The sequence below is a fragment of the Maylandia zebra genome, linkage group LG3 (assembly GCF_041146795.1).
Source record: "Maylandia zebra isolate NMK-2024a linkage group LG3, Mzebra_GT3a, whole genome shotgun sequence".
Classification (NCBI taxonomy): domain Eukaryota; kingdom Metazoa; phylum Chordata; class Actinopteri; order Cichliformes; family Cichlidae; genus Maylandia; species Maylandia zebra.
In genome coordinates this window covers 17,750,995-17,822,361 of record NC_135169.1, presented here as the reverse complement: position 1 = coordinate 17,822,361, position 71,367 = coordinate 17,750,995, and the positions used below count along the sequence as shown (strand labels likewise).

The window sequence follows — 71,367 nt, the reverse complement described above, 5'->3', positions numbered from 1 at the left end:
TCCCTGAAATCTGACCAGCCACTTTAACCAGGTTGCTAAGTCTGGTCTTATTATTCAAGGACATATACAGTGGGGCAAAAAAGTATTTAGTCAGCCACCAATTGTGCAAGTTCCCCCACTTAAAATGATGACAGAGGTCAGTAATTTGCACCAGAGGTACACTTCAACTGTGAGAGACAGAATGTGAAAAAAAAAAAATCCATGAATCCACATGGTAGGATTTGTAAAGAATTTATTCGTAAATCAGGGTGGAAAATAAGTATTTGGTCAATAACAAAAATACAACTCAATACTTTGTAACATAACCTTTGTTGGCAATAACAGAGGTCAAACGTTTACTATAGGTCTTTACCAGGTTTGCACACACAGTAGCTGGTATTTTGGCCCATTCCTCCATGCAGATCTTCTCGAGAACAGTGATGTTTTGGGGCTGTCGCCGAGCAACACGGACTTTCAACTCCCGCCACAGATTTTCTATGGGGTTGAGGTCTGAAGACTGGCTAGGCCACTCCAGGACTTTCAAATGCTTCTTACGGAGCCACTCCTTTGTTGCCCGGGCGGTGTGTTTTGGATCATTGTCATGTTGGAAGACCCAGCCTGGTTTCATCTTCAAAGTTCTCACTGATGGAAGGAGGTTTTGACTCAAAATCTCACGATACATGGCCCCATTCATTCTGTCCTTAACACGGATCAGTCGTCCTGTCCCCTTGGCAGAAAAACAGCCCCATAGCATGATGTTTCCACCCCCATGCTTCACAGTAGGTATGGTGTTCTTGGGATGCAACTCAGTATTCTTCTTCCTCCAAACACGACGAGTTGAGTTTATACCAAAAAGTTCTACTTTGGTTTCATCTGACCACATGACATTCTCCCGATCCTCTGCTGTATCATCCATGTGCTCTCTGGCAAACTTCAGACGGGCCTGGACATGCACTGGCTTCAGCAGCGGAACACGTCTGGCACTGCGGGATTTGATTCCCTGCCGTTGTAGTGTGTTACTGATGGTGACCTTTGTTACTTTGGTCCCAGCTCTCTGCAGGTCATTCACCAGGTCCCCCCGTGTGGTTCTGGGATCTTTGCTCACCGTTCTCATGATCATTTTGACCCCACGGGATGAGATCTTGCGTGGAGCCCCAGATCGTGGGAGATTATCAGTGGTCTTGTATGTCTTCCATTTTCTGATGATTGCTCCCACAGTTGATTTTTTCACACCAAGCTGCTTGCCTATTGTAGATTCACTCTTCCCAGTCTGGTGCAGGTCTACAATACTTTTCCTGGTGTCCTTCGAAAGCTCTTTGGTCTTGGCCATGGCGGAGTTTGGAGTCTGACTGTTTGAGGCTGTGGACAGGTGTCTTTTATACAGATGATGAGTTCAAACAGGTGCTATTCATACAGGTAACGAGTGGGGGACAGAAAAGCGTCTTACAGAAGACGTTACAGGTCTGTGAGAGCCAGAGATTTTCCTTGTTTGAGGTGACCAAATACTTATTTTCCACCCTAATTTACGAATAAATTCTTTACAAATCCTACCATGTGAATTCATGGATTTTTTTTCCACATTCTGTCTCTCACAGTTGAAGTGTACCTCTGGTGCAAATTACTGACCTCTGTCATCATTTTAAGTGGGGGAACTTGCACAATCGCTGGCTGACTAAATACTTTTTTGCCCCACTGTACCATACCAAGCAATGATACAGAAGGTTAAAACAGATTCAATAAAACTTTTATAAAAAAGAGTCATCATTTCAGATGAAACATCAAAACCTCTCAACCTCCTTAAAAAGTACAATCTTTGTTGAACCTTTTTCACTGTAGCAGCAAGATGAGACTCAAAGGACAGAGCCTTATCAAGAACAACCCCCAAATACTAGATAGACTATCATGAGAAAATTTTATCACTGCTCAGTGATGAAAATACTTATGAGCCCCTGAAACGAGACCCAGGAAGTGGCTACAGGAAGAGGGTGATAGATTGTCTGAATCAGTTAGAACAAGACAATTCTATTGACTGGACATCATACCACAGGCTATACCCAGGGGAATCTACACCAAGTCTGTATGGTTTACCGAAGACCTATAACATCTCCAAGTTTCTGGCTTCGATCCTCAACTCGCTGGTAGGCAGCTCTGAACACCACATCCAGAACACCCTGGATTTTGTTGAGAAGGTGAGAGATCGACCGGGGAAGCAGAAGAACAGCACATCAAAAAGGCCCTGAGTAAATGTGGTTATCCCAGCTGGACTTTTGTCAAAGCTGGGAAGGCACCAAAAGAAAGCTCCAGCTGATCCAGGAGAGAAGGACAACCGCTGCCCAAGCGAAAACCTGTAGTTATCCTATATGTGTCAGGAGTATCGGAGCAGTTGAGATGCATTTTTTCAAAACACTGGGTCTCTGTGGCTTTTAAACCCCAAAACACGCTCCAACAAAAACTGGTCCACCCCAAAGATCGGGTCCCCCGACACAAACAGAGTAACATAGTGTATGCCATGGCTATTCAACTACGAAGTTAGTTGAACCAGATTTTCAAACCGAGGAATTTATCTGGGCCAGATATTTTTTTTGAAGCCAGTAAGCAGCAGATCATGATCAATTTCAAACCCACACAACTGTATTGAAAAACAAGTATTTTTTTTATTCCTATTCCCCTGTAAATCTGGTGACCTCTCACAAATGCACACCAAAAAGTCCATTTAAAAAAAAGGGAGCTATAACTAAACTATTTTTTGCACATTTGAAATAATAACAATAACAATAACAATAATAATAATAATAATAGTAACAAAAAAACATTTTGATAATTCCCTTTCAAATTAAAATAAATATTTCGCTGACCACTCACTTTTCCTGCCATGGATGGAGCCCCATCCGTCACAAGTATACAGACACGCTTCATATCCAGACCATTTTCCTCAAAAAGAGCTGAAATCTTCTCAAACATTATTTCGCCAGCTGTGTGTCCCTCTAACGGTAGTAAGCCGAGCAATTTCCCATCCAAAAAACGGACATATACGCACAACTGTGCATTATCAGTTCTGTCTGTGACCTCCTGCTATAGACATTACATCAGTTTTCTTCAGGTCATCTAACAGCATTTCAAACTCGTCTGACGCCAGAACTTCAACTCTACGAATATTTGAACTGTCCTACAGGGGTACGTTTTTAATAGAAGATGTCACACTTACTTTAATTTTTTCATCACTTTTCACCGCATCCACCACGGCCAGCATGCAGTATTTCACTGTTTCAGAATCTGTGAAAGGCCTTTTCTTCTTCGCCAAGAAGCAAACACGAAGGGAAGCTGCTGCAGCTCTCTCTTGGGCTGTACAGGACCCTCACCATGGTAGTACAACTCCGGTTGTAAGATTATTAAACTCGGTAAAATGAATAAGTATTTGTCAGTCCAGGCAGGGTTAAACCGACAGTTTTCATTGTCAATTTTGCGCTTTTGGAGTGAGAAAGACATGCTGTTGTCGCATCATATATTACGATGATTGTTTAATATGTTTACATCACGGTGCATTGTGGGTTAAATATTGCTAGGCTACTAGGAGTGTTGCATTCACAGTCTACACAACGCTGTAGGAATTTTTAATTTTTTTTTAAATTAACTAATTTTTTGCGTTTTCTCTGTGTTTCTGCCAGGACCACAGGCAGGGCCACTCGCAGGTTGCTTCTGGGCCGCATTTGGCCCGCGGGCCGCCATTTGAATAGGCTTGGTTTATGCTGTTAAGTGCTAGGAGGATTGCCAGGATTTATACATCGGGGAAACCAAACAACCTCTGGCGAAGCTGATGGCACAACACAGAAGAGCTACCTCGTCAGGCCAGGACTCTGCAGTCTATTTACACCTACAGGCCAGTGGACACTCTTTATATTTATAAATGATGAAGATGTACACATCTTGGACAGGGAGGAACGCTGGTTTGAGCGCAGAGTCAAGGAGGCCATTTACGTGAAAAGGGAAAGACCATCTCTGAATCGAGGAGGGGGCCTAAGGGTACATCTGTCACCATCTTACAATGCTGTGATTGCAGCCGTTCCCCATTCTCTGTGAATGGTACTCATGGCCATTGATCAGTGGTCATGAGAATTTGCATAATCAAGATTAAGGAACTGACCTCCCAGCCCATTGTTCCTTCAGTGAGCTGGTTTCAGTCATTATGCAAATGTACTGTTTATAAGATTTGGGGAAACCTGCAGTCAGCTGAGACCGAAGAAGTCACTTGGATGAGTGACGAAACGTTTCTCCCACAAAACGCTACGTCAAGATGAACAGAATTAACTTTTGGAGATTTACTTACCTGGATGACTGAGTATGCACCAAGATGTTTCAAAATTGTACCACTCTCCATTTTATTTTTATTTATTTAATAATAAACGAAACACTAGAGTGTGCTGTTTTCTAATGAAATCATTATTTTGTGACACAAATTCCACAAAGTTTCTTTTGATTTACATTCAAAATGTGAGAAATTTTCAAAAATGAACCTACTGATTAATTGTTTCCATCATTAATACTGAGATGTGTGTCAGTGTGTTTACCTTTTCTGTTGTAGTTTAGTTTGGTGGCGACTTCAGTGTAGAGCACAACTGAAGGGTTGATCTTACCTGCAGCAAAAAAAAACAAATCAGAGAGCATTACAATCCTGAAATCCTGAGATTTTTTTAAGGTGGATATGATGAAGTAAACTGAAAGCACAGCTGTGTTTAAAGTTAATTGTGAACCTTTTGTATGATAAACATGGGCACTGAAACTGTGACAAACATTTGAAACATTACTATACAAAACATTATTTCATTAACTTCTTTAAAAGCTAAAAAAAAAAAAAAAGAAAGTAAAATTGTTTCTTCATTTACAGTGCAGTTCTATTTTTCCATGTGCTGACCTTTGTTGGTTTTCCAGAGACTGAGCAGCATTACTGAAACCATTGAGAGGTAGATGCATACCACAGGAAGGAGAATGTGTGTCAGGCCAGAGTGAGCCAGCTCACGGGCCACTGCTTTAAAGCAAAAACAGGTTATCAGCAGTGGGGAAAAAACAAGGCTTACTTTACTCACTTTATATTCATGTGTCTCTCATTTACAGTAAATCATGCAATGAACAAAGTGGAGGATGCTTTTTTAATAGCCAAAAACTTTATTGGGAACACGAAACAAAAACAGCTCCCATGACTGCCTCACATATTTTATCCACATAAAATACAACTACACATAAATGGCATATTCCAGAGCAACCAGAGAGCATTGCTTTTGTCAGAGCTGTTCAGAGTAAAGTTGAAGTTACATAAAAAATAACGTCCCAATATAAGTAAAGAGGGAAAAAGAATTATGCCCCCTCACCCCCGAGACTGACAGTCAGCAGGCTGTCTGGTGATTGTCCAACTCCAGAGATGTTACACTTGTAGAGGCCTTCATCTGATTTGGAAACCCTTTGGATGGTCAGGTTTCCTGTAGAGCTGCTCCCAATGAGATCATCATATTTATAGAATGTAGCAGTGAAATTGGAGGAGGAGTCTGCATTGTGTTTACAGTGTAGGGTCACAGTGTCTCCCTCCACCACAGGATGGGCAGGACTTTCCAGGATCACAGAACCAACTGAATGACACAGATGTCAGAGAACAAAATGAGTAAATCAGCATATTGGAGTCTACTCTATTAGTTCAATCAGTTTTGAAACAAAGAGCAAGGGTTCTCTAAATTCTCCCCAATTACACCAACAAGTGTTGCTCACAGTTTTGCTGCAGCATTAAAATTAGTACCAAATATCCTTGGGAAAGATAGTAACCCCAAGTTGGAATGTGATGAATTTCAGATAGAAACCATTTAAGGGTGAATGAGGCATGTTATATAAAGCCATTTGAGAGCTCCAGGAGAGGAGAAAGGTGCTATATAAAAATCAGTTTGTTTACCAGACCTTTTGAGGAGTTTATGATGAGAATAATTTTTGATAATGTGGGCAAAAACTTGTTAGGAGGCTAAAATCCAATGTGGACGTCTGTAGTATGCAAGCATTTATGTCCTTAGGATCGAAGAAGTCTTTAACTGTACTGGGCGTGTCGACACTGTTACCAAGAAAAAAAGGAGGCTTGAGATGAATTTCTTAGGAAGGACATTAACAAACTGCCAGATTGTTAATATTGTTAACAAAACCAGGCAGAGAAGGAGTACTTAGTAAATTTATGAAATTTGATTAGATTAATGTAAAAAGACAAAATAGCAAATTAAACTTTGTCTTCCCCAATGTTTCTGTGGTTGCTACTGAAAAAGGGGCAATTAAGATTTTTTAACAGATGTCTCACTAGTTGCATTACATTTTTTGTGTTTAGGGTTGAATGATGAGTAACTGTTGTGTATTGCATTAAAAAAAAGAAAGAAAATCTGAACCTTATTTGTTTAAACCCACCTGCCACAGTGATGTTGACAGCATCGAAGCACTCGCCTGCTGCAGACTCACACCAGTAAACTCCACTGTCTGTTGGATAAAGATCACTGATGTCGCAGTGAGATTTATCTATTCCATTTGAGGGTGAGGGACATGTGGTGTTTATGTATAAGGACGTGTTCCTCTTAACTCTCCACTCAGAAGAGTTTTCCTGCCCCCCGCAGCTAATGGAGATGGACTCATACTGGAAGAACTGGGATCTGTCGGGAACAATTCTCAGAGAAGCTGCACAAAAGAAAAAAAAAGGTGGAAAGCTGAGATTTTTCTTTTGCCATCAACCAGCCATTTAGTCATAGGATGATTTCAGAAAACCAATCAAAGTAATTCAAGCTTCTGGCTGAAATATGTGTTTCATTACTGTTAGAAACAGTTCAGAGATATAAACATAGATTTGTTTTCCAGTAACACTGCAGCACCTGACTCCTGCAGCTCTAGTAAACAACATTATTCGATACCACAGCAGAAACTGTTGGTTTAGGACATGATAAACAACCTTATAAGAAACCACTTCCTCATTACAGACTGAGCTAAAAACTGAAGTTACTGAATGGCCTGGCCTGCATTTATATAGCGCTTTACTAGTCCCTAAGGACCCCAAAGCGCTTTACATATTCAGTCATCCACCCATTCACACACACATTCACACACTGGTGATGGCAAGCTACATTGTAGCCACAGCCACCCTGGGGCGCACTGACAGAGGCGAGGCTGCCGGACACTGGCGCCACCGGGCCCTCTGACCACCACCAGTAGGCAACGGGTGAAGTGTCTTGCCCAAGGACACAACGACCGAGACTGTCCAAGCCGGGGCTCGAACCGACAACCTTCCGATTACAAGGCGAACTCCCAACTCTTGAGCCACGATCGCCCCAGTAAGTAAGAAGTTACTGGAATGTTATCGACAGCATGGAGCACAAATCAATCTCATTATTTAGTGACTGAAGTGGATTTCAGACAGTACACAGGTATAAATACAGTACTCACCAACAACAGCACAAAGTGCAGCAACTTCCATGATGCGTGGCTGCTGATGTACTGACTGGCTCAATGGCAGCTGAACAGTGTTAAGTCACATAAGATGTAAGTACAACTCCTCCGGTTTCATATGCAGTCAGAGGCCACAGCTTCCTGCTGGTGTGGAAACATAATGTGTCACAGCTCATCACCTCACTTCCTGGCTCCACTCTAATTAAAACCTTTTTTTTTTTGTTTATTTGTATTTACCCACAATAAACTGCTAATAGCTTAAAATGTCTCAGTAACTCTAACTCCTTCTTTCACACTTGGAACAGGTAGCATTAGGTTGAATGTCTGTCACAAAATATTTTATCTCTACCATATCTTAGACTGATTTCTGTGGAAGTCTTTTATCATATTTTGAGAAAAGTTGACTCAAGACTTATAACAAATATAAAGACATATAAAGCGTTTCTCTGTGTTAGCCCTGCGACAGACCCGTCGAGGGTGCACCACACCTGACAGACTCCAGCCCCCCCTGACCCTGAATAATCAATGAACAAAGGGGATGGAGTTGATGAACCCCAAAGGCAACAGAAAATTCACACAATATTAATCATAAGTACTCGTATTAAAATGCACAAAAAAAGCACATTTAAAATACACTTTTCAATGTGACACTAGTATCAACACTTTTATTATCTTTTTTTTTTTTTTTTTTTTTTTATAAAAAAAAAGAACTCCTGGGTCACCTGTATGGAGAAAAAAAAAACAAACAAAAAAAACAAACAGAGGAGACAGCAAACAACAAAGAGCAACATAATAATAGAGAAAACAAAGCACCATCACAATAAACTAGCTAGTCATAGATATCAATATTTACTAAATAATAAACAATATTGTGCAGCACGCAAGATAGACAGCGCACAGTGTGCTTTGAGGCAGCAGCCAAGAAAGCTTTAGTCCGCGTCTGTGAATACCCATGTGTGCATACCTGTGTGGATCAGCATGCTTGCATTCCAAAGGTTTCTCCATGTAATGATCTGCTAGGGAGTGTGGGGGGGCCACAGCCCCGTCCTCCAGGGTGTGAAGCGGGTATGGAGGAGATCAAAACTCCAGACATCCAGAGGCCCCCAGAACACAAGAGACCATGGAAGACCAACAGAGGGGCAGCCGCGCCACTGTTCCAGTAAGAGCTGAGGAGAGTCCCAGATGAGGGCTCGCCCAGCAGCCGCGGAGCAGAAGTCAGGGGGAGTTGCAGTGACGCGCCCGTGAGCTCCGCCGGCCCCCAGCTGTGCCTGAGTGACCGAGCCCCAGGCCGAGAGGCCGGGGGCACCCCACCTCCAAAGGGGCCCGAGCGAGCCCCAGGCCCCAGGCCCCGACAAGCGGCCGCCAAGGAGTGAGCCGGTGTGTACCCGGACGCCCACCCCCAGACACAAAGAACCACCAACACACCGACACCTGAGGGAGTCCGCCACCGGCAGGGGAAGTGGTGGTGGGTGGAGATAGGCCTCCAAACCTTGGAGGGCCTGAGATGTCCCCAGAGAGGTGGCGTCTGATACCCAACCTGACATATAGACACAGACATACAGGCACACACAGACACAAACATCCATTCCCACCCTCATGCTCTCATATGCACTCACTCCACACTCAACCAACGTGGAGACAGACATAAAGAGACGCTGTACACACAATCACACTCCCCAAGCGTACTCTACAAACCGGGTCTAGGTACCCTTGCCCCTGGAGGGGGGAATTGCACCCAGACCCAGGTGGTGTTACCCTTTTCCCTGCGGTGGGGAGAGACAGACCACCCCGACTCCGCAGCAGCAGGGAGGCTTTTATTATCAATGTGAAATTTCAAAGGTTTTGATTAGTGACCACAGATGTCGGGAGCCAGCCCTTACGGAGGGGGGTGGGGGGGTGGGGGGGGTGGTACTGTCACTGTCAGCCAGCTTTCTGTTTTTCATGCTTTGGTGTTTTTTTCTAGATTATGATTTATTGATGATACTGTTTTGATTATGATTATTATTTAGTAGGCTTTGGTCAGTGTCAAGTCTGTCTCTCCCTGTCTAGTCCGTGTCTTAGTAAAGTGTGTTTTGTGAACAATTAGATTCAAGATTTTTTTTCTTTTTTGTCACATGCATAGTTATACAAATATGTATCAAAGAAGTGGACGAGAGCACGAGCGCTTTAGGTGAGTAAAAAATATATTCCACAGTACCCGTGTGTTAATGTGCAGGTACACATGCTTCAAATATCAATAATGCGCATTAATTCTGTCACTACCCTGCTTTTGCGCACCACTTTGTTATATGCGTTTTTCTTCTTAACACACAGAGTACACACTGCTGTGTACCCACACGCAAAGTCAGCTGATCTCATGTGATGCTCCTTGATCAAGTGACATTTGTCCGGATTTTTGCCATGAGTGGCGATCAGCACCGCAGCTGGATGGCCTGATTTACAAACCCAGCGCAGGTGATACTCACCAGAATAATTTACTAAAATTGTGCCCTCCTGTTATTAAGTCCAGTTCAATCTGTTAATGTTGATAATCATTTCAAACGAACGTTAATAGGTTATTATAATAATAATGATAATAATAATAATAATAATAATAATAATAATAATAATAATAATAATAATAATAATAATAATAATAATAATAATAATAATAATACAATGTAATGATGTCATCAGTGAGCGCAAGTTGGAACATGAGTGAGTGAGGGCTAACATAAACAACGTGGGAAGAGAGAGCATGGCTTAGCAATGGCAAGCTTCATGTAAACAGCAAAACTGGAAAATAAAGTTTGCAAAAAGAGAATTGAGTGATATGATATGTATATATGTCACAGGTCTTACAGCATGTTGTCATGTCACAAAATGAGATGTTGTTAGGAAACTGGAAGAACTGAAGAGATTTATGATGGAACATACAGACAGAAGTATGTCTGAACAACTACAAGACAGAATCTTTGTATGTATGTTTGTTATTAATAATATGAGATTATTATCTAATAATCTCATATTATTAGATTCCCCCCACAGCCATTCATGTTATACCAAAGTAGTAAGTAACAGATAAACAATTAAATGACAGTAAATTTCCTGTTTACACTTTCTAGTACAGAAATTTCTTCTAAAGTAAAAGAAAATTTCATCAACGAACAAAAACTTTATTCTTTTAAATACAGGACAGTCTGGGAAGAGACAGACCCTTTTTTTCTGTAATTTTGCATCTTTATCATGTAGAAAAACTGAGATGTGCTGTTGAAGTTGCATTTATTTATCTTATATTAAAATTTATCAGGGATTAAATGTGTAGTTAAACATCTTTACAGTGACAGAAAGTGCAGTTTCATTCATTCATTCAGCCCACTTGAGATCAAAGTGGGCTGTATGTAGGCCTTGATGTAATATGAGTGTGACCACCAACACATCCCTGCTTCAAATGCCAGCGAACAAAATTCATTGCTGTGTGCAAAAAATTTATTTCACTGTTTGCTATTATCCATATACACACACAATAGCAGCCCCTCTCACTCAGTTTTTGCATTTGCTCTTGCTCAGATCTCTGCAGATCTGCTTGCAGTGTGTTGTTCGCACTCTCAATATCTCTGCTCCTGCACGTTCAACTCTTTCTGTACAGGGTTATATTTGTGCCACAAAACCAACCAATCACAGACTTGGATGCAAAAATTCTGAGTGGCTGTTTTGGTCTCCAATCAGCTTTCTAGCTACTGTAGCCAAACCCAGGCAAATATCCCAGATACTAGTATCCTAGTATCCTAGCTCAATTCTCTTCCTCCAGAGTACTGTCATTTCTTCGAAGCACTAACCTAGCTAGAAGAAATCCTTCTAGCACTAGCTTATTCAGTGACAGAGCAAAACAGCTGAAAACAGTAAGATGTAAATGTACAGCACGGGAAGTATAATGAATGTTGAACAGTGAGTAGCTGAGGAAGTTCCGCTTCGAAGCACAAACACATCAGGATAGCATCAATGCAAATAAAAATAGTCTTTGTCTAGATGGCACAGTTTAATTTATCATTCTCTCACTTAAAATAAATTATAGTCCAATGCAGTGACGTCATCAGTGAGCCAGGTGGGAACGCGAGTGAGTGGAGACTGGCATAAACAGTGTGAGAAGAAAGAGCATAGGTTAGCAATGGCATGCTTCATTTAAACTGCAAAACTGGACTGCAGGAAATAAAGCTGACTTACATATACAAAGACATGAGTAAGAGATAGAGAATGTATCAGCAGTGAATCTCAAACTACTACAGAATGGACAGTGGGTGGTTTGGTTTAAGGTTCGCAGTGAAATGGAAGTTACAGAAAATCCTCAGTGGGAGTTTGCATTCAATAAAGTGGTGACTTTGTGAGGACATTTCAATCAATGCTCATAAGTGTTAGAAAGGTGCTAACAATGACACCAGTTAAGTGAAACAATTCCCTCAGATTCTGCAGGCGTAACATAAGAAGAGAAGCCTTAAGGTCTTTATTTAACAGTTCACAATTAACCATATGGATCATACATATAACAACGTGGAGCTATATGAACCATGTTGAGGTTTCTTATAATAGAAAAAAGGAAAAAAAAGTGAAAATAACCATTACTGAGCACTATACATGCTAACTAACAACACAATAGTCAACAACAAGTTGAATAAAAATGAGTATAGAGAGGAGCACATAGAAGCTGGTGACAGTAGACCTAATCCACAGTATCCAGAGGAGCAGTCAAAAAGCTGTTGTTACTGGATATTTTAATGCAAGCAATCAGTCCAACACAATATTTGGGAAACTAAATGAAGGATTTCACAATAAAAGCCACAATCATTACAAAAGTCGATAACTGTAGTGCAAAAAATTCCAAAAGTTGTTCAAACAATCGCAACATCTTGTTAAGCTTGCGTCACGACTTGTAGTGATAGCTGTGTACACAAAAACACACAAGAAAATGTCAGTATCATCCAAAATAACATGCATTTTAGTTACTTATTTATCATTCACGATAATAAATGATATTATCATTATCATGAGGATAACAAATTGTAAATTTGGGTTTGAGAAAATCTTCACGTTTACCTGGCCGCTGCTGGTTAGTTGTTCCTTTCAAAGCAAAGACAAAAAACTGCTGCCGTTACCAGATATTCTCATTTAAACAACCAAGACATGCATTCAAATGCTCATTCGACTTTGCTCGTTCAGAGAAGAAATTATAACCATAAGTGGAAGAGGCAAAGGTGGCAAGGGTTATTAGTATTGTAACCATGCCCCCGTATGCCCCATTACCTTTTGCTTCAAACTTCAGCAATTTATGGGTGAGACTTAAATTCATCGGAGACGGGGACCCCCCGACCCGTGATTATGTTGCTGAAGAGCTGTTATTACAAACATCTTGGCTGAATGTGCAGGACATATACTCTTTCATTGCTCTGCCCAATAAACGGGACTTTGAGCTGTGTTTCACCCAAGAGGCGCCCTTACGTCGCTTCTTGGAGATCTCTTTTTCCAACGCTTCACATCCGAAATGGAAAGACTGGCAAGTGGAGTCTTCTGTCCAGGTCGAGGTAGTGACTCTTGTTGTTAAATTCTGGACTGGAAGGATTCCAGACCAAGATATCGAGCTATATCTTAAAAGGTATTGCGAGATTCTTCAACCCCCAGTCAAGCCAGTGGATAAATTCGGATTCTGGTATGGAGTCCGAAAATACAAAGTTCGGATGCTTAGAGATGAAGTTGGACATATAATCTCCATCCCTAATTCCATCTCGTTGGGCCCCTACAATGGCAGGATTATTTATCCTGGCCAATCGGCAAGGTGCTTTATCTGCCAAGGTCCAGACCATCAGGCGAGAGAATGCCCCACTATCAGATGTTGGAAATGTGGTGAGTTGGGCCACAAGGCTAAAATTTGCCAAAACGAAAGTGAGTGCTCACTCTGTGGTGCGAAAGGACACACTTTCTTTAAATGTCCCAAATCCTTTGCAAATATGACTAAAGCTTCCCAGCAGCCCTCCACGAGTGCTTTTCGCACGAACTTTCCAACCACCTCAGCGCTGTCAGTGGCTTCAAATCCAGCCCCGCTACAGGAAAGGCCCACACATGGAAATGTGTCCTTGATAAATCCATTGGCTGTCTCAGATGCTGCCTCAGGACAAGAACCAGGCAGTCGTAACACAACAAATCTTCCGGGAGTAACGGAGCCACAGACACACAATAACAACATAAAAGAGGATTTGACGCTTTCAAGACAACCCGAAGAAATGGCAGTTGGAGGTGGAGAGGAACCGGGAGACCAATCCTTCTCACAAACCTCTGATGTGGAATGTGAGAGCGATGACGAGCGAAGGGAAAGCGAGGAAGAAAATTCATCTGAAAGCTATCTAAGTGCAAGTGATAGTGAAGAATCACCCATTTCGACTCCTGTGGAGATTTCTCCTACAGATGATCCTGCAGGACAAGATGATGTGGATCCACAAATAGGGATCTTTCTTAACAAACAGCATCCTGCGATGGAGGAATTGGTCAATGAAACAACGACAGGAGGAAGGAAAAGAAGTGTCTCGATGGCGTCTTATGGCAGAGATAAGAGAAAAGACGATCGATCCAGCCCTCCGCAAGGTAATGTTGAATCTACAATGTTCCCTCCCTCTACTGAATAACCCTTCTATTACATAAATATGAGTATTCTTAAAATAATAAAATGGAATGTTAGAGGGTTACAATCAGAAAGACTAAGAAAAAGGAAAGTTGAAAATTTATCAAAACTAAATTATGATATTCTCTGTCTACAAGAGATGAGACTGAAAAGTGACAATGATATATCTGCACTAACTCAAATGTGGTGTCCGGGGCACTCAATAATTTCAATCGGGGAGGATAGTGCAGATGGAGTTGGTATCTTTTTTAAAGACTCAAATGTGAATATAATAAAACGAAGAGACATTATCCCTGGAAGACTTCTTTTAGTTGACTGTTTTTATCATGGACAGAAGATGCAGATCATCAATGTTTACACTGCACCTGAAAGGACAAAGAAAATGAGGCTGTTAAAAAAAATGAAGCAGCTCTTGGAAGTGGGTTTTAATTTAATAATGGGTGGCGATTTTAATATTGTAACGGAGGAAAGTGATAGAGTTGCTACAACGCCTTTTAAAGTCAATCGTGAAGGTAAATTTTTAGCGCAGGTTTGCGCAGATGCTTCCCTTAGAGATCTCTATAGAATATTACATCCCACAAAGATTCATTTTACTAGATTTGACACAAATGTCAAAACTAGAATAGATAGGATTTATATTTCTTCTTCAATACACGCCCTTAACTATGACACCTATATGACTGATCTATCTGATCACATGATTGTTAAAGCCACAATGCAGTGTGGTCTTGACTATCCTAAAAGCTATTGGAAATTAAATACAACGTGTTTGAGGAATTTGGCGCTAATACAAGAACTAAAATGTGAAATTAAAAAAATATTGCAATTAAGAGTTCTGGTAAGTTCTGAGATAAAACTGTGGGATTTGCTTAAAAGCTGATTGAAAGATTTCTTCAAATTTAAATGTCGGGAGTTAAATCATGCCAAGAATATGAAATATAATGAAGATGTAAAAGCATATATAAGTCTAAAGTATAAAAAAAGAAACGAAGAAGAGGAACATCAGATGGATGAGTTGAAAAAAGAAATAGAATTGATAAATAAAGAATTATTATTTAATATGCAGATAACAGCAGGGTGTGATGAAAACGGAAATACTGACTTTGCGATTGTCACTGGTCAGAAGAGACGTGGTAGCAACTTTATCCCTTCTATTAGAGATGGAAGTGGAAAATTAACCGCCAATGAGAGTGAGAAAAGATACGTTGTCAGAGAACAATGCCTTTCCATGTTTTCTACATTACCTTCAGACAGTAATGCTTTACGATCATTGTTAAGAGTTATTGAACCTTTTGAACCTTCTGTTTTTGATTCACTCCTTGGGGCGATAAGAAAAGAAGAGGTTGCAGCTGCTATCGAGCAACTGAATAATAATAAAACTCCAGGATTAGATGGTCTCCCAGCTGAGTTCTACAAGCTGGGCATAGCAGAAGTAAATGAACTTTTAACCTCAACTTTGAATTCAGGGCTTGAAAAAGGAGTATTATGTGAGTTTTTCTATTTTGGCCTGATGTGTTTATTATATAAAAAAGGTGATAAAAGTGATATAAATAATTATAGACAACTAACAATAATGAATGTTGATTATAAAATATTAGCTAAAATAATAATGAATAGACTAGAAGATATATTAGATAAAATTATTGTGAGGGAACAGACATGTGCTATAAAAGGTCGCCAGATGTGGGATAATCTGTGCACCCTAAGAGAGGTAATATACTCCAGAAGAGACTCTGACTTTTTTATTCTTAGCTTAGATCAAAAGAAAGCATTTGATTATCTTTCTCATTCGTATATATGGGCGGTTATGAAAGCCTATGGGATGCCGGACGGTTTCATCGCCATGGTAAAATTGTTATATAAAAAATCCATCATACAAGTCAAGGTAAATGGAAGTTTGACCGAACAATTCCATGCTTCGTGTGGAGTGAAACAGCGATGCCCACTAAGCGCTGCTTTGTATGTTTTAGCCATCAATCCCTTATTGAAACTAATTAATAAAGACACTAATATTAAAGGTTACTGTTTTAATGATGGCTATAGAGTGACAGCTATGGCTTATGCCGACGATGTTACAGTTATTATTAGGAACCAGGATGAGTTGGACAGGTTATTTTTTCACCTCAAACAATATGAATTGGCATCAGGGGCAAAATTAAACCCAGAAAAAACAGAAGGCGTGTGGTTTGGTTCCTCACTGCAAAAGCCGAAAATAAACATACAAGTAAATGACGAAATGAAAGTCTTGGGAATTTGGATCAACAAAGGAGACCCCTGTTTGTCAAATTGGTCTAAAAAGGAATGTGAAATTAAAGAAGAAGTTGCTAAGTGGGAAAATAAAAATACTAACTATAAAGCACGAGTAAATATAGTTAAAACCCATATAGTATCTAAACTTCTCTTCCTTGCCACAGTTTTTCCTCCTCCTCACAAATCACTTTTACTTTTAAACAAACTGTGTGTTAAATTAATATGGGGAACAAACCGTGAGGTTACGAAACGAACTTTAATGTATAAAGGCAAAGAGTGTGGTGGATTGGGTGCGCCAGATCTCCGTATCACTTTGAGGATTCCTTTTATTAAAAATGTGTTTAGCGCTCTTAATAGGAGAACCCCATGGATTAGAGGTAACGAAGTACAATGGGGAAAACTAAAAGGTAGGGCTAGATCCAATATGCCGTATTATAAACTCCTCTTTGGCGACACTACGGAACAGTGGAAAGACCTTAATATTAACTGGACACAAGTATCCACTAAACAAGTATACAATATAATTAACAGTAAAAATAATGAAGGACAGATAAAATATAAGGGCGTGGGCGTAGAAGAATGCCCGCTAGTAGTTAAAAATATCTACGACAAATTAATCTCTGAAAATATGAGAGACACTGTGTGGTTGATATCTGTTGGACGCCTCCCTGTTAGAGCGGTGGTGCAGTGGAGCTGTTATGTTACCACCAAAGAATGTCCAATGCCACGGTGTGTCGAGGATGAAACCCTTGAACATTTACTGTTATCCTGTTATAGAACAGTAGAAATCAGACAACAGATGACTAAAATGGGTTTTGAAATTGACAACAATATACAAGCTATAAAATATGGTCTGTTTAAAGAAAAAATGTATGACAGTAAAAGACGCCTCTTTTGGCTTATTATGTGTGTCATTAACACCCACATTTGGAAAACCAGAGCCAAGGTGGTCATTGAGCAAAAAATGATAGATAGCGTTGCTGTGTGCAAAAATATCCTTACAGACCTGAGAAGGAGGAAGACTTTAGAACAAAAAAAGAATAGCCCTTTACCTTGGGACCTTTTGAAGATATAATTAATGTTAATATGTTTGATTAATTTAACTTTTGTATTATTTAACTTTTGTATTAATGTATCTATTGTAAATTATTAAGAGATAGCAAGGGTGGTTAGGAAAAGACCTGCCGTGGGAGCTTTTATTATTGTAATATGTAAAATAAGATGTGAATAATTTGTGCATGGTGCTTGTATTATGTGTATTTGTAATTGTGAATTTTGATATTTAAATAAAGTGATTTTTAAATTAAAAAAAAAAAAAAAAAAAGCAAAGGTGGCAAAGGAAAAAAAAAAAAAAAAAAAAGCAAGGGCGGCAAAGGACTCGGAAAAGGAGGCGCCAAGCGTCACCGTAAAGTTCTCCGTGATAACATCCAGGGCATCACCAAACCGGCCATCCGCCGTCTGGCTCGCCGCGGCGGAGTGAAGCGTATCTCCGGTCTGATCTACGAGGAGACCCGCGGTGTGCTCAAGGTGTTTCTGGAGAACGTCATCCGCGACGCCGTCACCTACACTGAGCACGCTAAGAGGAAGACTGTGACCGCCATGGATGTGGTGTACGCTCTGAAGAGGCAGGGCCGCACTCTGTACGGCTTCGGCGGGTAAACTCATTCTCTCCAATCCATCAAACGGCTCTTTTAAGAGCCACCCACTTTCACTTTCAGAGCTTTGTTCTGCCATCTTGTTGGTTTTTGTCATGTAGAGGGAAGTCATGAAAAAGTAGACCAATCTGCCAGTATCCCCAGCAACTTCTGAAGTACTACGTTATAACTTAACAATTACCAACTGAGATTCCAAACATTAACTTTTCGCTTTTCTTCAGTCTGGAATATTAACCCGTTTATCATGTGTGCTTTCCTTTCTCCTTAACTGACAGAGCCACAAACTGAACTTAAAGTTACAGACCTATTCAATACCACTGTTTCATTAAACTCAGCTATAGCAGGAGTGTAGACCAAACGAAAGAACTGAAAGATTTCACTGATTAACCAGTTTATTTGTAAATGCTGTCCTGCCACAAATCCGCTTAAAGCAGAAGTACTTATTAGTGATGGGATTTCTGGCTCTGCTAACTAAAAAGAGCCAGCTCTTCAGGTTGTTTTGTTGCTTTAATTTATGAACAATAAAAGAAAATTATTCACAAAAGGAAATACCAATGCAAAATAAAGTGTTTTTATTTATACATGTTTATATACAAATGTATGCGGTGGCCCCTGGAGACAAAGCATGTACAAACTCCAAAGCATATTTCTAGTGTTAATTGAACTTCCGAAACAGAACTACCTAGATCACTTAATTACAGAAATGAAAGCATATGGGTATTGTTTGTGTATTTATACACAAGCACTCATATATATTCAAATAATTTTTTAAAAAATGTTCATTTACCTGCTACTACCACACACCAAATCTGGTCGTTAGTACTTCCTGGCTTGTGTAGCCACTAGGTAACAAAAGCTCAACACTGCACCGAGCATCCTGGAGCACTTCTGTTGTGTTTTCTACATGTTTTGGAGTTCGTATGTGCTTCGGGGTTTGTACGTGCTTTGTCTCTAGGGTCCACCGTAAATATACTTTTATTTATTCACTCCACATAAAATGAAATAAATCATATATTACAAAAATCAACTATTCACAGTTCAGCTTTTAACTATTTACATTTTCAGCTTTTTCCTTTTAAACAAATTTAAAGTGAAACACAAAACACTGCAAACCACAACACAATTAAATATAAATTAAAATATGAAAACAAAAAGAAGCTGCATATTCTCTGTCATGTGGGCCTGCATGAATAAACTTTCTGAATCATTATCATCTGCAACTGAAAATAGTTGTGGATGATTACTACACCTTTCTAATGTGACGTTGTTGTCCCTGGCTCTCTTTCCCCCTCTCTTCCTCCTGCTCTGTTCCTGTGAGTGTACTGAGAGTGTAACTACCCCCCCTTCCCAGCGCAAAGCACAACCCACAATCATAAGAAAAGAGAGAGAAAGAGAAAAAACAACCCACGGCTTGCAAAAAGGAGCCGGCTCGCATCGTTCACGTCAAAGATCCGGCTCTAAGAGCCATTTCGTTCGCGACTGACACATCACTAGTGCTTATGTAGTAGGTCTTTTTTTTTTTAAGATAACCAACCCACCTTTGATCTAGTACAGCAGGGGTCCCCAATCCCAGTCCACGAGGGCCGGTCCACGAGCCGGTGTCCCTGCAGGTTTTAGATCTCACCCTGGATCAACACACCTGAATCACATGATTAGTTCATTACCAGGCGTCTGGAGAACTTCAAGACATGTTGAGAAGGTAATTTATCCATTTAAATCAGCTGTGATGGATCAAGGACATCTAAAACCTACAGGGACACCGGCCCACGTCAACTGGGATTGGGGACCGCTGTAGTAGAGGGTGGACATGAGTGGATGAAGCCCTATGAAGCTTTCGAAGCCTCTTCCTGATGTGTGCCTGAAATTTTATTTTCACCAACATGTCTGTTTAAACTGCAAACAAAGTATCAAAGGCAACTGTTAATGCTCTGTGATGAAACGACCCACATCACAAACAAGAAGTTTTGCCAGATTGTCTACGTTGATGTGCTTCCAGGTAAAAAATAAATAAATAAAGCTCCTTTGAGGGAGCAGATCAGAATTACAGAAAATACACCACACACAAAGTGTGTTTGCATGTAGCTCACAGCTGTGGTTCGCTGTTGGTCTAAATGAATCTTAGACCTAAATGAGAGTTTGTAGTGATTTAAAATAATAAATCTGAACCTCTTTAATCTACTCAGCTGTCTTTTTTTTTTAGTTTTAGTTTACTACACAGATTTGTTTTTACAGGAAATTTATGAAAAGAAAAGTCTGGGTAATAACTTTACAATTTTACTGCATGCAGTAAAACAATTAAATGTGTTGCACATACTGATAGACTAACAGGCCCACTTCAGTTCTAGTGTGAACATGAGTTTGACACCTATGGATTAAATATTTAGTTTCATTACTTTAATCAAGTGTACTCTCAGAGGTTGTGAGTGGCTCTTACAAGAGCCGTTAGTCGGTTGAGGAAAGTTGCTGGATTTTATTTAGCTTTCTCATTCTTCTTGGCCTGGATGTTGGGCAGCACACCACCCTGAGCGATCGTCACTCAGCCCAGCAGCTTGTTCAGCTCTTCGTCGTTGTGGACGGCCAGCTGCAGGTGGTGGGGGATGATCCTGACAAGGGCGTAGATTTGTTTTTGGCATTGGTGGGGACGGACGATTCAACCACCGAACCCTGCCCTGCTTTTTGTCTTTGTTTCTTGATAAAAAAAATAAATAAAAAAGGAGAAATATACTTTCCTACATTTGCTATTCTACATGCTTTTAAACAATTTAAAATTACAATTCATAGTTTGAATTACTTAATGTTAAATTACTATTGAACAAATGACAGACTAAGAATTTTAGACTTTAGTTTACTTCAGTCATATTCCATATAAATCAGGTATCATACAAAAAAAAAAAAAGCTTGAAATACAATCATGACAATAAAAGAATATGACTTTAAGGACTTAACAACATTACTTCAGTTATAGGACACTGTGTTGGTTCTTCTGTCACCTGACAATTGGACATAGATGACAACAAGAATACAATGGGTAGCTGCTTCAGTGTTTCTGCCGATCTTGATATCTGTCTCAAAAATGAACCCTATGAATATGTGAGTACCATTAGGATGAAATTGTGTCACCAACATGTTAACGTTAGATAACATTTTAACAGCCTCTGCAAACTAATATTAACATGTTTGCCTTACTGTCATGTCTATAGTATTCTATATGTCTGTGAAGGTTCTCAGTCATCCAGTATAATACTATAGTATTCTATAGCACATTTCAACTATCCGGTTGTTCAGTGATGACGCGACGAATCCTACTTCCGGGTCTAAAGTAGTCTGCGTCTAATATGGCTTTTGTGTTGTTAACATGTTTAATGTTTTGTATTTTCTTCTATTTGATCTCAAATGTTGACCTCCCTCGGCTTTTATTACCGCTAATCATTTATTTAAGCTCAGTTTTTAAAACCTTAGGATGTAACTGCAGCCCAGCCCATGCAGCAGTATATGAATGACAAACCTCGTATTGTGGATGGATTATCTCAGTTGTTCTCCTGGCTGAAGTTTGGTCCTTTTACAAATCAATTGGATAATAGAAATAAATTGGTCCGGAAAATTATAAGCTTTCATTACTTTCCATAAATAAGAGTGGGAAACAGAATCAAAAGCTCTCCTTTGATCTAATCCTAAAATGCAGAGTTCTGAATCCTTTCCATTATAAATAATTTCTCTTAACATACTTAAGTTATCCCACATCAATCGTCCCTTAATTGCGCATGTTTGTTCTTTTTCAATGATAATATCTAATACATCCTCTAGTCTAGACATAATTATTTTAGCAAAAATCTTATAATCTACATTCATTATTGTCAGTTGCCTATAATTATTAATATCTTCTCTATCACCTTTCTTATATAATAAACACATAACTCCTTCATAAAACGATTTACCCATTGTTTATCTTTCTATTCCTTCATTAAAATACTGAGTTAATAATTCAGACAGTTCTTTACTCACAATTTTGTAAAATTCAGAGGGGAGTCCATCCAGACCAGGTGTTTTATCGGTACTAAGTTGGTTAATTACTGACTCCACTTCGTCTCTTTTAATTTTTCCAATCAAAGTTTCATAAATGACAGAATCTAATGGTTCAACCTCACTCAAAAAATTGTTAATAACGTCGCTGTTTGTAGCTATGGATGAAAACATCTCCGCACAATAGTCTCTAATTACTTGTCTTTTCCCCTCTTCTTTAAAAACTGACTTTCCATGTTTATCCTTAATTGAGACAATAAAATCATTCCGACTTTTCTTTTGATTATTAAGAATCATATAATCGCTGTTTCCATGAAAGTCAGTACGTCGCAACATATTAAATAAAACTTCTCTATTGACTCGATCAATGTCCTCTTTAAGAAACATCATTTGATTTTCCTCCTCCTCTTCCTTCTCCTTCTTATTTCTTAAATATATATATATCTACACACATCTTCGTTATATTTTACATTCTTTGCATGATTTAATTCTCTCGCTTTAAATTTAAAAAATTGACACATACGTCGTTTAAGAAGCTCCCAAAGTTCCGAGAAAGAAGTAGTAAAAATCTTAAGATGTAATATTTTCCTAATTTCGGATTTAACTTCAGACACAAGCAACTCGTCTGCTAACAAGGATGTATTCAATTTCCAATAGTTCAAAAATTCATGGGGGCGACACGAAACTGTTGCCATAACCACCATATGATCAGAAAAGTCTGTTAAAAGAGTGTCATATTTCAGACCTTGAACATTATGTGATATGTAGAATCTATCAATCCTTGTTTTAGTTAACGAATCGAATCTAGTGTAATGGACGGTATGTGGATGCAAGTGCCTGTATAAATCACGGAGTGCTGCTTCCTTACAGACTTTAACCAACAATTTGCTTTCCCGCAGTTCTCTAAATTTAACCTTGGATATTCTGTCAGTTGCTTCAGTAACAATGTTAAAATCTCCACATAGAATTATATTAAAACCAATCTCTAATAAATACTTCAATTTTTTCAACAATTGTATCTTTTTCGTTCGTTCGGGTGCATTATAAACATTAATAATACGCAACCTTTGCCCGTAATAACAGCAATCAACAAGGAATATATATCCGGTCGTTCAGTGATGACATGACGAATCCTACTTCCGGGTGTTGTTAACATGTTTAATGTTATGTATTTTCTTCTATTTAATCTCAAAAAGCTCCTAAAACAGTCAGTGATCCCTGTTGACCTCCCTCGGCTTTTATTACCGCTAATCATTTATTTAAGCTCAGTTTTTAAAACCTTAGGATGTAACTACAGCCCAGCCCATGCAGCAGTATATGAATGACTAACCTCGTATTGTGGATGGATTATCTCAGTTGTTCTCCTGGCTGAAGTTTGGTCCTTTTACAGCATCCTGCCATGCGATTACATTTGTTCCTGACCACCGAGAACACTCACGTTAACTTTTATCGAGTGGAAAAAAAGTTAGCTTGTTTATATTATGCTAACATAGCTGTGTCGCTAGCGGTCACATAGCACATCATTATATACCAGCTAGCCAAACTTCAGTAACCCTACAAACGTCACTGCTGTTTAGTTTTCCTGTCTTCATTTATGCTGGAAGTGATAACAGAGCTGTACGTTTTAATTTGTTTCCAAAACCCCGCAGTCAGGACATGCTATATTGTATTTAGAAGCTAGCGAGTTAACTCCCTGCTAACTTCTAACTATCGAATAGGAGTCTATGCTTTGTACTTCAGAGCACTTGGCCTATCATATTGTCTAGTACAAAGCACTGAAATGTGATGAGCTTTGGAAAATAATACGTGAACAATTAAAGGAGAGAGCCATTACAACAGCATACAACAATTAATGCTTAAAAAAAAGTTTTGTAATGGAAGTTAGTGAATTGCCAACTGTAGTTTCTAGAATAGAAAGAGCATGAAGATTGAAGTGCGAGTATGAGCTGCTACTACTACTGGACCGAGCTCTTGGTGTGAGTGAGGTGGCTCTGAAAAGAGCCGTTGTTGGTAGGAGAGCGTGCAGCTTAAGCTCTCTCTCCGCGGATGCGGCGAGCCAGCTGGATGTCTTTGGGCATGATGGTGACCCTTTTGGCGTGGATGGCGCACAGGTTGGTGTCCTCGAAGAGTCCGACCAGGTAAGCCTCGCTTGCCTCCTGCAGAGCCATGACAGCAGAGCTCTGGAAGCGCAGGTCGGTCTTGAAGTCTTGAGCGATCTCGCGGACCAGGCGCTGGAAGGGCAGCTTGCGGATCAGCAGTTCGGTGGATTTCTGATAACGGCGGATCTCGCGCAGAGCCACGGTACCAGGCCTATAACGGTGGGGCTTCTTGACGCCTCCGGTGGCCGGGGCGCTCTTACGAGCAGCCTTGGTGGCTAGCTGCTTCCTGGGGGCTTTGCCGCCAGTAGACTTGCGAGCAGTCTGCTTGGTTCTTGCCATTCTTCGTCTCTTTTCTTTCCCTGTGATACGAGCAGAAAATGTAGCGAACAGAGGAGACTCGCTGCTCTTATACTGTGTGACTGGCTGTGACGCGGTGCCGCTCCGGCTCGTGATTGGTGACGGGCTCCACGTGGAGCACCGCCCGCCTCGGTGTGTGCTGCTCATTGGAGAAAAGTGCATTGATGTTGCGCGCTGCCGCAAGTCTCTCTGCGATTGGTGCGTGACGAAGCTGCGCGCGCTCTGCGGAAATATAAGCGAGGCTTTGAGCTGATCGGGCCACATTTTCTCTTAGTCTCGATACTACGAAGAAAAGAACCTGTAAAAATGAGTGGGCGCGGAAAGACCGGAGTAATTGGTTATTAGTTATGTAATCATGCCCCCGTATGCCCCATTATCGTTTGCTTCAAACTTCAGCAATTTATGGGTGAGACTCAAGTACATCGGAGACGGGGACCCCCCGACCCGTGATTATGTTGCTGAAGAGCTGATATTGCAAACATCATGGCTGAATGTGCAGGACATATACTCCTTCATTGCTCTCCCCAGTAAACGGGATTTTGAGCTGTGTTTCACTGAAGAGGCACCCTTACGTCGCTTCTTAGAGATCTCTCTTTCCAACGCATCACATCCGAAATGGAAAGACTGGCAAGTGGAGTCTTCTGTCCAGGTAGAGGTAGTGACTCTTGTTGTTAAGTTCTGGACTGGAAGGATTCCAGACCAAGATATCGAGCTATATCTTAAAAGGTATTGCGAGATTCTTCAACCCCCAGTCAAGCCAGTGGATAAATTCGGATTCTGGTATGGAGTCCGAAAATACAAAGTTCGGATGCGTAGAGATGAAGCTGGACATATAATCTCCATCCCTAATTCCATCTCGTTGGGCCCCTACAATGGCAGGATTATTTATCCGGGCCAATCGGTGAGGTGTTTCATCTGCCAAGGTCCAGACCACCAGGCGAGAGAATGCCCCACTGTCAAATGTTGGAAATGTGGTGAGCTGGGCCACAAGGCTAAAATCTGCCAAAACGAAAGTGAGTGCTCCCTCTGTGGTGCGAAAGGGCACACTTTCTTTAAATGCCCCAAGTCTTTTGTGAATATACTTAAATCTTCCCAACAACCTCGACCCTCTTCCACCATGGATTTCCCTTCTTTGGTGGATCCTTCCCAAGTCTTGGATCCCCCTGTGAATGACCAGGTGAGAGAGCCCCCTCCCTCTACTCCTCCCCACCCTCCTCCGACAACTACCCCACTGTCACTCCCAGTTTCGCCTGTATTGGACAATCCACAAGTGGATGAACAGGATAACCAGTCTAGCCCTGTACAAAATGAGTTACCCTCTCCACTGTCTCAGTCAAGCGACGAGAGTGATAAAGAGCTAGATGGTAACCTAATCATAGAGACATCGGATGGCGAGAATGAAAGCGATAGTGATGACGAAGAAATCGACAGCGAGCAGACACCTGAGGACGACGGAGATAGCGAGGACCATGGATCCTTCCCTCTCTCAGAGGCAGCATCTCTGGCTCTTGCTTCGCTGCCCGGGGAAACGAAAGTAAAACGGAAGATCATCTTTAGTGGAAGTCACCCGGCCCTCAACGAGCTCGTCAACGAGGATAGGAGAGGAAGCAGAAAAAGGAGCGTTTCTGCTTCTAGCTCTGGAAGAGATAAACGGAAGGATAATAGACCAAGTCCTCCGTGAGTAATATTTCTGAGATGGTCTCTCCTTTAGTCAACCTATGAGTAACATCAAAATAATTACATTTAATGTCAGAGGTCTCCAATCAGATAAGAGCAGGAAAAGGAAGGTTGATTTCTTAAAAAGACTTGATTATGATATTTTGTGCCTTCAAGAGATGAGATTAAAGACACACGTAGATGTTTGTGAATTAAATAAAATGTGGAACACTGCCCATTCAATAATATCGATAGGGGAAGACAGCTCTGACGGAGTGGGTATTTTCTTTAAAAAAGATGCGGTGAATATAATCAAAAGAAGAGACATAATACCGGGACGACTCCTCCTTGTTGATTGCTGTTATTACGGGCAAAGGTTGCGTATTATTAATGTTTATAATGCACCCGAACGAACGAAAAAGATACAATTGTTGAAAAAACTTAAGTATTTATTAGAGATTGGTTTTAATATAATTCTGTGTGGAGATTTTAACATTGTTACTGAAGCAACTGACAGAATATCCAAGGTTGTATTTAGAGAACTGCGGGAAAGCAAATTGTTGGTTAAAGTCTGTAAGGAAGCAGCACTTCGTGATTTATACAGGCACTTGCATCCACATACCGTCCACTACACTAGATTCGATTCGTTTACTAAAACAAGGATTGATAGATTCTACATATCACATAATGTTCAAGGTCTGAAATATGACACTCTTTTAACAGACTTTTCTGATCATATGGTGGTTATGGCAACAGTGTCGTGTTGTCCCCATGAATTTTTGAACTATTGGAAATTGAACACATCCTTGTTAGCAGACGAGTTGCTTGTGTCTGAAGTTAAATCCGAAATTAGGAAAATATTAGATCTTAAGATTTTTACTACTTCTTCCTCGGAACTTTGGGAGCTTCTTAAACGACGTATGTGTCAATTTTTTAAATTTAAAGCGAGAGAAATAAATCATGCAAAGAATGTAAAATATAACGAAGATGTGAGTAGATATATATATTTAAGAAATAAGAAGGAGAAGGAAGAGGAGGAGGAAAATCAAATGATGTCTCTTAAAGAGGACATTGATCGAGTCAACAGAGAAGTTTTATTTAATATGTTGCGACGTACTGACTTTCACGGGAACAGTGATTATATGATTCTTAATAATCAAAAGAAAAGTCGGAATGACTTTATTGTCTCAATTAAGGATAAACATGGAAAGTCAGTTTTTAAAGAAGAGGGGAAAAGACAAGTGATTAGAGATTATTGTTCGGAAATGTTTTCATCCATAGTTACAAACAGCGACGCTATTAACAATTTTTTGAGTGAAGTTGAACCATTAGATTCTGTCATTTATGAAACTTTGATTGGAAAAATTAAAAGAGAGGAAGTGGAGTCAGTAATTAACCAACTTAGTACCGATAAAACACCTGGTCTGGATGGACTCCCCTCTGAATTTTACAAAACTGTGAGTGAAGAACTGTCTGAATTGTTAACTCAGTACTTTAATGAAGGAATAGAAAGAGAAACAATGGGTAAATCGTTTTATGAAGGAGTTATGTGTTTATTATATAAGAAAGGTGATAGAGAAGACATTAACAATTATAGGCAACTGACAATAATGAATGTAGATTATAAGATTTTTGCTAAAATAATTATGTCCAGACTAGAGGATGTATTAGATATTATCATTGAAAAAGAACAAACATGCGCAATTAAGGGACGATTGATGTGGGATAATTTAAGTATGTTAAGAGAAATTATTTATAATGGAAAGGATTCAGAACTCTGCATTTTAGGATTAGATCAAAAGAGGGCTTTTGATTCTGTTTCCCACTCTTATTTATGGAAAGTAATGAAAGCTTATAATTTTCCGGACCAATTTATTTCTATTATCCAATTGATTTATAAAAAGTCCCTAGTGCAAGTTAAGGTAAATGGAAAGCTCTCATCCCCTTTTAGTGCTGAGTGCGGGGTTAAACAAGGATGTCCTTTGAGTGCTGCGTTATATGTCCTTGCAATTAATCCCTTATTGAAAAGGATAAATGATGATAAACGGATCAAGGGATACGTCCTTGATAAATCCCTTAAAATCGCAGCTTTGGCGTATGCAGATGACGTGACGGTGATAATTAGAAACCAAAACGAGCTGTCTTCAGTTATGGAGATATTACACCACTACGAACAGGCATCAGGTGCCAAACTGAACCAAGACAAAACTGAAGGGGTGTGGCTTGGACATCCGACCAGACAACCTAAAATGATGATCTCTCTTTGTAGGGAGATTAAAATTTTGGGTATATGGATTGATAATACTGACTCTAGTTTACTAAATTGGAATAAGAAAGAAAATGAAATAAAAATGGAAATTATGAAATGGGAAAATAAAGATACAAATTATAAAACACGTATTAATATTGTAAAAACACACATAATTTCGAAACTTCTTTTCCTTGCCGCAATTTTTCCTCCCCCGAGAACAACTGTAATGAAAATAAGTAAGATGTGCATTAAATTTATCTGGGGATCCAATCGAGAAGTGACTAAGAGGAAATTTATGTACAAGAGTAGGAAACACGGGGGTTTGGGAGCCCCAGACTTAGAGATTGTTTTGCGAATTCCTTTTATAAAAATTACTCAAAGCGCAATTTCTCGGGGTGCCCCGTGGGTTCGAGGGAAAGAGGAATTGTGGCAAAAGAAAAGGGGCAGGGCCAGAGCGGGTGTTCCATACCACAGACTTATGTTCGGTGACTTATCAAGTCAATGGGAACATTATGGTTTAAATTTTCTCCAAGATAATACGAAAAATATTTATAAAAAAATTAATGAAACCAAAAATGAAGGTGTAATTCAATATAAGTATGCAAATGAAGATGAAAACCTTTCAATAGTTAAAAATATACAAGACAAATTATTATCTGAAAACATGAGAGACGTGGTATGGCTCATCTCGCTCGGGCGTCTCCCTGTGAGGGCGGTGGTACAATGGAGTTGTTTTGTTACCACCATGAAATGCCCTATGACAGGTTGTGATGAAGATGAGACCCTAGAACATCTCCTATTGGATTGTTATAGGACAACTGAGATCAGGCAGAAAATGACAGAAATTGGCTATGATGTGGATGTTAATATTAAAGCAGTTAAATATGGTTTGTTTAAAGAAAAAATGTGTGACGACAAAAGGAGACTCTTTTGGTTAGTAATGTGTGTAATAAACACACATATTTGGAAAACCCGTACCAAAGGAGTGTTAGAACAAAAGATGATAAGTAGTGATGTGGTGAGTAAACATATCATTACAGACCTTCGGAGAAGACGAACAATGGACCTGAAACTTGGGAAAGTTTTCCCCTGGAACGAATTAAAACTGTAAGTCTTGTGAGCGTTGTGTGGACTCAGATGCTAGATTTTCCCCCTTGTTTCTCCCTTTTGTATGTGCTCAAGGTTTTGTATATGTAATTGTATGTGTATGTGCATTTTATATGTAAACTTGTTTACTTTAAATAAAGTTTTTTTAAAAAAAAAAAAAAAAAAGAAAGACCGGAGGCAAAGCCAGAGCTAAGGCCAAGACCCGCTCATCCCGTGCCGGGCTTCAGTTCCCCGTGGGTCGTGTCCACAGGCTGCTGCGTAAAGGTAACTATGCCGAGCGTGTGGGAGCCGGCGCTCCTGTTTATCTGGCAGCTGTGCTCGAGTACCTGACAGCTGAGATCCTGGAGCTGGCTGGCAACGCAGCCCGCGACAACAAGAAGACTCGTATCATCCCGCGTCACCTGCAGCTGGCTGTGCGCAACGACGAGGAGCTCAACAAGCTCCTGGGGGGAGTCACCATCGCTCAGGGTGGTGTGCTGCCCAACATCCAGGCTGTGCTGCTGCCCAAGAAGACCGAGAAGCCCGCCAAGGCCAAGTAAACTCAAAGCGCTCGGCTTCACCAACAACAAAGGCTCTTTTAAGAGCCAAACACTTCTCTCTGAGCAAACATCCTTCTTTCTGTTAGTGTTTGTAACAACTTGTGTCCTGGGAAATGTAGATTATGCATCTTGATTTACTTTGAAGTGTACGTTCATGTCATCTTAGTCACGGACTGAAATCCACCTTCAAAAAAAAAAAACTAGAGCTGTGTGCGTTTGGTCTATTCTTTTGTGAATAAAACAAACTTTAGGTCTTGATATAAAACTACAGCAAAAAGCTCTGTCTCCTGCGTTGTGGTGTGGGGTCGTGTTCAACCTCATTGCTCATCTTACTAATTAAAAATACATTGGATGTCACTAATTATTAGCTTAACTGACTGGACACTCATCATGGTTCACTCGCTTTATAATTAAAACAGTTTCTAAGATCATGGAAACAGACAACACGCAGTTCAAACCTTGTTAAACACAGGAAAATATAACGTGAGGTGGAGAGGGACAGGTGGACTTCTTTGCTACAGAGGGAGGAAAATGTGCAGCTGTTTGCGACGTGTTCAGCGCTGCTGCTGAATTTGGGACATTTTCTCAAGGCACTTACATCTACGCTTAGGGTTTTGTGTCTATTGTGAGTAGAATAAAACAATTCGAAGAATAGAATGTATTTAGGTTTACTTGGATAATAGGGGGCAGCTGGTGATCAGAAGAACAGGAAATGATTCCTAAGTGTGGGTTTTGTTAGAATGTCTTTGTCAACCTGTTTTAAGGACAATAGTGGATTTTTGTTCTCAAAGCTTTTCATGCGACCTTAAAGCTCTCAAGAATGACACTAAGTTGCTGAACCCTGACCTCTGACGTGCCAAATCAGTTGGTTCAGCTATAAACTTTGGTGTGTAACTGTATAGTATGAAAAATGCATTGACAGTGGGGGTCTGCCTGTTATAAAGTGAGTGAAATCTGCCTCAGCCAAGAACAAGAAGCCACAGTTACTAGTCTGGGAAGAGGACAGTGGAGGGGGACACAGGGCAGCCCCGGACTCTTTTTCAGCTCCAAAGAATCGGTGAGGTCAAGAAGTAAACCTCAAGACTATATTTTGAAATAATTTAATTCCCCTCATCCTTCACGCTACAGAGCTCCATGGTAAAATAAATAGCAGTACGGGCTCAGCTTGGAGTAAAATGTGTCCTTGAAATCACACAATATCAATTCAACTGGCCTAGATTTCGTCAGGTAAAGTTGTAGATTAGAGCATTTCAAGTGGATTATATTAGCTGGGTATCATTAAAATATACAGTGTACTTCCAGTACAACAGCCAGTGTAGGCTTTTAAAAAAAATAGAACTCAATATTTCATACAAGAATAATAACATGCATCTATGAATGTATTATGTGTTGTTTAATAGAATACTTTAAAATGTAGTTGCTAACCTTTAACAGTTTATTTCTTGTATGATGTTTCACAGTAAAAGAAGCGGTGTGATGGCTTGTATTACGAAGGTGTGATTGTAAATATTGAGTTGTTAATATTTGTATTCTTATAGTTGTAGACTTGCTTAGACAGCACTAATGTGCACCATGATAGTAATCCAAGTTGTAATTGTAATGAGGACAATGGAGGGAAAAAAAAAAAAGCGCTTTAATAATAAGGACATTATTGTGAATGACAGAGTGGTGAGTGAGTGAGAGGAAGGAGCTCTTGTGTGTTGCTGTGGTGGCTCTGAGAAGAGCCGTTGTTGAGTGTGAAAGCGGTGTCAGCTCACTTCTTCTTGGCTGCTGTGGCCGCCTTCTTGACTTTGGGCTTGGCGGCCTTCTTGGCGGGGGATTTCTTTGTTGCGGGAGCCTTCTTGAGCACCTTCTTGGGGCTCTTTGCTGCTTTCTTGGGGCTTTTGGGCGCTTTCTTGGCCGCCGCTGCGGGCTTCTTGGCCTTCTTGGGCGACTTCTTAGCGGCTGCGGGCTTCTTAGCTGCTGCCTTCTTGGGCGACTTCTTAGCAGCTGCTGCCGGTTTCTTGGCTTTGGCCGCGGCGGGCTTCTTGGCTTTAGGAGCGGCTTTCTTTGCGGGCTTCTTGGCTTTGCTCTCAGTAACCTTCTTGTTCATCTTGAAGGATCCGGAGGCCCCGGTGCCCTTGGTCTGCACCAGAGTGCCCTTCGCCACCAGGCTCTTGATGGCGGTCTTGACGCGGGCCTTGTTCTTGTCCACATCGTAGCCTCCGGCAGCCAGAGCCTTCTTGAGCGCGGCTGCGGACACGCCGCTGCGCTCCTTGGAAGCGGCCACGGTTTTCACAATCAGCTCGCCCACGCTGGGGCCGACCTTCTTGGGCTTGGAAGCCGTCGTCTTTTTCTTCTTGGCCGCCTTGGCCGGGACGGCAGCAGGTGCGGGAGCTTCCTCGGACATTTTCCTCTTTCGCGTCTGATCGAGATTCACGGTACAGTGATGGCAAGTCGGAAGCGCCACGCTGCACTTAAACGCATCATGAGAACCGTGGAGAGTGAAGGCAGCGAGCGCAGCTCTCGCGTGCCTCGCAATGCTTCATTTTGTGTTTCGTGTCTCGGGATCAAAGAGCTCAAAGTGAGTGTGAGAGCAGCACTGCAGGTCGACAGTGGAGCAGTCCACAGCGGGCTTGTGTCTCCTCGTCCAGGCCTCGTGTCGGGCTCTCGTGCTCTCTGCTCTCGGTTCGTGGAGCTCCCAAAGCTCGGCGACTCGGTGCGGAGCTCAGCGCTGCTCGGCGGCTTCTTGGACTCTTTTCTCTGCTAAAACCGGTGGAGCCGCAGCAGAGCTCCGTAAAAAGCCTTTTCTAGCTGATACACATGTTTGTTCACGCACTCCGAGTTAAAAGCAGCATCTGGTGAGCGCAGCTGTGGGACAAAGTGACGCTGCGAGCTCCCAGCAAACACACCGATGCTGCTGCAGGCCCACGGAGCAGCGAGACCTGTGTGACAGCTGCTCACTTCTAACCAAAGCACAGTTTCACTCACATTGTTGTACAGAAGCTTCATTAGTGACCTTACAGCAGCTCGCTTCCACACTTTGGCTCTGATCTCTTAGTCTGCATTGACTCAGTTTCCTTCTACAGTTACTGACTCTACAATAAACAACAGCAGTGAATGAACACGTGACTACACACATCCACAAACTGATCACTGAGTATCTCAATGTGTAATACTCAACACCTGCTAAAAACACACAGCCATCTCACTGTTAATCACTCTCTTTCGCTATTAGTCAAAAATTATTTTATCCTTGTATCTATTCTATTTATTATTATCGTAATATAATAAGGTTGTTGTTGTTATTATTTGTTATTTATTTTATCCTGCTCTGCCCATGTGGGTGCATTTCCCAGCTCTGGCACTAATAAAGCTCATGCCCAGTATATCTCTGCTCCTCTTTCTGGAGGATTCTGTTATTATCCCACCTACTGAAAAATATGTGACCACAATTTTTTTCTGTGCATAAGTCAAATCCTGAACAATACCCCTGACCCACACCATCATGTGCTGACCAGTCACCGGAGTGTGTTTAGTGAGAGTCTGAGATGACCAAAAATCCCCTCTGAACACCACAGGAAATCATTCCTACCTCCTGTACAACTCCATCTTATGCACAGCACTTACTACAATAGTTGCATTATATAAAAGGTGGCTATGGAGCCATCAAGTTAGGAGTTAGATTGAAGAAAGCTTTGATGGAAATTCCTCTGGGAATTGCAGAAAGCTGGATGTGAAGGACACAGCAGGGCCTGCCTGTGGCATAGGCAGTATAGGCAAATGCTAACAGTGTCATCCATCCAGGGGCACCACAAGTGAGGAAAAAATACAAAAAAAATGATGATACCAATTCATATCTTTCTTAGTATACACTTTGACATCTAATTAGCCATTTTTTGCCCTCTAATAGTCCAACAAACTAGCCCTTTGTATCCTGGTTAGTCTAGTTGTGTGTTAAAGTGCACATCAAGTTAGGTGGGTTTGTCATTTCAACCATGTGCAGTGCAGTACACAGTGAAGTAGTGATGGCTCGCTTGAAGCATGTGTCAAAAAAATCAACACACTGCTTCAGAAGCACTGTGTCGAAGCTTGATTCGTTTGGCCAGAATCACGTGATCAGTGACGTCCGAAGCTTCATTTAGAGTCTAACGGCTTCGGTGTCTGATTCAATGGTTTATAAGCAGGTGACTCATTCATTTGTGGAGTTTTTTGAGGAGGAGGAGAGGAGGTTCTGTTGTGTGGCAGTATTTTCTAGTGATGGGCAGATGAAGCTTCATGAAGCACTGAAGCTTTTCATCCAATTGGTTCACCCCAGCGCAAAGCTTCTTGAAGCTTTATTTGCTCTAGCAGGACACCTACTGGATGTAAAAATATTAGTTGGCATGAATTTGAAGAGTGTGGCCTTTTGCACACATCCTGTAAATGTCAACAACAAAAGGAGTGTGTAAAACATGTATATTGTAGTGATGGCAGTATACTGTGTATATTTATACTGGCAGTATGGGAAATGATTATTTGGAAATGCTTGAAATGGAAATGATCATTTACTGTGAGGTGAGGTGTGGTTGGGGTGTGGACAGTAGTTGTGCTTTTGTAACGTTGAGGTATGGACAGCTACACACTGAGGCGTCAGTCCTGCCCATATTTTATTGTGTAAAAACTAAATTTTCACTGCTTTTATGACCTTTAGTGGGGAGAACATAGCTAAGATTTAATGATTTAACGAATCTTTTGAATCCTTTGTCCTCCACAATGCTAAATGGCTGGAAGTCCTCAATCACCATGCTAACCAGGTCTTCATCTATTTGAGATTGTCTTTATTGTCTTTCCTCAGGAGAACAAAGCACAAATATAAATATCACACACGTAACTTATAACAGTTGTATAATATTGTTATATCATTTAGTAACATTACTGCATGCTATATTATCATTGCATTTGATGGCTCACCTGGTCTTGCTCCACAATCGGTGTTCCCCTTATTCTCATGCAAAGCTCTGTAGTGCCTAAGCATGGATGAGGTGTTGTTGTTATATCCCAGCTCCCTGGCACAGAGCAAACACTTCACCTTGTACAAAAGTACAGACAGCTTAACATAAATTGTATTGCACCATCAGTATTATGAAAATACATCTTCTGTAGAAATTTACATACCTTTGTTGGGAGGAATAAGATCAAAATGTTCCCACACAGGGGAGGACATCCTCCTCTTCTTAGCTGGCTCCATTCTCTCCTGACTTTCTCTCCTCACTCTCATAAACCTCCAAACTGTCTCCAAACTCTCACTAACCGCAACTCTCCATCAAACACCCACATTTTTTAATGAAGTCTGAGGGGTTTATATCGCTGTCATATCTCGCGGCAAAGTTCGAACCACTTCATGAACCAGTCACGTGGTACAGCCGGGCAGCGAGGCTTCGGACGTCATCATTTTCAGCTCCTCCCATAAATGAAGCAAGCCTCGATACGCGCATCGCGGAAACGCCCCCTCCATTACTCGGCACAAGCTTCGAAGCCTCGATACAGAACGTCACATCACTAGTATTTTGAGTTGATTTTGGTCGATCGGGTGGGTTTTCTATGGAGCGCCTGCAGGGGACATGGGAGAAAAAAAAATTAAGACGGATTAAGATTAATTTAAGCTAACGGGAGGTCGAGAGCTACTACAGCCGGGAGGAACACCGCTTTCCCGGCACATCGTGCCTCGACCTCCCGGTCGGCTTCGAGCCGGCGTCCGAAGAATGCGGCTAAAAGTTTTGCGAGATCTCGCAAAAGTCAGTCTTAATTTTTTTTTCTCCCATGCCCCCTGCGGGGCTCCGTAGTTTTCCAGCTTTGTGTTCTGGCTGTTTGCTTGTGTGTGTTTATTTTAACTGGAAACGGGAAAAACTTAAAATGTCAAAAATCTGCTTTTCATAATATAAATATCATTAAACTTTAGAAAGACTTCCATTTGATTCGCAACATTTAATGTTACAAAAAGATATTTTATTTTTGAAATAATCTCAAAATTTTAGTCTAGAAAATGTGCAGCAATTGAATTTATTTCTTCTCTTTAGCTGATAGTTGGTGGGGCCCAGGTAGACTGTAACTGCATCTCTACCAGTTGTTCTGCACTCTTCGCATAGTGGAACAAATCCTCTTAAATAAAAATGGAAAAGGGATTACCTTAAATGCATCATGCTGTAAATTTGTAAGTTCATACGCATTTTTTCTTTCCATTTCACGATCAATTCTGCCCCCAGGTCAAAGATATGTATAGGGAAATGTCCCTAATATAATATTTATTAAAAAAAAAAAAAAAACCCGTCTAGCGATTAATTGTATAAGTGCATGGAGGTGGGACCTCACAGCAGAAGCCGAAAACTGCAACAAGACGAATACAGACGACCAAAACTATACAGACACGACCATGCAATGAAAAGCTGCAACATGAATGTTGATTCTAGTTTTGTGCCAAAGCATTTTAATCTTATGATTAGCGCAACTTTGCATATAAGAAGAAAAAAAAGTATACTTTGAACTAAAACCAGGAGATAACTAAAAAGTCGCATTAATTCTGTTTGTAGTAAGTATGTCTTTTGACAAAGTAAAAAGCAGGAACACATTTCTGTTGACTAGGGTTCAATACAGCGGATTAATATCACAAGATGGCAGAACAAAGCTCTGAAGGTGAAAGTGGGTGGCTCTTAAAAGAGCCGTTTGATGGATTGGGGTGAAGGAGTTTACCCGCCGAAGCCGTACAGAGTGCGGCCCTGCCTCTTCAGAGCGTACACCACATCCATGGCGGTCACAGTCTTCCTCTTAGCGTGCTCAGTGTAGGTGACGGCGTCGCGGATGACGTTCTCCAGAAACACCTTGAGCACACCGCGGGTCTCCTCGTAGATCAGACCGGAGATACGCTTCACTCCGCCGCGGCGAGCCAGACGGCGGATGGCCGGTTTGGTGATGCCCTGGATGTTATCACGGAGAACTTTACGGTGACGCTTGGCGCCTCCTTTGCCGAGTCCTTTGCCGCCCTTGCCTCGTCCACTCATGGTTATTGTTTCTTCTCTGAACGAACAAAGTCGAATGAATCTCAACCCCACGGAGCCGTGTTATTATCTGTGCTCGGCGGACGTAAAAGAAAATAGACGGTTCGCTGGACCGCTCGAAGCTCAGTGGCCCCGCCCACTCTTCTATTCTCTAAATGTGGAAATGTTGTCTTTTGTTAATGACAAATTAAGTCTAACGGAAGGGAGGCTCACACCAAATCGCAACTTTCAACCTCAGCTTTAGTGGAAAACTACTGAGGAGGGGGACACAGGGCAGCCACTGACTCTTCTCCTCCAGCTGGGAGGGCCTTAACACTACAGAACTCCATATGAACATGAATCAAAATGGTTATGAAACGAGTAATGAAATAAATACATGGTAAAAAATAAATAGCAGTACGGGCTCAGCTTGGAATAAAATGTGTCCTTGAAATGACTGAATGTCAATTCCACTGGCCTAGATTTAGTCAGGTAAGGTTGTAAAGTAGAGTTTACTTCCACTACAACAGCCAGTGTAGGCTTTAAAAAAAAATAAAAATAAAACAATATTATATATTTTAATAATAATATGCATCTATAAATGTATTATGTGTTGTTTAATAGAATATTTTAAAATGTAGTTGCTAACTTTTAACAGTGAAACAAGAGCATGGTGCTGCATATAACAGACAGGACCACAGACGGGTCTAGAAAATGTGCAGCAATTGAATTTATTTCTTCTCTTTAGCTGATAGTTGGTGGGGCCCAGGTAGACTGTAACGTAGACTGTAACTGCATCTCTACCAGTTTTTCTGCACTCTTTGCATAGTGGAACAAATCCTAAGTAAAAGTAAAATTTATATAGCACATTTCACAGATAAAAATCACAAAGTGCTTTACAATAAGATCAGACATACAAGTTAAAATTAATTAAAAGCCCGTTTGTATAAAATGTCTTCAGCTGCTTTTTAAAGGAGTCAGTAGAGTCTAGACAGCGTAAAGACAACGGCAGAGAGTTCCACAGCCTACGTGCCAGTGCCTGAAAAGCCCGATCCCCACGTGTTTTAAACCTAGTACGTGGGACCACCAGTAGCCTCTGACTTGAAGACCTAAGTGCTCGGGATGAAGCATGAGGTTTCAGCACGTCAGAGATGTACTGGGGAGCTTCACCGTGCAGAGCTCTAAAAGTTAAAACTAAAATTTTAAAATGAACCCTAAAATTTACAGGCAACCAATGAAGAGAAGCCAAAACTGGAGTAATGTGTGACCTCTTGTTTGTACCAGTTAAAAGTCTTGCCGCTGCATTCTGTACACTGCAGAAGGAAAAAAAAAAAAAAAAAAAAAAAAAGTATTCTTTGAACTAATACCAAGTGTTTAATTAAAAAAAAAAAGAAATCTCATTAGCTGTGTCTGTAGAAAGACAAAGTCACTACAAAGTAAAAACCGGAACACATTTCTGTAGACTAGGGTCAGTAAAGCGGATTGATACCACCCAGTGACACAAAAGTGGACATACGCGATTATAGTAGTTGTAACATAGTGAGCTGCATGTTTAACGGCAGGAATTCTGCTCGTCAGTATGACGTGTGTGGCTCTGAAAAGAGCCGTTGTGTTGACGTCTGAGTTGCAGTCAGCTTACTTTGAGCTCGTGTACTTGGTGACGGCCTTTGTGCCCTCAGACACGGCGTGCTTGGCCAGCTCACCGGGGAGAAGGAGTCGCACTGCGGTCTGGATCTCCCTGGAAGTGATAGTGGAGCGTTTGTTGTAGTGTGCCAGGCGAGATGCCTCGGCAGCGATGCGCTCGAAGATGTCGTTGACAAACGAGTTCATGATGCTCATGGCTTTGGAGGAGATCCCGGTGTCGGGGTGGACCTGCTTCAGCACCTTGTACACGTAGATGGCGTAGCTCTCCTTCCTGGTCTTTCTCTTCTTCTTGCCGCCCTTGCCGGCAGTCTTGGTCACGGCTTTCTTGGAGCCCTTCTTGGGCGCTGACTTGGCGGGTTCAGGCATTTTCGTTCCTCGATACTCTGCAGTAACAAATGAGCTGTTTGACCGAGAGCGGCGCTTTTTATACAGGCTGTATGCTAATACCACTGCGCGGGCCCTCGGATCTCATTGGTGGAGCCGCACAGTGGGCCGGACGTTGTGTTGGAGGGAGTTTGTGAACTTTGCTGAAACAGGCGCGCATCTAACAAAGACAGTGGGCTGTGTGATTGTGTCCTCGTTTGCTGACAGTCATTTGTTCTAAATGAGCAGTACATGTGGAGCTCTGTGTGGCAGATATGGATGTGTTAGTAGCAGTATTGTCTTCGGACAACAATGAAACAATTCTGCCTGGTTTCGTGTCTCTGTGTTCCATGTCTCTGTGTTACATCCATATCCAAAAATTGTACTCAAGTAAGAGTAGCATTACTTTAAAATATTATTACTCAAGTAAAAGTGAAAAGTAGATGTCAAAAAAGTTATTCAAGTAAGAGTAAAAAAGTACTTGGCGAAAAGACTACTCAAGTAGTGAGTAACTGTTTGAAATATCCGATTTATTTTTTAAATAAATTTTATCAGACAAACAAAAATTAATAAATATACAAATTTTACCATTTTCAAAAGGAATATATGTAAAAACATCAACAAAATAAGGCACAACAATTCTAATTTCCAGATTTCAGTTTTTCACAACATAAAGCTTTTTTCACCAATACCTACAGTAAATAATATAAATATATAAACATTGCAAACAATTACCAGTGACAAGATATGCTGTAAACCTTATATTCACTGAAGGCTCTGCCTCCCATTCTGCTTTTAAATACTCTAGGAACAACAAGTAGGCCTGCAGAGCGAGAGCGAAGTGCTCTAATAGGGTGATATGGTACTACAAGGTCATTAAGATAAGATGGGGCCTGATTATTTAAGACCTTGTATGTGAGGAGCAGGATTTTGAATTCAATTCTGGATTTAACAGGAAGCCAAAACAGGAGAAATATGCTCTCTCTTTCTAGTCCCTGTCAGGACTCTTGCTGCAGCATTTTGGATTAGCTGAAGGCTTTTCAGCGAGTTTTTTGGACATCCTGATAATAATGAATTACAGTAGTCCAGCCTGGAAGTAATAAATGCATGAACTAGTTTTTCAGCATCACTCTGAGACAGGATATTGCTAACTTTAGAGATGTTGCGCAAATGGAAGAAAGCACTCTTACACATTTGTTTAATATGTGCGTTGAAGGACATGTCCTGGTCAAAAATGACATATTAAATGACAAAAACATACATATTAAAACCAAGTGACCAATACATCAGTAAAGGAAATTAAAAGACAATTCAAAGACAAAGACAAGGTGACATTTCTGGGAAGAATTGTGTCTAAAGGCTACTGCATGGATCACACTGAGTTAGCACCCGTTTAGGCACTGAAAACCTGCAAGTCTGAGATGGTAGGAGATTTGAGAAAAATGCTGGTTTTGCTTGTTCTACTACCGTCCATATATACCAAACTTCTCACCCACTCCCAGGCCACTTTACAGTCTGTTGTCTGCCCAAAAGACAAAGGGTCGAATGGAAGCATGCACAAGAAGAGACAGAAGAAATCAGACCAAATTCCCTCAAGCCAGCCAATCACATTGACAGACCAACATCAGGCAGTGCTCTACCATCTTACTGACAATCTGCTAAGTCCACCACTCTTGGGCTATCCTGATTTTGAAAAACCATTAGTTTTGCACTGTGATCCCTCCCAAAAAGAACTGAAGCGGTACTGAACCAGAGACAACAGGGTAAACTGGCTGTCATTTGTTATGATTCAAGAACACCCAGCTGCTCTTGAAACTAACAACCACATTGATTCACATTCACATTATTAGTATAATAGTTTATGTTAGTCAAACAGTGAGTACTAGAACCTAGACCATTTAAAAAGTTATATTTTTTACTGTAAAACCCACAAACATGCTTAACGAATCATTTTCATGACTTGAAATGCAAATAGAAATTGTACATTTCTAAAAATTATGCACATGTTTTGCAAACAACAAAGTTATATGGTACTATTTACCTAAAAATGCAGCCAAGGCCTCAGGCGTTTTTTATATAACCATTTAAATCTATTTACAGAACAATCAGGTGTGCTGCATCAAATAAGAAGGCACACAAATTATTTGTGCCAGTCCAAAAAATGTAGTTTGTGTTCAGTATAAGACAGAGGAGAACACCACAGGCCTAAACCCTGCAGGTCTGACAGCAGGAGGTGCATCAGTCCAGTTTTCCATGTGGGAACAGAGTTTACACTGGAATCTGCCTTTGACGGCTTTTTTAGAGCAAATATGAATTCAGCAGTATAACTGACACACAATACAAAACAATAACTACACAACAAACTAACTACAGCCTCCAAACACGCTAAACGTCACTAATGTCTCACATATGAAAACTCGCTCTCTCTCTGTCTTTCGCTTTCCCTCTTTCCGTCGCGGGTGTCACTCCTAAAAACTTCCCCTCCTCCCTAAACAACCAAATGTCACATGTTGCCTTATCCTTTTTTGGCTGACACGGTAAACTCTAACACCAATAGGGAAGGGGTGTTTTTTCTTTTTCTTTTTTCACTCGCAAGCGGAGAGAGTTTGCTGTTTGTCTGTAGAAAACGCCGTTTTTACCATCCTTCCCGCTGTAAACACCACTGTTTTGTTCAGAAAAAAACATCACGTGTATTTTTTATCATAACTCTGGTTTTACGTGGGCCATCGACACAATTCAAAAACTGGTATATAGTTTGAAGTCCCAAGTTGAAATGGAGACTCTGATGTGCTGCATCTTGTAGTTGTGTCGTCTTAAATTGGTCATGTGATTTTGACGCGCCGGCGTGTTCAGCGACCCCAGAGAGTTAAGCTGATACTGTGGAAGGGAAGTAACACCTCGAATCCGATGAAACACCTGGCGACGTATAGCATTTTGTTAAAAGCCGAGAAATGCGCCGTATTTGATAGCTTGCTGCGAGACCTCACACCGAGCACATCTACTGCGGGTGGGTTGCCTGTTATCGGACCCGGAGTTAGCAACATCCCCCAAAAACCCGAAGAGGAGAATCCTGGCCCCTAGCCCTGCCAGTGTAGCAGAAATGATGAGGATGATGATGGCAGCAGCAGCCGTTCTTCTCTACGTGAGTACCTTAATGTTGTCCGTGTGTAATTTACGTTGAGTAGGCTAACCACGTTATTACATTAATGCATGTAAGGTGAACTAGCAAACATAGTCATAGCTACATGCGGCTGTCTTCTTGTTTGATGGCAGATACTCCTGTCACCCTGGCCAAAAAGGCTAAAATGACCAAAGAAAAAGTGGAAAATAGTTTAACATTAGAGGTTTTTGGACAAAGTTGGTGTTGTTTTCCATTGTTTAAGTGCTGCTTCCAGCCAAGAGTGATACCATAAATCCACTATAGCTGCAGAAAAGGCTAACATTGTTATCTTTTTACAAAAAAACAGCTGAACATGAGAGGTTTTTGGACCAATTTTGAGTTCTTCATTCTTTAAGCACCGGTTCGAGCACCGTTTAAGTACCGGCACCATTTCAAAAGTACCGGTTTGGTACTGGTATCGGATAAAACCTAAACAATACCCATCCCTAATCATGACCTAAAAACAATCCAAAATTTCCATCAATTATAAAAATATGTATATTAAATATATTTCTGCAATTTATCTTAACAGTGGTATATGTGGCAGATACATTCACCATATTGGGCTGATTTTGTTTTTTGAAAGTAAGCAATGATGTCATGATCCTGGGTCGTTGAGCCAGCAACCATGTGAACTGTTGTGCTATCAGTCCCCGAGCCGGCCCCCTGAACTATGTTTTGGACTCTGCTTGCTCCTGTGAGTGTATTATGGACGCTTTGTTTGGACTCCTGGGGGCTCTTGTTTTGTTCTGTTCCTGGCCCTCCGTCCTGAACCACCTGGATCTGGTGGTGTATTTTGAGGCTGTCGGGAGCCAGCCGGCGGGTGGTGGTGGTGGTACTGTCATGATCCTGGGTCGTTTACCCAGTGTTTTGTGTTTCATTTTGGGTTCATCTTATGTTTTGTGTTAATTCTTATTTTGTATTAGTGCTTAGGGTTTGGTTCTTCTGTGTAGCGCTTTAGTGTTCTCCCTCCTTTGCTCTGTTTGTGTCCCTGAGTTTGTCTTTGTGAATTTCCTGTTTTACTTTGAAGGTCTGTGTCTGTTATCACTGTGTCAGCTTGTGTCTTCCTGTCATCTTGTGAATTAGGATCAGCTGTGCTCCTCTCCTGTGTGCCATTACCTGATTACCTTGTGTGTGTATATATAGTGGATGTCAGTCAGTGTTCCTTGTCGGTTTGTCTGTGTCACTCTGTGTTATTTTGGTGTTTCTCTGCCCCTCGCCTCGTGTCCTCCCTTTGTGTTATGATTTCAGGTTTGGTTTTTAGTTTTCCCAGTTTAGGTTTTGCTTAGCTTGTTCCTCATTTCCTGTTTGTCACTTTGCAACACTGTAAATAAAACCTCACTCGCATCTCCATCGCTGTCTGCAACTTGGGTCCTCATTCACTCCATCACAAGACTGGTGCCCAGCCGTGACAAATAAAGTTGGAATTATTTTCTTAAAAATAAAACATATAATTATTGTTTTGTTGTTTTTAAATATTTTTTTTAAAATTACACACCAACACAAATTCTCCTGTGTGCAGAGCTTCTCACCTCGAAGCTCCCCTGGGTTTACTGAAGTACAACACTCGTCCTGAAAACGCCGGACTTGACCCTAGCTCATGTTTAAATAGATGGAATCTTCTTGGAATGTAACGATTTAGACAGACAAGCATTCTAATGTTTAGTTTCCCCAAACCAGTCCACCAGAAATACACACCCAGCAGGCTAAAATCGGATCTTTGAGCAACTTCAACCTTATCAGATTGGAAGTTTCCAACAGGAATGGTAAAATATCTTCTTGTAAGACAACAGAAGATCAGAGAATTGTGCCCCAAGGCCTAAACAGTATTCAAGGTTATTAGGAAGCTGAAAAACAGAAGAAACAACTATAGGAAAATAACACATAAGACCAAACAATTTAATGGAACTTGGAGCCTAATTCAATAAACACTACTTTGTTTCACTGAAATCTGACACAGCCCAAAATATCTAAACATACAAAGATATGTTTCTCTGATGTGTGTGGTCTAAAAAGTGAACTCAACCTGTTAGAAATGTTGCTAAACTCATAAAAGTTCCTTCTCTCTTTTTCTTTTCCAAGATTGATTGATAAATTTTCTATAGGCTCCTCTTGTTCAGGTTTTTCTTTTATCTGTTTATTTCTTCATTTCCATTCGTGTTCTTTTTGTGCTACTACATTATTTGTGGTATACAGTTTGACATGTCTGAGGCAGGACAGGCAGAAAAAAGAGAGGGGTGTAGGGGTATAAGATACAACATAAATAGAAATGCACTGTGTGTGTGTGTGTGTGTGTGTGTGTGTGTGTGTGTGTGTGTGTGTGTGTGTGTGTGTGTGTGTGTGTGTGTGAAAGAGAGAGAGAGAGAGCCAAGTGTGAGTTTGTATGTGTCTTTCCTAGGGTAGCATTGCATTGGTATCCTACATTGGCAATAGTAGGGTAGCACAGCTCTTGTTTATACAAGCACTTTCTTGCAGTAGTAATGACTTGAACAATAGCCATTTTGTTTCCTTTTCTTTGGCACATGCACTGAAATGTTCTGCAGAGAGAAAAGAGTATGATGCAACTACAGCCCAGCCCATACAGCAGTATATTAATGACTAACCTTATATTGCAGTTGTTCTCCTCACTGAATTTTGGTCCGATTACAGCATCCTCCCATGCAGTTACATTTGTTCCTAACCCTTTGGGAACCCTCATGTTAACTTTTATCGAATGGAAAAAAGTTAGCATTCATCCCCCAGCTTCACTGTGTTTATATTATGCTAACCATAGCTGTGTAGCTAGCCACCATATAGCACATCATTATATACCAGCTAGCCCAACTTCAGTAACCCTACAAACGCCACTTAAAAAAAGATTTCCAGATTTTCTATTATATTCCATGACTTTGTAGCTCCAGATGTTGCGAATATTAAACCACACAGTGATAGTTGCAGAACTGTACATATTCTGAAGTACATATTGCAAAGCTTTAATAAATTTAAGACAGATTAATGACACACCTTCATTCAATGCTCGTTCTTTATTGATTTAGAAGATGAGAGATAAGAGTTCAGTCTACATCTAAATGAAACTGTGCTAAAAGCATTCTTTCCACAACAAATTCATTTCTCTTGTATTAAGAGACAACCCAGCTCTTGTTTATGTTACTTGTCGCTTCATTCCTTGCGTAGCATTACAGCAATAAAGGAGATAAAAGATGTATAATGACACACAGATTCTTCAGTTGATATCTTGTGTGAAGTATTTGTGCTTTCATCAGTTTTTCTTGGCGCAGACAGATGGAATAACATATTCACAGCCATAGTCATCCCAGCACTTTTTGTCTGTAAGTAACAAAAATCTAGTTAGTGCTAAGTAAACACATGATTATTTTATCATGACCACACAGTGATTTACCTGACCAATTTACATATGCACAGTTCTGAATGCCCTGATAGTTATCAGGCTGTCCAGTACACCAGTTTGTGTATTTGAGAGGGGTCCCATCACTCCAAAACCAAAACTTTTCCTGGGAAACACAAAACAATAAATTACACTTTCTAAAAAAAGGCACATTGATACATTGATAGTTTTCTTTCGTCTTTTGTCTATTTAGGCACCAAAAAACCCTTTTTGTTTTGTGCATGTGGAATTCTTTTTTATTCTTGTTTTTCTTAATTTCCTGGTAAATAACTTTGTGTATGTTAGCATACCTTTATTGCATCCGAAGCGCCAATCCAAGCAGGTCCATCCTGCTGAGTAGCATCAGATATCAGCTTCTGAATCCTCTGGTACTCCTCAAGGCTTTGCACAGATGCAAGGTTTGCATTCATGGACTGACAGTTTATCTACAGCGAAGAAACAGCAGAATTGCCAAACAAAAAATAATTTTTCCTTTACATTGGTAAACACACACACACACACACACACACACACACACACACACACACACACACATATATATATATATATATATATATATATATATATATATATATATATATATATTAGGGGTGCAACGATACACAAAATTCACAGTATCGGTTCGGTTCGATACTTTGGTGTCACGGTCACTAGCATCCTGGAGCACTTCTGTTGCGTTTTGTACGTGTTTTGAAGTTTGTTCCTGCTTTGTCTCTAGGGGCCACCATAAATATACTTTAATTTATTCACTCCACATAAAATGTAATAAATAAATCATATAATACAAAAACCAACTATTCACATTTAAACTTTTAACTATTTAAATTTTCAGCTTTTTCCTTTTAAACAAATGTAAAGTGAAACAACACTGCAAACCACAACACAATTAATTATAAATTATAATATGAAAACAAAAACAAGATGCATATTCTCTGTCATATGGACCTGCATGAATAAACTTTCTGAATCCTTTATCATCCACAACTGAAAATAGTTGTGGATGATTACTATACCTTTCTAATGTTGTCTCTAATATTGTTGTTCCTGGCTCTTTACGCTCTCTTTCCCTCCCGCTCTGTTCCTGTGCTACTGCGAGTGTAACTACCGCCCCTCCCCCCCTCTTCCCAGTGGAAAGCCCAAGTCCTGTGCGGAGTGAAGCGAAAAAAAGTGCGAGAGAGAAAGAAAAAAACCCTCGGCTTGCGATAAGGAGCCGGTTCGAGTCGTTCACGTCAAAGATCCGGCTCTAAGAGCCATTTCGTTTGCAACCGACACATCACTACTGGCTATTGACCAAAAGAGTGAGACTGCAAGCAGCCAACATTAGTTTTCTCCAAATAGCATTTGTTTTCTCCCTTAATGTCCTTAATGGTGAAGAGTTCAGACATTCAAAAAGGAACGAGAGTATAGCTGCTCCTCATCCACATCAAAAGGAGCCAGATGATGTGGATATCTCTTGGGTACCTCCTGGGTCAGTTGTTCCAGGCATCTCCTAGGAGTCTCTGGGACAAACCCAGGACTTGATGGATCATGCAGATTACATCTCTTGGCTGGCCCAGGAATGTCACTGTTAATCTGGATGAGCTTGAAGATATGGTCGGGGAGAGGGACTTCTTAAACTTTTCTATTTAGTTTACTGCTCCCACCCACTACAGCAACAATAAGCAGCAGAAAATAAATCACTGGATGGATGGATGAATTGTTTTGTGTGCAAATGTCATCAGAATGTAAGTATTGTTGTTGTGAAACATCAATTTAAGAGCAGTCGTTGATCCTGAAGATGATACTTAATAACGTAAATATCAGAGAAAACATTTTCAGAATAACTCGTTGCTGATAATGACTGATATTACCTCAGCCTGAGCCCAGCTCATGGGCTTAGCAACATAGATGAAGCACTGGTCGTAGTACTCAGTCCAACCACAGGGACAAGATGGGGACTTCTTCACAAGATACCATTCTCCTATTGACAAACAACATGATTTTGAATTGAGTCATTGTATGTGATAAACTGGTTTCATTGACACTAGTACTGCGGGTGCAACGATACACAAAATTCACAGTTCGGTTCGGTTCGATACTTTGGTGTCACGGTTCGATATTTTTTCGATACAAAAAAATGTTCATGCCTTTTTAATTTGTCATTTATTAAAGTTATAAATATATATTTTAACTGAAAAGCACAGTTTTTAAATTTAATGTTGCTGAAACAACAAAATAATAAAAAATTAAATCTATCCGATCGAGAAATCACTCATCTTTGGAAAAGAGAGTTTATTACAGAGAAATGGGTCTTTCCAAAATAAAAGCTATACTATACGCTTCTTCTGGGCTATATTCTCAGCAGCATATTAAACATATCAGGTCCCCATAAGGAGAATCATGTGCTAACGGCTGTCTAAATGACTCGGGTAAAGTTTGTAGCATGCGTGCCTGTTGTTTTTGTCTGCTTCCACTTGTCTTTGCACTAGGATGATGTCGGCGTAAATGTGCAGTCATATTCATTGTGTTCCCACTAGTGCTGTCAGCGTTAATCTCGTTGAAATGACGTTAACGCCACTCCGTGTGTGGGGCTGGACGGCATCAACACGTTAACAAGCAAACTGCGCTAGTTAAACTGCGCTACTAGTTCCCACCAATTGAGCGTTGCGTGGCACATCTGAGATACTGTTTTACTTTTGTCCATTACCATTACCATCAGGGTCATACTTCACATGAAAACCAAAATAGTTCCAAACGACAGATCTGAACGAAGGTTTGATTTCAAAATCAATACGAGTATTGACTACTGCTTACAATATTCATAATTAGAATCTGAATAAAAAAATAAAACAATTATTAGATATGTTTGGTTTAATTTGATCAAATAAGCCTTTAACATCATTGTATTTACCACAGACTTTGCAGATTAACATGAAAATATTATGTGGTGTTTAAACTATACATTTAAAATGTTCTTTATGAGCAAATATGTATTCCAACAACTGCCTCCAAGTAATTCTGTAAAAAGAAAAATAGACATTATATCATATTTAGGAAAGTTGTTTTTTATGGTTGCGGTTAAAGATAGAAACTCTAGAGGCTTTTATGGCAATTTAGAATTTCAATTTTCACTTCAGGTCAACCAGACATACTAAATATTATCTCAAAGTAATCAGAGCACTAAGAAGTCAAAATTATTGCATCTGTGTTGTTCCCTGCCTTTACAGTATGATAAAAGAAATATACAATAATATTCACCAGCAGCAGTGGTCAGGGTTGCCATTGCAAAGAGAAGTGCAGAAGCAGTCATCAGCTTCATCATGGTGATCTTTAGTATCTGCAGGAAACAGAAGACCCAAAGTGACCAGCAGTTAATATAAGGAAGGATGGAAGATGATCAGGAATCTTATGTCACAAATATTGTAGGATATCTTCTCTTCTTGTCAGCGTCAGACTATAACCTCAGTCTTACAGAGTGGATGTGCTAAATAAGTCTCAGTCCTGCACTTATATTCACTCTTAGATATACATCTCAAAACCACAAGCAAACACTTGGCATCTGTCTGTTGACTCAGAGCCAACAGACATTGTTCATGCACAGATCAACAAACGAAGTGTAAGTTTCTCTTTAAGGGCTTTGTCTCTGTAAAGGAAAGCAGTGTTCAGGGTAAAATGTAATGTGCTTTTTACGTTTCAGTTTTTGAATTCTAAAATACACTTTGCAGACAAAAACTATTGAGCTGACTAAAAATTAACCCTACATGAGATTTTATGACATCTCGTTCTGAACTGTTTCCTGTTGCAGGTATAACAGCTTCCACTTTTTAGTGGAGACTTTCTGTCTGACTTTAGTGTCAACCCAAATGTTGTTAGGACTTTAAATTGTCTTGAAAGAAATATAGCAACTCTATCACCACACACCTCTCCATGTGCTATCAACTCCCATAAAAAACATTGGGTTTACACCATCAGTCCTGCATGAAACTGAATCAGGATGTTTCTTCAGGGAAAGCTGGATGCTCAGTCAACATACTCAACAAATACCAGTGAAATTAAGTAGTTTTCTTAAACTTAATGTCTTTATAACTATTTCATGTTTTTGTAAATAAAAAAAGGATGGTTATGTATCACCACATCGCTGATATGCATATTTACTAATTTGGATTAAATAGTTGTCTGCAGTATTAAATAATAACGATTATTCCATAAATAATGGATGTCAGAAAATACACTGGAAGAGTACAGGTGATGTCACTTTGTGATAGTTTTTAGTTTCAAATTTAAGGTAGGTTAAAATTTTTCAAATGGTCTGTTCCCTATAGCAATATGAGGTGTTGTTAGTGCTGTCTCATCTGTGGGTAAGATGCATGGTTTCTATAACCAAACTGCAGTTACACAGGTCATAATGTGTATTGAGTGTGTTTATATTGTTTTAATTGTTCTCTTCATGAAGATGAATCTCTTCTTCCTCTTTACTGGGGCTTGATTAGACTGAGCTCCACCTTCCTACAGTGTTTCAACCAGGCTGTGCTGTCACATGGAGAGTAGCATGTGACTCTTTTGTTTTTGCTGTTTTCACTATTTCAAGGCATTTTAAAGTGTTATGGCCTGTCTAGGGGTGGTCAGACCACAACATAAAGGTGATCCATCCTCGTCAGACCTCAAGGAGCCACAGCACACAGTTAGTACAATTTTACAATGATTAACACATAGAAGGAGCTGGATGCAACTTCAGGGTGGACCAAAGGAAACTATCTGAAATATTATAACTTACCTATCCAGTTTTTAAGTATGACGTCATTAGCCATGTCTGGGCCCAAACTCCACTGCAGGTCCCAAGGTCAAACGATCACTACAGCATCACTGATAGTTGAAAAACTGTCTAAATTCTTTCATCTGTAATAAAATGATCAGTGTGGCTGCTCTACCAGGTGTAACAATTAAGTTTAACATCCAGGCATCCATGAAAATTGAATTTATGAAATTTAACTGAGTTAGAAGTTAGCAGGAAGTTAGCTCACTAGTTTCCACCTAAACATTATATAGAGAGATTTCTGAAACAAATTAAAAGGTACAACTCTGCTATCACTTCTGACAGAAATGAAGACAGAAAAGTAAACAGCAGTGACATTTGTAGGGTTACTGAAGTTTGGGTAGCTGGCATATAAAAATGTTCTAGCAACTCGGCTATGGTTAGCATAATATAAACAGTGAAGCTGGAGGATGAACGCGAACTTTTTTGCACTCGATAAAAGTTCACATGAGGGTTCCCGAAGGTCAGGGACAAATGCAATCGCATGGCAGGATGCTGTAAACGGACCAAACTACAGCCAGGAGAACAACTGAGATAATCCATCCACAATACGAGGTTAGTTATTAATATACTGCTGCATGGGCTGAGCTGTAGTTACATTGTAAGGTTTTAAAAACTGAGCTTTAAAATGAATAGCGGTAATAAAACCTAAGAGAGGCTGACAGTGATCAATGACTGTTTATAGGGGCTTGTTGAGATTAAATAGAAACGGATACAAAGCATTAAAACAAAACACAACAGCCTTATTAAACACAGGGTAGTTTGGGACCAGAAGCAGGATTCATCACATCATCACTTAAAGACTGGATTCAAAATGAACCAGATGACAATAACTTACCTTCCTAACTAAGATAAATGGGAGGAAACTAGGATCAAATAAAAGGCAGTCTACTCCTACAAACCCCTTGATGTAGCAACTAACATTAAAGGTATTTACAGAGGTGCTTCACAGGTAATGGAGTGGCTGGTTGGGATGAGCAGAGGTTGAAGTGCTGGCAATCTGCGGCAGTGTCATCTTGTATGTCATCTCCATTTGGGTAACCAATCCATATTTGTCCTTCCACACTTAGATTTAAAAACAGATTTTAAAAACAGCACCTTACAAAATTAAATGTAACAAAAGATACACGTTTTTATATTTTTGTCTTCTGTGTTAAGCACGTTAAGCTTACACCTAAGGAAATATAATATATGAATACAATTGCTATTGCTACGCAACCAATTGTCCTGAGATGATTTACGATGTTCTTTAAATTTAATAGAATTAAAATTTTGTGAGAGACAGTCTGGATTAACAGTAATGAAAAAATCATGACCATGATTGAAACCAGAACAAAAGTATTTTAGGAAACCAGTATCTCTAAAGATTTCAGAATCAGAATACTTTATTGATCCCTGGGGGAAATTCTTTTTTGTTACAGTGCTCCATTTTAAACCAACATTAAGACAAGACAGACAATACACTAACTAAGAATAGTACAATATATACATATATATACACATACATACATAAGTCACTTATTAATAAATAGTTGGAAAATTTGAAGAGAAAAGGAAGTTAATGATATTCTGATCAGTGATTTATGTGAATTAAATATAATTTTCAGTTCAGTTTTATTTATGTCACGTCACTTCACAAGATGCTTGACGTGCATGAGACACACATGTTTACTCTGTTCTGTAATATGAGAATGTTCTTCCAACTCCCATTAAAGAAACATGTTTTTGGCACCATCAGTCTCACATGATATTGAATCAGGATTTTTCTTAGAAAAGGGTTGGGTGCTCAGTCAGCACACTGAATAAATACCAGAGAAATTAAACAATGGTTTGAAGCTTGTTATTATAGTTATTCACTTCATCAGTATTTTTAAGTCATTCTTTGATAATGATGGATCTTTGATTGAGTAATATTTTTGAACATGGAAAATGCAGCTACAGGTGAAATAATGTCTGACATTATTGTGCTGCAAGCTGTAAATTCTGTAACCTCAAAAAAGTGTTTCTGTTGTAAAGATCTTTGGGACGGCATGAGGCTGAGGGTGGAAGTGTACACTGTCAGGTTTCAAAGGTTGTTCACAGAGTAAACTGTGATGAATTTTAAAATCTACATCCTTCCTTCCCTTTAGACATTAAAACTATTGTGGGAGAATTGCAGTTAGTATATTTACTGTAATATGAGAATGTTTTCAGATCCACTGTATCAGCTAAAGTATCACATGTGTTACCAACTCTTGTTAAAGAAACAAACTGTGTTTGCATCATCAGCCACACATGAAACTGAATCAGGATGTTGCTCTAAGGTTATGTGCTCAACCAACAGCCTGAATAAATAAAACTAAAAACTGATATTAAAGAATAGTTTGAAGTCTGAAGTGTTGTCTTCATCATTTATTTCATGTGACACTGATGCCTAGATCCCTGATTTCTGTGTTTATGAAGACAAAGATCAGTTTTAACCCTTTAAGACCTACCATAGAACCAAGTCCACCAGAGCTTATATTATATTTTTACCTGCTGTGGAGCCATTTTTGGGAGCATTTCAAGTTGTTATACATCAATGCAACCATTATAGCCCAGATTTTAATAATATGTATTCATTAAGTGCATAGTAATTACATAAATTGCAAAAAAGTGCAATAAACTACAAAAAAATTGAAAATCGTTTTTGATTTTTTAACATATATTTGTAGTTAGAGAAATTTAAGAGGCTTATCCCTCAAAACTGTAAATACAAAAAAGTTGCACAAAATAGTTTCCCACCACAGGAAATTTATCTTGAGTGTCTTCATAGTTTTATTTTTGAAATACACCAATTTTTATACACTGCAGGAAAAACAAAAATAAATATTATACTGCAAATTTGCAAAAAAGCAGCATATGCATCAAAATAAACTATTTCCAGCAGTGCAATATGAGTCCTAAGCATCCCAGAAACGACACAGAAAGTCATAAAGTCAAAGATAACTTTTAAAAAGAGCAGTATAGGCCCTGAGGCCCTGATAGTATAAAAGACTACATTTCCGCGAAAATGACGTCACTTCCGGTTTCGGGCAGGTAATGGCGGAAATGCAAAAGTTCGCGCTGACGTCTATTCCAACGTAGGAAGTGTTATGAACAGCTGATCGGATCGGCAAAGCGTGTTTCTGGAATATTATGTTTTTGTTCCTGCAAGCGCTTTTTATGCAGTTTTTGCAAAGCTTTATGTGGAAGGAAACCATGAGCTAGGACAAGCTGATGGCATAAGATGTAAGTACAACTCCTCCGGTTTCATATGCAAAAAAAATTTTGCGCTAGCTTACGTGGTTGCAGTGCTACTGGGATTTAAAAATAGTTACGCAAAACAGAGCGTGCCCGCTCCGATCGGCTGTAAAGGGTTAATACTTCTTTTGTAATTGTCTGCAGTGTTAAATAATAATTATGATCCCATAAGCAATGGATGCCATTAGTAGGGGAGACCGGGGATAGTTGTAACATTTTTGACATTTCTATCTGTAAATTGGAGCTCTTTTAAGGTAGTAGATTCAAAATGTAATGCAAAGTATTTACATGTCCCTACTATTAAATAGTGCAGCTATTTTCTCTGCAGCACAATTACCCATTGCATGGTATGGTCTCAAACACAAAGAGTGAAATGTTACAATTAACCCCATAGTCTGGGTTAGTTGTAACATATCCTGGGGTGAAATATAACACAATGAAATAAGGGTACTAACAAAACATTAACATGTAATCTTTGTTTATTCAACACATGAATGCACTTAGAGCCATTTATGTAGCTACGTGTGTGTGTGACAGAATGCAGAAATCTAACTTTTGAACATATTCCAACCCCCTCAAAAAAGACAAATTGTGGAATTTTCTGCAACTGAATATTTCATTAATTTTGGTTGGTCTTCCTTGAGTTTGGCCTCATTGGCTTAGTGGGCATTATAACCTACAACTCTTGCACCAATTTTGAACATAACAATGAAGCTGAAAAAATGTAGTTGTGCACCAGCATCGCAATTCCATTACTTTTTATCATGGCTTACCTTGGTGTGGTTTGCAAAGTGCTTCAGAAAGATGAGGAAATCTGTTTCTTGCACCCATCCTGATTTATTTCCACTACCAGTACTTCCTACTGGTCCATCTCTGACACAGTGGTCTGCATAATGTATGTGTGGGAACACAAACAGTGAAGGAATTGTGTTGCCAGTGGCATTAACTGCATATACAAAAGCGACCAGTGAACCTCTCTCTGCTGATGTCGTTGCCCCAACTTGTTTAATATAAGTTAAAGTAATAGTGTGGTAAGTTGTAACATCTGCATTATTGTTACAACTGACCCAGACTGTTGCTGTTACAACTGACCCAGACTCCTATAGCCATGAACTAGCTAACATTACAGCCAACGGCTAAAACATTAGCACTAAAGACCTACACAGAATATATCCCCATAGACGTACAGATAACATAATTTAAGTTTGATGAGTTTAACTGCAAAGCAGATAATGCTATTAGAAATAAAGTAGAAAAACGTACTTTTTGGCATACAAATTACTTTTTTTCGTGTTAAATTGTCTGTGTTTGACAAAATGTGTTCGTAGTTGTAGTTTATTGCACTTTTTTGCAATTTATGTAATTACTATGCACTTAATGCATGCATATTATTAAAATTTGGGCTATAATGGTTGTATTGATGTATAGCAACTTGAAAAGCTCCCAAAAACGGCTCCACAGCATGTAAAAATATAATATAAGCTCTGGCGGACTTGGTTCTATGGTAGGTCTTAAAGGGTTAATACAGCTTTTTTTCTTTCTTTTTCTCTTTTTTTAAGCCAGTTTATTCATTTACCAGTTTATTCATTTACCAGTTTATTCATTTACCAGTTGATTTATTTACGTGCAAACAGGACAGGAAGCCTGTGTTTAAACATTACTCATGGCACATTCTCTAAGAATAGTCATACATTAGAAGGGTTGATCAATGTGTCCTCAGATAATCCCCTCTGCCTGCCCTCCCATGGGTCTAACTGGATACAGCTTTGACCTCTCTGAGAGAGTCTGTTTGATCATCTTCCTGGGCTAAGCTGCCATCGCATCCTGACCACCGTTGATAGGCCCAGCTGATTACAGGAAGTGGTGAGCTTATAGACTGCACAGTCATGTATTGCGGAATAGTCTGCACTGCAGAAATATAATAATTGCAGTGCTGGGGTTTATGTACTATGATCTAATTTATCTTAGCTGTATTCCACCACTCTTCTGTTAGTGAGACATGACAAAACCCTGTTAGCACTCTGAGTATCCCCTGTGAGCACCCCCACCCCCCCCACCCCTTTGCTTTTTCATATCTGAAGATGAAACGAAATGTCGCTAACTGACTTAAACCACCTTAAGCAGCAAAAGGATCAAATTTGCAGAACTATTTTTAGGATTTCTTTAAGAATTTATTTTGTGGTAAACTGATGACGGTATCGCTCAGGTTTCACAGAGCTTCATGTAAAGCAGACATTAATAAAAAAAACCTTTGCTTCCTGTTTAACCACAAGGAAGCAAAGAAAAAGAAATGGTTGATTAGCACAAAAAGGTGAATTGCGTGCTTGGCGTTGCACATCATGTGAGGTATAACAGATTAGGTTGCTTCCCTGTTCCCATTTTGTACACATTAACAACATTTGCACACATACTATGTTCAAGGAAATAATAAATCTGTCAAACACCTGTACTGGCACTTTGTATTTAATCATTAGTTATGATTAATTTCTGATTCTCTCCCACAGTGTCTTCGTCCCATCTTCCTCCCCTCCCTGAGCCTTGCTCTGCCAGAGGTTTCTTCCTGTTAAAAGGGAGTTTTTCCTTCCCACCATTCCCAAATTGCTTGCTCATAGGCGGTCATATGATTGTTGGTTTTTTTTGTTTTTCTCTGTATCTTTACCTAACAATATAAAGTGCCTTGAAGCAACTGTTGTTGTGATTTGGGACTGTATAAATAAAATTTAATTTCATTAATTTATGCTCTGAACCACTTATTAGTCACAATTTTCTGCTTGTCTCTTAGTATAATCCTTTTTTTAAATCATTGTAAGGTAAATGGTTTTTATCTTGGGAATGTTAAATAAAAACAGTGCTTTTAAAGACTAAATAATTAAATACTAATTTAATAATAAGACAGCATTCAGCTGCAGCCCCACACTCAGGAGTTAACATTTTATTCCACACACACCCTTTAGCCTTTAACCCATCTTATCATTTTAGCTACTATACTGTAGGAAAGGTTTGTTTCTAGTATAGAATTGAATTGAGGAAATTCTGCAGTTTATTCTGTTCCATGATGGCATTCCCCCTTTTCACTAAAATAGATTGAATAACAGGCTGACAAACAGATGAAATAGGATGAAAAGTAGTCAGAAGTCATACACAAAGGGAAAGAATAAGGGTTTCCTGTTTTACCAGACTCATCATTTCCAAAAAAAGAACAGAAAGTCACATTTAATGTGACGCTGAATGTTTGGGTGTGTGTGTAATATGCTTTGGGTTGTTTTTGAACACTTGACAGTCATCCACATCACATTACTGCATTTCTTTTTTGCATTGACACAGATGGCTGAGCAAGCAAGAATGCTAAATAGGTTATTATTTTTGGTGGACTCAGGAGACTGCATGTTTGATGTGCATTTGAATATTAACTATTTCTGTTTTAGTGTTTTGGCCAGTATTTTATCCACAAGTAAAACTGTACTTGAAAACACTCATGTTAGCTGAAAACATTGTTTTCTCACTGTGTGTAGCATATAGTGACACTAAGTTGACTTCTGCTTATTTGCCGTAAACTACTGTGTGTGACACGTTAAAACTATAGTTGACACTGAGGTTGTGTATTTGGTGTTTCACTTTTGAATTTCAAAGAATCAGATTTTGCTTTCTGGAAATTCCAACCTTGGTAAATAATACACATATAATCTGAATAAAATCCAGCTGTGATGCTAATAAGTTACTAATGTTACTCAGCATTTCTCTCTTGAGGCCTTTGCACGGTCTGGTGAACATCTAACAGCAATTCACTGTTTAACATGTTAAATCTGGCATCCCTTTTTATGGGGTGACTGTAGCTCAGGCGGTAGAGCAGGTCATCTACTGATCGAAAGGTTGGTGGTTCGATTCCTGGCTTCCCCTAGTCTGCATGCCAAATATCCTTGGGCAAGATATTAACCCCAAATTCCACTTTACACAACGCTTTACACAACTTGTGCATTCACCCATTAACACAAGTTGTGTAAAGCGCTTTGAGTGCTCAGAAGAGTAGAAATGCGCTATATAAGAACTAGTCTATTTACCATTTTCCTGACTTCCACAGGAGGAATCTTACCAAGCTGTCTTTGATCTTCAGCCACATGCTGGCTGAGCTGAAGGCCATCTTCCCCAATGGTCTGTTTCAGGGTGAGGCAGATGCTGCAGAGTTTTGGAGATGCGCCTTCGGGGATAAGTAAGCACATTTGTGTGTGTATTATCATAGTGGTTCCCGGAAACTTAAAGAGTCACTTTTAAATTGTAAAAAGGAAATTCAATAGTGCAAATCAGTAAGAAGATATATGGTCATGTGAAAAGAGAATCTGTAGTTCTGTGAAGAACAAAGTGCTCCTTTCCACAGGAGTTGAGAGGATAAATAGCAGCCATTCAAATTAACTAGATTTATTGATTATCAGCAACTTTGATCAGCTCTACAAAAGCAAAGGTTTCAGCTATTTTCTGGTCTGGATGGTTCAGATTTGTGTTAACAAAATGCCACAATCTCATCGGTACATCAGTGGACATCAAATTCAGGAGAAAAAAAACCTCAAACGACTAAAGAGCTCTATCTCAGACTCAATCGTCCGGCTGTCAAGCACGGTGATGGAGGGGTGATAGTGGCCCAGTCAAATTCAAGACATCAGGTTGATTGAAATGCTGTGGTGGGACCTTAAGAGAGCTGTGGATTCATAAATACCCACAAACCTCAGTGTGCTCTGTCACGATCCTGGGTCTCTTGACCCAGTGTTTTGAGTTTTAGTTCTTTTGATGTTCATAGTGTATGTTTAAGCTTATTAGGTTTCCTATGTTCATTTGCTTATTAGCTCCCCCTTGTGTTTTCAACCCCTGTGAAGTCTCCCTTGCCCTTCGTGTGTTTCATGTCTGTTGTCTTATGTTGTCATGTCTGCCTCTCATGTTTCCTGTTTCATTTTGGAGAGATCTCGTGTTTTTATATTATGGATTATGTTTTGAGTCCTTTGTGGTACTGTTTCTTGTTTCCCTAGATCTCAGTTATGGTTATCTTAGATTTTGCTCTTTGGCTTTGTCATATGTGTTCCATGTTATGTCCACTGTGATGTTTTGTACCATGTTTCAGGTTCCTATGTTCTGTCTCCACTGTTGCTGTTAAGTTTGCATGTTTAGAATTCAGTCAGTGTTTTTCCTGTTTTACTTTGTAGGTCCATGCCTCATGTGAGTGTTTCTAGTTTTGCGTCCCTGTCTCGTCCAGCCTGATTACTCCCAGCTGTGCTCCCCTTCTGTGTCTCATTCCCTCGTTATCCCTCTGTGTATTTAAGCTCTGTGTTTCTCTTTGTCAGTGTCGTAGTCTCCCTCATAGCTGTGTGATTTTTCCCTGTGGCTCCTTGTGCGTTAGTCTCCCCAGTTTAGTTTAGTACTGTTTTTTGTGTTTCACTTTATGCCAGCATTAAAGCTGTGTTTTTGAGTTTACGTTTTGTCTCCGTGAGTTTGCGTTTGGGTCCTCTCGTGCCTGCCACATAGCCGAACCATGACATGCTGAGGCAACGGAAAGAAGAGCAGGCCAATTCCTCTGCAACAATGTGAGAGAAAAAATAAGATTACTTATTGGTGCTAAAGGTGGTTCTACATGTTGTTCAATCATGGGGTATTTTCACTTTTTACAGGATTGCTGAGCACTGCTGAGGAAAAAGGTCTTTTTTTCTCTCACAAGACTCTGTGGAACATCTGAGAGCAAAAGGTTTTGCCTTCTTTCACAGAAATCAGACAATGAATATCTTCCCTGGGACAAATGTTGGTCCAGTGACTAAAGAACACTAATGTCTTTTTGTGGTTTATTCACATGCAACTATGGACACAACTAATGTTCTGTGCGCACATTTTGGTTAATCAGTCACTGCATACACAGACAAGTCAGATACAAGGGGATGTAATCATCCTAGGGAACAATCGCTAGTGTGTATGCGTAATTATTCCCTAAAAGAAAAGGGATTCATAAATATTGCAAAGTTCAGTATATTGAAAATGTTGGTCAAAGGACTGTCAAATTCCTCTTATTTGAATGTTTTGTTGCTGTCTCTTTAAAAGTTCACATCAGGTTTATGTTTATGTCCAGTACAAAGATGACTTGAATATAATAGCATTTCCTCTTTATCAGATGTTAATCACTGTGGGTTTTACACACAGGCTATTCATGACTGCATTTTGAGGTATGGGTTGCATGTTAGATGCAGACATACCAACCATAACTTCTAAAATGCTCTTGTGAAATGCTACATGCATTTCACAAGTTAAAACCAAAACTTTTATTGCACCTTTACCTTCATTGTGCAAGACAGCATGCTGGTAGCCTACATTTAAGAATCATTATTTGAGCTTTGCATTTTTGATGCTTTATAACACTTTCTTTTTTGAAAAAGGAAAACAAAAGCAAACAGCCAGAACACAAAGTTGTAAAACCCACCTGATCGACCAAAAGTCAAAGTCAAGTCAAGTCAAAGTCAACTTTATTGTCAATTCTGCCACATGTACAGGACATACAGAGAATAGAAACTTCGTTACTCTCAATCCCTAGATAAAATAGCAAATGAACATTTAAATATAAGAGTGATTAAAAATGCAAGTAAAATAATTAAAGTAAAAATTTAAATAAATACAATACAATTTTACATATAACAAGAAAGCTATACAATATACAATATAATGGGTAAATGACATTGAGTGCAAACCAGGCAGAGTAGTGCAAATAGGCAAATAGTGCAAATGGAGATTTAGTAATGTACGGTAAGAGATAGTGTAACAACAAAGTCTTATGAGGTAACGGCAGTCCAATGCTCCACAAAGTGACTGGTAACTGGTGCAGGCCAGTAAGTGAGTCAGAGAGTGTGAGTGTGTGTGTGTGTGTGTGTGTGTGTGTGTGTGTGTGACAGAGTTCAGTGAGACCGTGGAGGGGAGAGGGGGCAGAATCGGGAGGGAGTTAAGCTTCCTGACAGCCTGATGGATGAAGCTGTCCTTCAGCCTGCTGGTCCTGGCCTGGAGACTCCGCAGTCTCCTCCCCGACGGCAGCAGCTTGAAGAAGCTTTGCATTGGGTGCGTGGGATCAGCCGCTATGCAAAGGGCTTTTTTAGTGAGACGGGTGCTGTAAATGTCCTGGAGGGAGGGGAGAGAGACACCAATGATCCTTTCTGCAGCTCTCACTATGCGTTGGAGGGTTCTATGACCGGACGCATTGCAGGCTCCAAACCACACAGTGATGCAGCTCGACAGGATGCTCTCGATGGTGCCTCTGTAGAAAGTGTGCATGATGGGGGCTGGTGCTCCTGCTCTTCTTAGTTTGCGGAGAAAGAAGAGACGCTGCTGTGATTTCTTGGCCAGTGCTGTGGTGTTGTACGTCCAGGAGAGATCCTCTGTGATGTGCACACCCAAGAACTTGGTGCTGCTCACTCTCTCCACAGACGCTCCGTCAATGGTCAGAGGAGCATGTTGGGTGTGCATTCTCCTGAAGTCCACAACAATCTCCTTCGTGTTCTCCACATTCAGAGAGAGATTGTTGTCAGCACACCACGTGGCCAGGCGTCTCACCTCACTTCTGTAGTCGGTCTCATCCCTGTTGCTAATGAGACCCACCACCGTTGTGTCGTCCGCAAACTTGATGAAGAGGTTGGAGCTGTATGATGGAGTGCAGTCATGGGTCAGCAGAGTGAAGAGGAGGGGGCTCAGCACACATCCCTGCGGGGCCCCTGTGCTTAAAATGATGGTGCTGGATGTATTACTGCCGACCCGTACTGTTTGAGGTCTTCCGGTGAGGAAATCCAACAGCCAGTTGCACAGTGAGGTGTTGAGCCCCAGCTGGACCAGTTTTTGAGTGAGCTGTTGGGGGATTATAGTGTTGAATGCTGAACTGAAATCTATGAACAGCATTCGAACATATGAGTCTTTTTTGTCCAGGTGTGTGAGTGCCGAGTGGAGTGCAGTGGAGATGGCATCATCGGTTGAGCGGTTGGGCCGATACGCAAACTGGAAGGGATCCAGGGAGGGGGGCAGGACAGTCTTGATGTGTTGCATGACTAGTCGTTCGAAGCACTTCATCAGGATGGGAGTAAGTGCAACAGGATGGTAGTCATTAAAGCAGGAGGGGGATGACTTTTTTGGAACCGGAATGATTCTGGTGGCTTTAAAACATGTGGGGACGACAGCCTGGATGAGTGATATGTTGAAGATGTCTGTGAAGACATCAGTGAGTTCCACTGCACAGTCTCTCAGTACACGACCAGGAATGTTGTCAGGACCCGGAGCTTTACGTGCATTGATCCTGCTGAGGGATCTCCTCACGCTGTCCGGGGACAGAGTCATCACCTGGTCACCAGGAGGGGGTGGGGTCTTCTGTGCAGTGGTGCTGTTTTGGACTTCAAAGCGAGCAAAGAAAGTGTTCAGCTCGTTCAGCAGGGGGATAGTGCTATCACAGGTCTGTGGTGGGGGCTTGTAATCTGTGATGGTCTGAATGCCCCGCCACAGGCTCCGTGAGTCTCTGCTGTCTTTGAAGTGATGCGATATTTTCCTGGAGTACTGTCTCTTAGCCTCTCTGATGCCACAAAATCAACTCAAAGTACTCCCAGCATTTTGGATTAGCTGAAGGCTTTTCAGTGAGTTTTTTGGACATCCTGATAATGATGACTTACAGTAGTCCAGCCTAGAAGTAATAAATGCATGAACTAGTTTTTCAGCATCACTCTGAGACAGGATATTTCTAATTTTAGAGATGTTGTGCAAATGGAAGAACACAGTCTTACACATTTGTTTAATATGTGCGTTGAAGGACATGTCCTGGTCAAAAATGACTCCAAGGTTCCCACAGCGTTACTGGAGGTAGCATAAAGGTAATGTAAAGGATCTCTTGTATAGAATTGAAAATGAACTGGAAATTTTGAAGATGTGGTTTGATATCAATAAATTGTCCCTTAATTTCAAGGAGACTGAATTCATGCTTTTTGTGAGTAAAAAGATTATGAATAAATATGAATAGTTCTACATAATTTACTTCAACTTCTGCTAGCAACACTACTGAGGTGACTATAGGTCAGGAGGTGGAGCAGGTCATCTACTCCATCTTAGCCTTCAGCTCCTGTCAAGTTAAACCAATTTTAAAACAAATGAAAATAGCCACCGGTGTATAAGGACCTCGGCCCAATAGCCAGAAATCCACCCAGGCAAAGCAGCAGTTCGGCAATCTCTAAATTAAAGCAGGACATCGCTTACACTGAACAGCTGACCTCAGCAGGAATATCCCTCCCACCCTGCTTCATATCTAGGGTTAGGGTCACACCCTAATAAGTAACGGCAAGTGATGGCTGGAGTCTACTACAAGCTTCTCCGCAGGAATAATGTACAGGACTCCAGCAAAATCAAGGCGATGGTATTTTCCGCTGTTTGGCATCTCAAATGCCTGGCTTGTTCACAAGAGGGACTGTGCCCTACTGAATGTGAAACCGCTCCCTGTCAAAAGGTTTTGTCTAGCAGTTTCCATCAAAGGTTGGTCGACCATCATCTTCTTCTCCACCTCAAATGTTGCCTCAGCAGAAACATTTCACCCCAAGACCCTCACATCCACAACAAGATGTGCGTTATGACAACTTGGGACACCTGCCACTTCACTCTGACAACCGAGGCCGGTGTAACCTCTGTCCAAAGGGAGTGTCAAGGTGAAATTGTCAGAAGTGCAAAGTGTTTCTGTGAAGAATGCCCACCAGCAGTGCTTTGTTGCATATCACCAGAAATAAAGGAAATCTAACGCCTCTAAATCTCAATGGCAGTGGGTTCTATAGCACTACAAATCTCTTTTATATGTCAAATCAAATCAAATCAAATCACTTTTTATTGTCACATCACATGTGCAGGCACACTGGCACAGCACATGCGAGTGAAATTCTTGTGTGCGAGCCCCACAAGCAACAGAGATGTGCAAACACAACAACACAAACGAGCAAAATACAAGAATGGCCAACCTGAAACTAATAAATATATGTACAATATATAATAGTGTATGCATTTCTGGATGTGTATACTAAATATTTTCCTACGTGTGTGTGTGTGTGTGTGTGTATACACATTTTTACAAATTAAATAGTAAAAAAATAAAATAAAATAATAATAATAATAAAATATACAGAGTTGAATATGTGCAAAACAAGTGGCATTTATATACAGTGTGGAGTGCATAATGTTGAAGTTCCAGTAGTGAAGCTGAGGTGTCTATGACGTGTTCAGCAGTCTGATGGCCTGATGGAAAAAGCTGTCTCTCAGTCTGCTGGTACGGGACCGGATGCTGCAGAACCTCCTTCCTGATGTTCAGTGTACTCTGCTGCGAAGTTGCAGAAGTTTATAAGTTTTATTAAACTTAAAAAAAATTTTTTTGTGTATTCTGAGTTTTGCCATGAATGAAAATCTCTACTGTTTGGTAGAGGACTATGTTTAAAAAACTATAGAGTTGGTTAAAAAAATATCTAAACTTTGTTGCTGTTGTTCTAAAGGAATAAACAATGCAAAGAATTATTTCTTAAATTGCAGTTTTCTTGGTGTGAACCTCAAAGGCTTAATGCTTGAAGTGGTTACTTTCTAAGGATGTAAGCTGTACGGAGTACTGCACATGTAGCTTTGAATGATTCTTGATGAGGTATTGCTCATAGACTGTTTGTTTTTTTTACCTTAGTATTTAATAAAAACTCAGTAAAATAAATAAATAAATAAACAAACACACACAGAGTCAGTTGTCAGTTCTAAAATTATTGATCAGTGAAAACATTAAACATAACTTTGAACTTAAGCTGCCAAATGGCTGTAATCGGTTTCAGCATGTAAATACAGTTGTGGCAAGAGACAGAAAACATGCTGCTGTTTGCACATATTCAGTCCAGTTTACTGAAGAACACCTCAGGCTGTCAGGTTGAAACAGTCGGTCGTGGTTTTGTAACATAAACACTGGACCTCCTCTCAGCGTCCCCGCTCTATCTGCTATTCCCAAACAGAAAGGCTCAAGTTTCTCTGTGACTGCAGCTGCCAGTTAAAGCTGACGTCACAGCCCAATTTAACAGCATTATGCTAGTAATTAGAATCAAACATGTGATAAAGGAGCGCCTTTGAGGACAAATATGCATCATGAGAACTGCTGATAATGAATGAAAAAATCTTTAGGAAAATTTATCTGAGGAGAATTTTTTTTATTTTAGTCTGGCTCCAGTCCCATCTGCTATCATGAAGAAGGCGGGTGTTTAACCTATGCTGCAGCGAGACACCGGGTGGCGATATAGACTGGCTTCATTCTTTGGGAGCTATTAGGTCATCTACGTTTTTTTACAGTCACTGGTGCAAATGAAGAGAATTTCATCTGAGTCGGTTGTAGGGGAAAGCCAGACTGTAGCCGCCCTACAAAAAGAGCAAACCCTCACAAAAACATGATGACACTACACAACAAAGCAATAATAAAAAACAAAAAAAAATGTATGACAGGTGAAAAGCTAATAAAGTACTTCATTATAACAGTGACATGAAAAAAATGGCACAGAATACAAATTATGTGAATGACCATTTATGTTAAAAATGAGTGCTACACATTCCACTTGGCCAATCAGTGCCCTCTGGCTGCCTCCGAGGTCCCACAGGCTACCCCAACCCAATAGGAATTCTTCTACAGCCTGGTGGCTCCCTTCACCTCCGGTGTCCATGTGGTTCAGCAGTTACCACCACAAAAGGGCACCAACCATCTTACAGCCACAGCTCAATGCAGCTTCAGTGATGAAGGTGCTGAACATGATCCAGTCAGTTTCAATGTCCTCAGTGTCGTACAGACTCCTGTCAAAGCTCTGCCGTAGGTGAGAGTTGAAGATGCCTCTACTAAGTATTCCCAACACACCATCATTAAACATTTAGGTCTGTCCAGTGTCCTCCCACGCTGCCTGATTTATCTCACCCCAGGTGGGGATCTTTTGACAGCTTAGCACCTCTCATCACTCGAGTGTCCAGAACATACGGCTGGATATCTGATGATGTTTACAAAACCGATCAGCATGTGACCTAGGGTGTCCTGGTGCCACATGCACTTATGGTGACTCTTGTGTTTAAATATGTTCTTGTACCTTATCGTACCATAAGTAGTGCAGAGACAACCCCCCGACCCGCCCAGTTCCTTAGAGAAAGGGGGGGGGGCTTTCGGTCACGTCGGAAAGCTGAATCAGACAAACGGACTCAAATGCAGATCACACACGGAGGCACTGGTGAATGGGATTTACAAGTCTTTATTTACAAAAGAGTGTAATAGCGATGGCTTGACTGTCAACTGTGAATTATGGTGTGACGTGACCTGTGAGAGATGTGTGATTTACTTGAAAGCAAGTAGAAAACATGAACTGTAAAAAATAACATAAGGCACTCGAATAACTATGGACACAGGGATTCTGTGAGGTGAGGGAAAAGGGAGTTTTCAGGCCAGGGAACGAAACCAGAAGTTTCTGAATAACCTGCAATGAGAGGAGACAAAGTTCATAAGGTGTTTCTGTGAAGAACGGTTGTGAATGAATCATGAACTATAACTGTACTTATTGGCACAGGAGGGGTTAGTGGCCCGGGTGAGAGGATGAGGGTTCCAGCTAGTGATCATCTACAGGTTGCAGTGTTGCCAACTCCTCAGTAAGGAAAATCGCTATTGGCTGTCCGAAAAGTCGCTAAAAAAACCATCATGGCCTAACAGGAACACAGTGGAAAGAAACTGTAGCATTCGGATTGTCTACATTCAAAGGAACTACTTCCTTTCATAGTTATGTGCGAAATGCGGCTGTATAAATGTCTTGCAGCCGCTGGCGTGCGCACTCACAACAATGGCTGAGCGTAGTTGGAGTCATGTGCGGATGTATTTTACCTCCACAAACAGCAGACGTTCGCTGCTCGTGTTAAACGTTATATATAAGTCACTTAGACAACCTAAAAATGTTATTGTTGGGCTTTTTTCAGTGTTTTGTTTGTTCGTGAGTAAATCGGTTTGGCTGAGATTAAAGTTATTAGATTAGATTAGATTAGATTAGATAAAATAAAACGTTATTAATCCCCCGAGTGGGTTCCTCCTTGGTTTTCACACAGCTGACTAAACGTCAAACAGAAAACTGATTAAACACAAGTGTGAGACAGTCGAGAATTTACGCCAGTGTCCTGTTATATTTTAGATAGCAAGGAGCAGACGGCTGAGTTTATTAAACTCCACCGAGACAGCGGTGACGCTAATCAGAAGGCTACACCGTCCAATTTCACGGCCGTTTACTTCCGGCCTACCCGACCTTCTGAGGACCCGGCCCACGTAGACCGCGAAGGCCGGGTCCCCATGAATTTGAACACGACCGTGGTTTGCGATACATGTGGCAAAAAAGTGAGGTGTTGTGGCCATACTTGCCAACCTTGAGACCTCAGAATTAGGGAGACATTCAAAAGGACTGTTGGGGGTGATAAATACACCCTTCTGAATGACATCCACCAAGTTTGAAGCAGAAACATTGTTTCAGTGACAAGATATAGGCCACAATCACTTTTTGGCAGGCTGAAAATGGCATATTATCAATGTTAATGTTTCTTTACAGGTTATCCAGCAGTTCTAAGGGACTGTTTGAGATGTAATATTTGACATATGACCCTTCTAGATGACATCCGCCAAGTTTGAAGCAGAATTATTGTTTCAGTGACAAGTTATAGTCCACAATCACAAGCACGCTAACGTCACATAAATGTGTTTGGGTTTTTTCCCTCCACGTTATATCAGTTGCACAGAAGTAGCTGGCAACGCAAGTAATCCGGGCGCTGCAGCTTTAAGCAGCTGCGCGTGCTCCCGCGGACGGCAATCAGTTTCTGGCAGACAATGACTTTTTGGCACAACACCGGCCTCGTCTTCCCTTCGAGAAGTGCATGCTTAAATGAAGAAGAGTAAAGATGAATGAAGATGAATAAAGATGAATAAAGATTTTGTGAAAATGACTACTGAGTCCGGTGCCATCTCTGGATGCTCGAGGAATAAAAAGAACCGGGGTAAAACTGATTTCCCAACAGTTTTGGTGCCGAAACCCTTGGGAATTCGCTCGAGGCCCAGAGATGAATTGGCAGAGCTGAGATCGTGAAACGAGGCGAACAGAGAGCTAGCTCACATGATTAACCCTTTAGAACTGGTAAATAAAGCAAATTAAAGAGTGGATTAGTGTTAAACTAATGATAAATAAGTTGATAAAATTAATAGTGACATTTAAAGGTGACCAAGTACTCAAGGATGAATGGAGAATTTGATTGCTGACTGTATGAGAGCTGTTGGACTGAAAGGAAAATGAGGTTGGAGGAGTGAGTTAACAGGTTAAGTTATGCAGGCTTGTTTGCACAACAAGGCTAAATAATTATATAAACTTTTCTCAATCTAAATAGTGGACTTTGGTAGAATTAAAAAAATAAGTGTAGTGCAGGTCTATGATGATTTTTAGTGCTACTATCATCTAGTTCTGATTCTGGTTCTGTCTTGGTTAAGTCCTCAGTAGTCCTGATTTTGAACTCGTGTAGTCCTGTTTTAATTCCAGATCAGTTCTGGATCTGGTTGAATTGGGGTTTAGTCCCTGTGTCTTGATACAGCCCCGATTTTGTTCTGCCTTGCTGCTTAATTAAAAAACTAGTTTAAGGTGTCCTGCACATGTGATATATATTTTTCCCTATATGAAGTCATTCTTTTTTGAACAAAAGTCAAAACAGAGCCTATTAATCTTTCAGTCATTTCTACACCCCCCCCCCCCCCCCCCCCCCCCCCCCCCCCAAAAAAAAAAATGCCCGGTATGCCCGATGGCCAGTTCAGCTATGGTAGACAGGCAAGTAGGTTTTCAGTGCATTGTCAGACGGCCTACAGTAGAGTGACAGATAATACCAACATTTAGGTCACTGTGTCAGTGTGTGTGTCTGGATAGCGAAAGTAACACTGCTCTGTGTTGTCATTTTGAAGAGCTTTGTAAGTCTGTAGATGATGTTGCTGCAAGGGAGGCAATTTGAATGCAAATGAGAAGTTTATGTAGTTATTAAAACACACACACACACAAAACAAAAACAGCAATTTGAGGGACAAGTTTGTCGGAATAAATAGTTGACCCACGAGCAGAACTGACGCATACAACATGTTTTCACAAAGGAGAAACGACATGAAACCCTGATGACAACTGCAGGTTTAAAGTTACCCTGGCACACCCACACTCTTAGTATTTTAGCATATTTAATCAGTTAAAATTCAAAGTCCTGTTCAAATAAATTTCAGTTCATTTTTTTCACCAGGACTTAAAACTATTTTATTTTATTTTATTTAGGTTAACATTATTTCAGATGAAGTAAACTCAAGTTCTGTTGTAAATGTTCATTTTAAATTTTTGGTTTACCTCAGTACTTGTTTTGAGTGTGTCATCGCTACCTTCAGAGTTTCAGCCTTGTAGAAAATCAAGAATGATTCAGGGCAAGTGTCAGAATAAAAATTAGCAAATATGAACAACAGTCAAAAACTGGAGCTTTTATTCTTGCAAAGGAGCAAAAGCATCAAATACAAGGTTTCATGCAAGTGGTCAAAAGTGGAAATCCCCAGTGAGCTTTATTACATTTTATCAGTCCCAACCTCCTTTGTCGTAAAACTGTCACACAACAACACTTTTCCTTTTACAGGCTTCTCACAAGAACAGTTATAAGTCGTTTAATAAGCAGATACTGTAATACTTTTTTTGGTAACCAGGCATGCTTGCATTAAGTGTACTGAGTGTGCCCTTGACTATCATACAACTCACACTAATTAGTACATTGCGTAACATATTTTTTCCATCATTTCCCTCCTGTTTATCCAGTTATGCCCCAAATTATAACATGACACAACACACAAAACAATTTAAAGAATATACACATATACATACACATAATTAAGGCTGTGTTTATCAACAAAAACATTCAGTAACACATCTCTTCTGGTTAGGATTTTCGATATGCTCATCCTAAATGCTTTTCACTTCAGCTACTGCTGTTACATCATACTCTTTGTTCTCCAGCTCATGATTATTTGGTTCCATGTGTGGAATTTAGATACATCTCGGCTCACCCTTTCTTTTCTTTTCTTTTTTTTTAGTGGGTGCTGTCTTCAGTGAGGGCTTTAAAATGTTTAGGGGATTATTTTTACTGGTTCTATTCCTAGTTTAGTCATTAAATTTCTCCCCTGCAAATTTACAGGGCCTAAGGATGAGCAACAGACTCCAGCACTCACAGTTTGTTTCTCCAGACTCCCTATTTTCCATTTTCACAGGTTTTTTTACCCATTTCTTTAGACAACATTAGATAGCATTTAGATTACTGCCCGTGTGAGTCCACAATCACAGAGTAATATTATGTCTTTTCCCCAATTTTTAGGGTCACATGTGGTATATTATCCTCCATGTGTAAAATGTCTTTCAAATTGGCTCAGCAGATCATCTTTTTTCTCCCCTCCTGCATCCGCTAACAGTCCCTGGTCATATAAGAAAGTCTTCCTCCCTTCTTTGCCAGCTTTACTTCCCCCTCTTTTGTTCTTTCCTAAGGAAGCTTGTGCCCAATGTGCGTGACAACTGCAGGTAAAGTAGTCTTCACTGTCCCTTTCTCTACCATAAATTCCTTTTATCCTTTGATTTGCATAATTCCTTAGTTCGTATTTGGTTTACTAGGTTTTTGCATTTCCTTGCATCTAGCTTCTGTCGGAAAACCTATTTGCCCAACAACAACAATTTATTATTATTACTTTTGCTTTTAACATGTACAAGCTGCCCTCTAATCCCGGACTAGAAAAGTCGGAGTCCCGGACTCCCACAATTCGCTCCTCTGGTTTATGGAGCTCATCACTCTCCCAGTCACCTCTACATCCTCAAACAGCTTTTTTGGAGAACGTCTTTCTTTTTAAGGAGTCCCAGACTCTAGTACGTCAAATGCAAGTGCTCAAAAGGGGAAGTTCCCAATGGGCTTTTTATTACATTGTATCATTCTCACCCTCCTTTGCTGTAAAACTGTCACACAATAACGCTTTTCTTTCTACAGGCTTCTCACAAGAACAGTTATAAGTGTGCTCTTGACTGTCACACTGCTCACACTAATTAGTACATTGCATAACATATTTTTCCATCGGTAACTATGCTCCAAAGGCTTGCAGAGTGTAAACAATAGCACGTAATTTCTGAGTCCATGTGGATGAAGGGAAGCAGCTTGCACTGTAAAGCAATGCTGTCTGTTTACTGAGTAGAAAGGTTATATCAAAACATATTCAGATACTTTCATGAGCATGAATAGCTGTATAACAGTAAAAATGATGTATAGAACATTCAAAGGATACTTTATAAAGGTACCATACATCCATAACCTAGAGACATGCAGCATATGTCACAAGCTTTGGTAAGCGATTCAGCACAACCTGAACAACAACAGGATAAAAGACTGCAACAATATTCAGAATATTTGGTGCAACATTTTGTACAGCGTGTTTCCTGGCTTGAAGTCGTACCTGCACACACACACAAACACATATATCAGTGCCCCCCAAAACAATAAACAGTTTTAATAATTTAATCATTCTGGTCAATGCATGAATTTTTGTAATATTACCCACTTTAACCTAGTTTGCACACTAGTTTATATCAACAGCAAAGTCAAGAATACTCACCTTTATTTAACTTGACACGTTCGTCTAAAAAGAGTAAATGAAG

General features: G+C 40.2%; 6 protein-coding genes, 1 long non-coding RNA gene and 1 pseudogene across 8 annotated transcripts in view; 2 read left to right on the top strand and 6 right to left on the bottom strand.

Moving 5' to 3' along the window:
* Nucleotides 1-20,849: 20,849 nt before the first annotated feature.
* Nucleotides 20,850-24,457, bottom strand: LOC101477255 (histone H3). Its single transcript, XM_024801313.2, has one exon. The coding sequence runs from the start codon at nucleotides 24,438-24,440 to the stop codon at nucleotides 24,030-24,032; it is 411 nt and encodes a 136-aa protein (XP_024657081.1). The 5' UTR covers nucleotides 24,441-24,457; the 3' UTR covers nucleotides 20,850-24,029.
* A 4,968-nt stretch (nucleotides 24,458-29,425) lies between these two features.
* On the top strand, nucleotides 29,426-30,061 carry LOC106676527 (histone H2A-like). The gene is made up of 2 exons (XM_076882142.1): nucleotides 29,426-29,472; nucleotides 29,639-30,061. The coding sequence occupies exons 1-2, from the start codon at nucleotides 29,426-29,428 to the stop codon at nucleotides 30,009-30,011; spliced, it is 420 nt and encodes a 139-aa protein (XP_076738257.1). The 3' UTR covers nucleotides 30,012-30,061.
* Nucleotides 30,062-31,717: 1,656 nt separating this feature from the next.
* LOC143415014 (histone H1 pseudogene) lies at nucleotides 31,718-32,584 on the bottom strand (annotated as a pseudogene).
* Nucleotides 32,585-36,671: 4,087 nt separating this feature from the next.
* Nucleotides 36,672-37,537, bottom strand: LOC143412395 (histone H4). The gene has a single exon (XM_076880314.1). The coding sequence runs from the start codon at nucleotides 37,025-37,027 to the stop codon at nucleotides 36,716-36,718; it is 312 nt and encodes a 103-aa protein (XP_076736429.1). The 5' UTR covers nucleotides 37,028-37,537; the 3' UTR covers nucleotides 36,672-36,715.
* An 865-nt stretch (nucleotides 37,538-38,402) lies between these two features.
* On the bottom strand, nucleotides 38,403-39,030 carry LOC112432915 (histone H2B 1/2). Its single transcript, XM_024801320.2, has one exon. It carries the CDS (start codon nucleotides 39,011-39,013, stop codon nucleotides 38,639-38,641), a length of 375 nt encoding a protein of 124 aa, XP_024657088.1. The 5' UTR covers nucleotides 39,014-39,030; the 3' UTR covers nucleotides 38,403-38,638.
* Nucleotides 39,031-45,180: 6,150 nt separating this feature from the next.
* Nucleotides 45,181-49,014, bottom strand: LOC143417007 (ladderlectin-like). Its single transcript, XM_076882649.1, has 5 exons — nucleotides 48,814-49,014; nucleotides 47,427-47,536; nucleotides 45,867-46,001; nucleotides 45,571-45,682; nucleotides 45,181-45,497 (listed from the first exon to the last, which is right to left on the bottom strand). Exons 1-5 carry the CDS (start codon nucleotides 48,875-48,877, stop codon nucleotides 45,430-45,432), a joined length of 489 nt encoding a protein of 162 aa, XP_076738764.1. The 5' UTR covers nucleotides 48,878-49,014; the 3' UTR covers nucleotides 45,181-45,429.
* Nucleotides 49,015-57,733: 8,719 nt separating this feature from the next.
* Nucleotides 57,734-59,920, top strand: LOC143417006 (uncharacterized). The gene is made up of 3 exons (XR_013097242.1): nucleotides 57,734-57,836; nucleotides 59,104-59,196; nucleotides 59,281-59,920. It is a non-coding gene; the product is annotated as an uncharacterized LOC143417006 (long non-coding RNA).
* Nucleotides 59,921-69,150: 9,230 nt separating this feature from the next.
* LOC105941488 (uncharacterized) overlaps nucleotides 69,151-71,367 on the bottom strand; it is a 9,530-nt gene continuing 7,313 nt past the window's right edge. For both annotated transcript variants that reach the window (XM_076880306.1, XM_076880304.1), the window contains exons 6-7: nucleotides 71,325-71,348; nucleotides 69,151-71,165 (exon numbers count right to left, since the gene is read on the bottom strand). In XM_076880306.1, the coding sequence (XP_076736421.1) occupies nucleotides 70,999-71,165; nucleotides 71,325-71,348 (191 nt within the window). In that variant the 3' untranslated portion in view covers nucleotides 69,151-70,998. The remainder of the gene's footprint in view (nucleotides 71,166-71,324; nucleotides 71,349-71,367) is intronic.

Excerpts from the sequence above, each read along its gene's own strand:
- LOC106676527 (XM_076882142.1), top strand. The coding sequence starts at position 29,426 with ATGGACCTGAAACTTGGGAAAGTTTTCCCCTGGAACGAATTAAAACT. Across the intron at positions 29,473-29,638 it reads CCCTGGAACGAATTAAAACT|AAAGACCGGAGGCAAAGCCA; the intron begins GTAAGTCTTGTG and ends AAAAAAAAAAAG.
- LOC101477255 (XM_024801313.2), bottom strand. The coding sequence starts at position 24,440 with ATGGCAAGAACCAAGCAGACTGCTCGCAAGTCTACTGGCGGCAAAGCC.
- LOC143412395 (XM_076880314.1), bottom strand. The coding sequence starts at position 37,027 with ATGAGTGGACGAGGCAAGGGCGGCAAAGGACTCGGCAAAGGAGGCGCC.
- LOC112432915 (XM_024801320.2), bottom strand. The coding sequence starts at position 39,013 with ATGCCTGAACCCGCCAAGTCAGCGCCCAAGAAGGGCTCCAAGAAAGCC.
- LOC143417007 (XM_076882649.1), bottom strand. The coding sequence starts at position 48,877 with ATGATGAAGCTGATGACTGCTTCTGCACTTCTCTTTGCAATGGCAACC. Across the intron at positions 47,537-48,813 it reads AACCCTGACCACTGCTGCTG|GAGAATGGTATCTTGTGAAG; the intron begins GTGAATATTATT and ends GTTTGTCAATAG. Across the intron at positions 46,002-47,426 it reads TGAGCTGGGCTCAGGCTGAG|ATAAACTGTCAGTCCATGAA; the intron begins GTAATATCAGTC and ends TCTTCGCTGTAG.